This window comes from Ailuropoda melanoleuca, chromosome 10, assembly GCF_002007445.2.
Source record: "Ailuropoda melanoleuca isolate Jingjing chromosome 10, ASM200744v2, whole genome shotgun sequence".
Classification (NCBI taxonomy): domain Eukaryota; kingdom Metazoa; phylum Chordata; class Mammalia; order Carnivora; family Ursidae; genus Ailuropoda; species Ailuropoda melanoleuca.
Genome location: NC_048227.1, coordinates 65,446,423 through 65,518,511, shown reverse-complemented (window position 1 = coordinate 65,518,511; position 72,089 = coordinate 65,446,423). Strand labels below are relative to the sequence as shown.

Here is a 72,089-nt window from a genome sequence, read left to right as displayed (position 1 = left end):
AAATTTCTATGCAAGATATGTGACTATATTAGCATAAAACAAAGTAGAATTCAAGACAAGGAATATTATCAGAGCTCTAGACATTGCATATTGATAAGAAGGGCAATTCTTTAAGACCTTAATATGTATGCTTCTAATAACAAAACTTCAAAATGTGTGAAGTAAAAATTAAGAGAACTAAAGGAAGAAACAGAAAGTCCACAATTATAGAGCTTTTGGCATTCATCTCTTAATAATTAGTAGAACTAAGTAGACAAAAAGTAGTAAGGATATAGAAGATCTGAACAAAACTATCAGGCAACTTGTTCTAATAGATATTTACAAACCACTATACCCAACAATTAAATACACATTCTTTTCAAGAGTATGTGAGGCATTTACCAAATATATTAAACTATTAAGAAACAAATATCAGTGTGTTTCAAAAGGTTGAGGTCTTACAGGTCTTGTTTTGAATGGAATTAAATTAGAAATTAGCAACAGAAAGATTTCTAGAAAATCCCCATACATTTGGAAATAAAACATCCCTAGGTAACATGGGTCAAAGGGGGAAAAATCATGAGAGAAAAAAATATCTTTTAAGTAAATGATAACAAAGACATAATCTATCAAAATTTGATTTTGATCAAAAATTGGTGAGATTCAGCTATTGCAGTACTTACAGGAAAATTTATAGCTTTAAATGACTATACTAGTAAAGAAAAAAGGGTTTAAAATCAGTGATCTAAGTTTCCATCTCAAAAAGTTAGCAAAAGAGAATCAAATTAAAACCAAGTAAGTAGAAGGAAAGGCATAATAAAAATATGAGGAAAAGTCATTTCAATAAAAAACAAACAGACACTAAAGAATATTCAAAAAGTTGAATATTTGAAAAGATTTATAAAATTCTAGCAAGAATGACTTTTTAAAAGAGTGAGATAAAACACAAATGACTGCTCTCAAGTATAAAAGAGATATTACTATAGATCCTGAATTCAGCAAAAGGCAATATTTATGAACAATGTTTGACCAATAAATTTTAAAATCTAGACAAAATGGGCAATTTTTTTACAAAACACAATTCATTAACACTGATTCAACAAGCATTGGAAAAATCAGAATAACTTTATTCAACTTTTAAAAATTGAAATCGCAATCCAAACCATTTCCATAAAGAAAGCTACTGGTCTGAATGTTTCATTAGGGTTTCCTATCATTATTTAAAGAAGAAATAATGTCATTCACACAAATCTTCACAAAAATAAAGGAGAAGGGAATACTTTCCAATTCATTTTATAAGGTCAGCAAAACCCCAATACCAAAAGCTGACAAAGACATTACACAAAAATTCTCAGCAAAATTGAATCCAACAAGATATTATAAGGACAATCCATTATGACAAAGAGGTTTTATCCTGGGAATGCAAGCATACTTTGACATTCTAAAATCAATCAATATAGTTCACTACCTTAACATAATAAAGAAAAACAAACATCTCATTAAACACAAAAAAGGCATTTGACATAATTCAGCACCTGTTCAGGTAAAAGCATTCAGCAGAAAAGGAGAGATGGGATTTAATTGGGCTCACAAGGGGGAAACTATTAGAGAAAAAATAAATTAAAAAATAGTTGAGGCACTGCATTGCCTATTGTCTCACAAAAGTAATTGCATTGGTAAAATTGCTCTGCACTTTGGGTTTGCAAGCAGTCCCAAAGGTGGTAAGGATGATGATGGTGGTGATGATGTCGACAATGATGGTGATTGTTTTCTACTTGGAAAATGATTTGTTCTCAGGATTCAAAGCCTTGCCTACTGTCTTTGACTCAAAAAAATACAGTGGAGAAGATGTCTGCACATTCAGAAAATTCAGGTGGGCTAAGGTTTAACATACTTTTCTTTTTAAAACTAAATTAAACTTACTTCTGGAGGCCCCATATCTGCTCAGCAGTAGATAATGTAGCCTTATCAATTCAAGGTAAACTCATCTACTCCAATAATTAAGGAATATTTGCTGAGTACTCATATGTGCCAGGTACTTGGGATTCATCAGTGAAAAAAACAGAAAAAGATCTTGTCTTTAAGGAGTTTCTATTCCAGCTAAGAAGACAGACAATTTAATAAAATTATGAATAAACAAGTTGTGTAATAGGTTAAAAGGACATAAGAATGGGAAGAAGTCAAAATAGCACCAGATAAGTGGGATCAAGAATGCTGGGGGTGGTGGGAATGTGGGGTGGGTTGGTAAGGATAATTAATAGCATTAAATAAGGTGAGCAGAATAGGCCTCATTGAGATGGTGACATCTGAGCAAATACTTAAGGGAGGTGAGGGAGTTAGCCAAGTGGCCATTTGGAGGGACAGTATTCCGGGCAGAGGAAACCGCTAAAGACGTTAATAGGAATGTGCTGAGTTGTTTTTCAGGAGAGCAGAAGGCCAGTATGGCAGGAAATGAATGAGCAAGGGGGAGAGAAGCAGAGAGCGAAGTTAGAAAAGTAATGGGGACAGGATCATGTAATGCCTTTAAGATCACTGTAAGAACTTCGGGTTTTACCCATTGCTGAGTTTTGGATGGAGAAAGGGTATGTTCTGACTTATATTTTAGTGCTCCCTCTGGCTGCTGTGTTGAGGGTGGGCTGCAGGGAAATGTTCTGGGTATCATTGTTGGCTAACAATTTACCCCCAAAGAGTCTTATAAAACAACCACCATTTTATTATATCTCTCGATTTTATGAGTCAGAAATTCAGGCAAGTCTCCTCTGGGTAATGCTTCTGTTCCACGTGGCATCACCAGAGGTCATTTTGTGGTATTTTGCTGATGGAAGGGCTGTTCTGGAGAGTCCAAGATGGCTTCTTCACTCATGTGGCTAGTGTTTTGAACAGTTGGGCTGAGACTGTGCCTACACATAGCCTCGCCACCATGGAGAACTGGGAGTACTGGATTTTTGCATAGAGCTGCCAGGCTCCCTGACTGTTCCAAGGATCAGAAAGTGGAAGCTGCCCATTTCTTAGAGTTGGGCCTGAAAACTGGCATAACGTCACTTCTGTGATATTGTAGGGATCAAGGAAGTGACAGAACCAGCCAAAATTCAAGGAGAAGGGCCACAGAGTACATATCACATCTCTCTAAGAAAGATGTGTTAAAGAATTTGTGGCAATCTCTACAGTCTATTCCCTGACCACAAATTACTTCTATTCCTCCACTTGTAAAATACACTCCCTCCTTCCCTAAATCCTTAAATGTACGTTCTCTTACAATACCAGCTTCAGGCTTGGGTCCAGGATCTCATTGTCTAGATGACAACCTGGCCCCATCTTCTGCTCCCCCCAACCTACGAGACCTTAATCTAATCAAGGTGGGGAATCTGCTTTGATAGCATCATGTATTTTGTCAAATCCACTTGACTTCCTGCTCCATTGCCCCTGGGCTTCGTCTTTCTGTCCCTTTCTCTTACAAGCCTAGCCCCATCCACTGAAAGTCTTGGCTTGAAGACTACTGTCTCCGCTAATTTTTTTTCAATTTTTTTTTTGGAAGCTGATTAAAAAATGTAAATCCTTTGTGTTTAATCACCATGAGAAAACTAACATCACAGTGCAGAATGGACTGGTCTGAGGGAAAACCCAGGACAGAGAGATAATTTAAGAGGCCACTGCAATCCTCTGCACTTAAGACAATGTGGACCCAAGATCCTGCTTTGGAACGGGGCGATGATTAGCTCTCTTGCCCAGTGATAATGATGAAAATGATTTCTTCTTAGTTTATACTGACTCGATCCAAAGCCTATTTTATTATTCTGTGACTTACCATGTCATAAGCTCTTGAAAAGTTCTCTAACACCAAGTAAGTGCTCAGCGCACGGTAATCATTGTCAGTAGTAGTAATAATTTATTTCTTCGAAAACTAGGAATTTTCAGTTTTCAATAATTGTAATGTCATTCTATAGAGTGACCAGTAGGTGGGGATGTTGAACAATATTTTTCTAGGTTGTCACAAGACTTTTGCCTGACTTTTTTTTTAAGATTTTATTTATTTATTTATTATTTATTTATTTATTTGTCAGCGAGAGGGAGAAAGAGAGCAAGCACCAGCGGGGAGAGGGGCAGAGGAAGAAGCAGGCTCCCTGCTGAGCAAGGAGCCTGTTGTGGGACTTGATCGAAGGATGCTGGGATCATGACCTGAACTGAAGGCAGATGCTTAACTGACTGAGCCGCCAGGCATCCCTGCTCCTGGCTTTTAAAAAAAAAAAAAAAAAAAAAAAAAAAAAAAAGAGGCCTGTGAATAAACAGCTGCCCTATTATATTCTATCTATTTTTAATAAAAATTTATTTTCAAAAATTATAAATAACTTTTTAAAGGTTTCAAAATAACTCTAAAAATGATTGGATTCAGCCTGGAAGATGAACTCTGGAGCTCCTGTAGGAAGAGACAGCCTCTCAATACATCAGGTCCACATTTCAGCCTCTCGCCTCCTGACTGCTTAGTGGACTCTAAATCAATATCTCATCTCGGTTTTGGGCTCAGGGCTTCGAGAGTGGATTGCAAAATACAAATAATGAGTAAGTGCCTGTGTCTGACTCACTTACAAAAATACTAGACTAGGGCCTGACTTGACTTACTTTCCTTTTATTAATAACAGCTATTAATTAACTACTGGGGTCAGGTGCTAAATTAGGTGCTTTGCATACTTGGTAACATTGTATCTGCAGAGCAGGCCTAAGAGGCCAGGATTATTAGCTCTATTTTACAGATAAGGGACCCGAGAAATTAAGTTTTTACCTGGCTAGGCTCATTCAACTACTAGGTGGCGGAGAGAGAATTTTAACTCACCCTTGGTTGACTCATGTTTTATTTTTCGTCTGCCTAATAAGACATCGAAATTCATCTATCGATTTTTAAAAGAGAGACTAAGTTAAGCATGTGTGTTGTAGGTCATACTTCTGTTTAAATATCTAATTGATGGCCTGTCTGTTTCATCCTCGGAGTCCATTCTGACTAAAGATTTTGCGAAACTAGCAACTATGGTCTCTCCAGCCAGGAAGGTCAGCACACAACAGCAAATGTAGCTTTGGTGTCAGGGTGAGGCTTTGTTGGCATCTGTGGGAGCTCCCGGTTTAGCAACAAAAGAACGTTTTCCTGATTTACCGGGAGACTTCTTTCCTTGAACTTATCATCCTGACCTAAATGAGACACTATGTTTCTCTGAAATTTGAGAGAATAACAATAGAGAAGGATTTGAGGAGACAAGAGGCAGAATGTTAGAAAAATATTTTAAACTCATATGTTTAGAAGAATTTATAAAGAACCCCTTAAATCAAGAAGAAAAGCGACAAACCTCATTTTCAAATGGGCAAACACTTAGAGCAGGCACTTCATGGAAGATGTCTCCATGTGGCCCTGTCTCTCTAGGATGAATAAAGGCTGAGAAATGAGAACTCTGGGAGCTCGGGAGGGAAAGGAGGGGTCTGACTACTTAGCTCAACCCAGTTTATCCCATTTTATTTAGATAAAAAATCCTTTTATCAAAGGACAACTAATAACATCTTAAGGAAGTTTAGGAAACACCGATCTAGAGATTTTATTCTTTTTCTCTTTTTCTAGTAACTCATATAAAATTCTCTATCAGATTTTCCTAGCACCCATTTAGAAAGTCATCAGCACCTCTCTTTGCTAGGATTCTCTCATTCACGGAAATTCTAACTCATCAGTGTTTTGGTTTTTTTGTGTGTATGTCTTCTCAAAGATTTTTTCTGAAGCGGAGTTAAATTTTTTGTTTACTTTATAATCACAAGAAAATGCTTTCATCATTTCTTGTTTACTACAGTAAATTATAGTGGTTTAAACTAACCAAGAAAGTGAAATGTGAAAATACACTGAGTAAGAGATAGTAACAGAGTTCAAAACTTGAAAAATATCAGCTTTTATTCTTTTCCTGTTTTCCTTTTACTGTCTTTGAAGCCAAATGAGGAAACTCTTTGATCTTTTCATTTTCCAAGATGGACATAATCTGTTATTGTTAGGTAAATACAAAGACAGAACCATGAAGACCAAATTAAATGTTTCAGCCACACCTCATTAAAAATTATATTTACTATATACTTAGCAAGAGAAAAGACGGTTTGCATTTTATCTTTTATCCTATTTTATCTGAATATTCTAGGATAAATATAATAATAATACAACAACACTGAGAAATATTATATAGTTTCCTTGACCTTTTATCTACCTCAAGCTACAGTCTCTACAGCCAAGTAACATGACATTCTTTTTTTTTTTTTGAATGGGGCACTTTTTATTTATTTATTTATTTTTATTTTTTATAATAATTTTTATTATGTTATGTTATGTTAGTCACCATACAGTACATCCTGAGTTTTTGATGTAATGTTCCATGATTCATTATTTGCGTATAACACCCAGTGCACCATGCAATATGTCCCCTCCTTAATACCTATCACCTGCCTATCCCAGTCCCCCAACTCACTTCCCTCTGAAGCCCTCAGTTGATTTCTGCACAGCCAAGGAAACAGTCAAAAAAAAACTAAGAGGCAGCCCACAGAATGGGAGAAGATATTTGCAAATGACACTACAAATAAAAGACTGGTATCCAAGATTTACAAAGAACTTATCAAACTCAATACATGAGAAACAAATAATCAAATCAAAAAATTGTCAGAAAATATGAACAGACACTTTTCCAATGAAGACATACAAAGGGCTAACAGACACATGAAAAAATGTTCAAAATCATTCGCCATCAGGGAAATTCAAATCAAAACCACCTTGAGATACCACCTTACACCAGTTCGAATGGCAAAAATTGACAAGGCAAGAAACAACAAATGTTGGAGAGGATGCAGAGAAAGGAGATCCCTTTTACACTGTTGGTGGGAATGCAAGTTGGTACAGCCACTTTGGAAAACAGTGTAGAGGTCCCTTAAAAAGTTAAAAATTGAGCTACCCTATGACCCAGCCATTGCACTACTGGGTGTTTACCCCAAAGATACAGACGTAGTGAAGAGAAGGGCCATATGCACCCCAATGTTCATAGCAGCATTGTCCACAATAGCTAAATTGTGGAAGGAGCCGAGATGCCCTTCAACAGATGACTGGATTAAGAAGATGTGGTCCGTATATACAATGGACTATTACTCAGCCATCAAAAGGAACACAACATTTGCTGCAACATGGACGGGACTGGAGGAGATAATGCTAAGCGACGTAAGTCAAGCAGAGAAAGACAATTATCATATGGTTTCACTCATTTATGGAAAATGAGAAATAGCAGGAAGATCAGTAGGAGAAGGAAGGGAAGAAGAAGGGGGGGTAAACAGAAGGGGGAACGAACCATGAGAGACTATGGACTCTGGGTAACATGACATTCTGAATCAGTCTCAGCATCCTTAGTGTACCTGTGGATGGAAACCGAGAAAGGAAAAAAATATGAATTTTAGAGTTGGCAATTTTTCTAATGACGTCAGCAAATTCGGATGGCTTTACTTTTTACATATATCCAGAATTTGACTACATCTCACTTTCTCCACTATTACCAGATTCATCAGAACCAGCATCATCTTGCCTAAATTATTGCAACAGCCATTGACTCACCTCCAATCTATTCTCAACAGAGATAAATGATCCTTTAAACATGTAAATCAGAATATATCACTTTAGGGGCGCCTGGGTAGCACAGTGGTTAAGCATCTGCCTTCAGCTCAGGGCATGATCCCGGCATTCTGGGTTCAAGCCCCACATCAGGCTCCTCTGCTGGAAGCCTGCATCTTCCTCTCCCACTCCCCCTGCTTGTGTTCCCTCTCTTGCTGGCTGTCTCTATCTCTGTCAAATAAATAAATAAAATCTTTAAAAAAAAAAAAAGAATATATCACTCTACTACTCAAAATCTTCCAATAAGTTCCCATTTCAGAGTAAAAAGCAAAATCCTCACAGTGATTTGCAAGGCCTTCATGATATGGTCCCCTGTCATTTCTTTAATCCATTTCTTACTACTTTCCCCATTGTTCTCTTTTTCTCCAAATACCCTGGCCTCCTTGCTATTTTCCCTCTTCGGGTCTTTCTTCTCACCAATACCTGGATAACTCTTTCCTCCCACATCCACAGGGTTCCCTCCCTCACTTTCAAATATTTCCCCAAATGTCATCTTCTTGGCAAGGCCTTCACCAATTAGCTTGCCTGACCAAATTTCCAACCCTATTCTGGAACTTTCTATGTCCCTTCCTGCTTTACTCTTCTTCATAACTTTCTTAATACCTTTTAAAATATGATAAAACATACATTATTGTATAATTGGTTCCTCCCTTAGAATGTAAACATCATGAGGAATGTTTCCCTTTCTCCTGTTTTGTTCACTTGTGTTTTCCCAGCACCCAGCACAGTACCAGAGACATAGTAGACAGTAAGTATATATATATATGCACAGTTTAATATGCCTCTCTCCCAGGAAAGGAAAGCATTTGTAGGCAAATGAAAAGGAACTTTGATCAATTGTCAGTTAATTATCTGAGGCTAATTTAGATAAAGCATGCCTCAGAATAGAATTGCAAGTATAAATGATCCATGTTCTTTCTATACTTCCCTATGGCCCTGAATTGCTACATAATCAGTTTACCTCTAATAGTACCTCAGGAAATTTGATAATAGTCTATCAACACATGATTCAAAGGGGAACATGCACCCCAATGTTTATCGCAGCACTATCAACAATAGCCAAATTATGGAACGAGTCCACTATCCATCAACTGATGAATGGATAAAGAAGATGTGTACACACACACACCCACACACACACACACAATGGAATATTACTCAGCCATCAAAAAGAATGAAATCTTGCCATTTGCAACAACATGGATGGAACTAGAAGGTATTATGCTAAGTGAAATAAGTCAGTTAGAGATAAACAAATATCATATGATTTCACTCTTATGTGGAATTTAAGAAACAAAACCGATGAGTATAGGGGCAGGGAAGGAAAAATAAAATAAGATGAAAGCAGAGAGGGAGGCAAACCATAAAAGACTCTATAGTTAAGACAAACGGAGGGTTGCTGGAGGGGAAGTGTGTGGGAGGGATGAACTAGATGGGTGATGGGTATTAAAGAGGGCACTTGTTGGGATGAGCACTGGGTGTTATGTGTAAGTGATGAATCACTATATTCTACTCCTGAAACCAATACTACACTACATGTTAACTAACTTGAATTTAAATAAAAATTTTTTTAAAAGTCTATCACCACAAATATACATATGACTTAACCTCATTTCTTATTCCTCTCATTTTCTGCCTCACAGATTTAAGGAATTATGTACTTTTATTTCTACAGTATTTGATGACAAATTGATGGATTCAAAGATCTAAATTGAAACAACTGGTCAATTGACTCTAACCAACTAGGATTCTATAACACCGTCATTAGTAGAATTATCTTTCTAGGGGCGCCTGAGTGTCTCAGTCAATTAAGCAGCTGATTCTTGATTTCGGCTCAGGGCATGATCTCAGGATCCTGGGATCAAGCCCTGCATCGGGCTCCCCGCTCAGTGGGGAGTCCGCTCAAGGATTCTCTCTCTCTCTCTCTCTCTCCCCCTCTGCCCCTCCCTCTTCTCTCTCTCTCTCAAATAAATAAATCTTTTTAAAAAGAGAATTATCTTTCTAAACTAGTTATCTGTTACACCGTCTTTTCCAATCATAATAGGGAGCTTTCTATCTATTTGTTCCCAAGAGCTCTATTACCCCTTTGTACAAGGAACTTTGAAAAAGACTCTCAATGATTGCTTGCCAACAGCAGCAGCCAGATCTGCAATAATTCACCAACCTAGTCTAACCAAAGCTGTCTGCCTTTGTTTGAGGGATTAAAGCTGTTGATTGTCTGGAATCTAAAGGGAGAAGACCTGAGCTTGTCTCTTACACAATGTCCTATTTTCTTTTCCAAATCACCAATCTCTTATTTTTTGCTTCGATCGATGTGAAACCTATAGAGGCAAATATTTTTGTTGCTGAACAGTCTTGTAGCCTTTTCACTGGAACGTGTTCATATGCCAGTTTCTGATTTTGTTGTCTATTACCTATCATTTACTTTGGTCTGTTTCTTGCTACTGAATTGAAACTAAGAGCTGCACACAGAGCATATAAAAAGTTGTTTATCCTTAAAACACAAACATGTGACATTCACAACATGAACTGTGAACCTACTGGAGTAGGTTGAAAACAAATAACAAGTTGGTAGTCAACAGTCTGTTGGGCCCACAATCAGCCAGGTGCTTACAAGGATCGTGGAGTGGAGAGCCAAGAATGAATAAATAGGGAAGCAAGTGTCACTGATTCCCCCAAACAAGTCATCATTCTGACATTACAAACTGGAGAAAACCAATGTGAACTCAGAGTTCCTGCTTTTAGCTTGAGAATGGTCACCGATATTCAGCTTCGAGCTTCTCCGAGGGCTGCAGATTCTCAAAGCGACACCCACCCGGCTAAGCAGGGCAGTCCAAGCTGTAATCACACATTTCTAGGCTGTTCCAATGTACTCATTCATTTGTTCAACAACTAGTAAGTGAGTGTCTACCATATGGCTAGGCACTGCATAAGATACTGGGCATATCCAAGTAAAAATACGAACGTAATCTCTGTCCTTATAGAGCTTTAAAATATAATGGAAGAGATGTAAACAAATAAATAATCAACAGCAACAGATATTAATAAATGCCTGTGAAGAAAATGAATACATTCTCTAAGGGAGTGACATTTAAGCCAAAATCAAATACAAGAAGGTTGAAAATCCTCTAGTATCAACATCTGCAAGGTAAAAGAATATCTTTACGCTTTTTCAACCTTGAGCCCAACACAGCAAACTGAGTAAGAAGGAACAGGTTTCTTGCCAGTGTAAGCACCCATTGTGAGCAAAATGTTTCTTTGGGAATGTGGGGATATAGGGGCACAGTTTGTAAATTCCTGAAAAAATTTTTTATAAATTAAGTAGTACTCATTTACCGTAGAGAAAGAGAGAGCCAAGTGGTTGACTTGCACTATGTCTAAATACGTCAGAAGACTGACTGAAAATTAGGACTTTCACTCAATCAACGAATTGTTATCAACAGCACTGAGGGAGTGATATGGCAGATTTGTTTTTCCATTGAATTTATAATTTAGTTTGATATTAAAATGGCTCTCAAGCACATGCAGCTTGTTATGCAAAAGGCTAAAATCTTTTAGTTTTTTAATAACTCCACTAAAATAAAATATAGTTTGCAAAATGAGAGATTCAATTAATACATAAGAGAAGATTGAGGCAATAACTGGATACTGAAGAAGATCAGTCAGGAATTTGATTTCCTTGCCTATTTTACAACGCGTGATAAGATGGGCAAAAGAAGTACTTTTGTAAGTGGAACAGTAATAGCAGAAGGGAAAAGATAAAGAAATGCTGCATTACCATTCCGTGCGAAACTATACAACGTAGATCTAAATGGTAACCTAAAATATTCAAGTTCTTCCCTTCAGCGAGAGAGGAAAACTCACACACACACACACACACACACACACACACACACACACACAACTTCAAGTTACAACAAAACATCTTACTATCTTCTATATGATTTGTGGAAAAAATAAAATGAAAATAGTTCTGAAAAATGATCACCTGGCCTGTTCTCTGGGAACTAAGAAAACACTACACAATTCTCCTACATAGCTTCACTGGGAAAGAACTATCTTTCACTTCATTTTGTGGTGAGTAGGGAAAGTAGGGTCCGGGGTTCTCAGGGTAGTGATCTAGTTGTGCTCTCCTCTGCGATGGATGAGAAGTGACTTGTTGTAATAACTGCTCACATAATCTTTTGACTGGTGGAATTAATTGGTGACGTGTATCAAGCAAATGTTGAAGCTGTTAGTGGAAGCCTAGTGAGGATGGGTAGCAACAAAGGCAGGATCATTATCTCAGAAAACATTCCTGGGTTTCCTGGCAAGCAAGGCTTAAATCGAATAGACAGTGTTTTTAACTTTTCTGGGGGTAACAGACCCATTTGATGATCGGACAAAAGCACTGAATGCTCTCCCCAGAATAATCCACATGTGCGTGTTCACTCACAATTTTTACACAGTTTTAACGGACTCACAGACTTCCATGAACTCCATCCACAGACCCCCCAGGGGTGCCCTAAGTAGGATACTATCTCTTCTGTTGCGTATTAAAGGAAATTAATGACCTAATGTTAAAACTATATATGAAATGAAAAAAAAAATGCTAGGAGAGAAATTTTAATTACAGACAGTAATACAGCAGAGAAGATGATGAAGGATGGAACAGAAGTGTTGCAGTGATAAATGACAATTCAATTTGGAATAGCACAGTGAGGAAGTACGAGACAAGGTGGGTAAAGACAGGGAAACAGGATACCTGATAGGGGAAAGATTGCAAGAGGACCAAAATTTGACTGTTATTTTATAACCTTGCTAAGAACCATCTCTGATCTTATTGATCTATTTGAAATCCAACTAAATGAAATAAATTGCTTAGCTATGCAGCCGATGGGGTTCATTGGGGATTTAGGGCTTTGCCATGTAATTTTACCCTTTGCTGAAGTTTTACTGAACTTTGTGATTTACAGGACAATGGTATTCTTCTGGCACTCCCTGCTGCTTATGCAATATGAAATAGTATTTTGATTTTTGCAAGTGAATGATAATCATAATAGACTATAAAATGCTGATCATATCTAGTATGTACTCTAGCTCAGATTAGCTTACTGGGGCTCATTTGCTATGAGCCTATTGATGACTTGTTAAAAAGATCAAACTGAGCAATACACTTGTAATGTTGCTGAATGCATCACAAAATTGTATTTTTTCAGAAAGACAATAAATTTTGAGATGTACAAAGACCTATGGAACCCTATCTCAGCCCTACAAAAAGTGTCCATCTAGTTGAAGAGGTAATAGTTAAGACATAAAAAATGAGGAAACAGTAAGAAGAGTAAGTAAACATGGAAGACATTGCACAATAGAATCCAGCTGAAAGCGCCTAATCGTCGGATTCCTGGCTCAGCCCTGAGCGCTGTGTTCTTAAGGCTACAATCTCCTGTTACAACTACTTGATAAGGGATTCTTGTGAAAGAGAAGCACACAAGGAACATAAAAAAGCACTCAAATTTCATGTTGACCAAATAAAATGTCGTTTTGGTATCGTGCTTTGAATAGCTGCTTGTTTTAGCTAAATATATTTTTGTTTGTGCAGCCCTGAAAAAAAAAAATAAAATAGAATAACTACCGGTGATGGGTGATGCGGACTAATGGATCAGAACTAATTCTTAAACTTTGTTTGTCTTCCCCCCAGGCTGTAGAGACTGGCATCTACCTGCATGACGCTAGGGTGGGCTTCTGTCATTTCGGGGCGAGCACGCTGAGCTGTCCGGCCAGGCCAGCGCTGGGCACGGGTAGAGCAGTCACTGCCTGGCTAGTGTGCTCCAGAAGTTCCTGCCACGAGCCCCTGCCATGCTGTACCTCCCTGCGATTCCTCTCGCAGATAACTGAAATCCATTGTTTACACTGATTCCGTTAACTCTGAAGATGGTTCCACTTTAAAAACCTCACTGCAGTTGCGAATAGCACTGTAGAGTCATTACTAGTAAGAAATGTAATGAGTATGAAATGTAATGAAGCATGAAAGAGGGCTGTGGAGTCGGGGAGGTAGATGGAAAGCTATGGTAGCAGGAGAGAAAGCTAACATGCTCACAGCTGACAGGCGTCAAACTCACTGACTAGAAGTTTCTTAGAGTGCTGATGTCATACTGTGAGCCTCAGGTCCCAGAAGGCCATTTCCAGCCTGACCCAGTCTTTACGGCAGTCTTTTCGCATTGGGCTGGGGTGGGGGGTGGAGGGTCATTCTATCATCAGTGCTACAGACAAATGGTGACAGAACAGAGCAACCCTACTCACTGAGTATATGTCCAAGCAGGGCAATGGTGTCTCTATGAGAATTATGTGGGTGGTGCTATCACTTCCATACTATTCTCTTTAAATAATATTAACCAGATAGCACTTCACATCAAGATAGTTACAAAGAAATACAGAACCTTGAGTTCCAAAGGAGGAAAGAACTACTGCCATCAGTAACTCATCTCTCAAACTTTCTTCAAGAGTTTCTATCCTTCAGAAACTGTTGTTTAAAAAAGATCTTTTGGAATAGTAATAGTTATTGCTGACATGACATGTCAAACATATGCAACTGTTTTTAAATAGCAGAAAATATGGAGTGTAGATTCAAAATGATGGCTAAAATGTCCCTAGTCCAAAATTAGACCTTGAAAATGACAGAAACTACAACAGTAAAGAGAATATGTACAGTGGAATTCTGAAGTAATTAATAATAGACTCTGTATCTTCCTTCAAGCCTAACTCAATAATGATTTACCTTCTAGGGAGACAATAACCAACTAGTAGTACTATTACCAGCATCATCGTTACTACCAGGCATGTGTTTACGGCGTTTGAGAAAGAGTTCCAAGCAATGCCAACTGTAGAAAGCATCCCAAATTTAAGAATTAATAACTTTCAGTTTGGTTTTGGGAAGGGGAAGGCGGGAGCTCTATGTTCTGAATGTTTTGTGTCTTCCCAAAATTTACACAATGAAACAGAGCCCCAAAGGTTGTGGTATTGGGAGGTGGGGACTTTGGGAAGTGATTACATCATGAGAGCAGAGCCCTCCTGACTGGGATTAATGCCCTTACAAAAGCAGCCTTGAGAAAGCTCCTTGACCTCTTCTACCACAGGAGATTTATAGCAGGATCTCATCCGATATTGAACCTGCCAGTGCCATGATCTTGCACTTCCCAGCCTCAAGAACTGTGAGATAAATGTTTGTTGACTATAGGCCACCCAGTGTATGGTATTTTTGTCATACCAGCCCTAACGGACTAAGACAGGAGTTAATTATGGAATGCCTACTAGAATACAGGAGCATGAAAAATCAATTCAGTTCAAGTCTCAAATATACCTATGAGAAAGAATAGCCTACCTATTTTATAAATGAGAAAATTACTGTTCAAAAAGGTTTAGTAACTCATTCATGGTCACATGCTAAGTAGTGGGCAGAGCCAACCAGTCTGTCAGCTTCCCAAGTCTGAGCTCTTTCTGCCATGTAACACTGCATTTTATAGCACAAGGGCTTGCAAAACCCTTTTATCCTACCTTCAGAAGGCTCCTTTATAGAAATAGGTTTTCCAACTTAGATTATATTTATTAAAATAAGAAAATGTGATTTATCTTTAATTTTTGTCAGAGAACAAAGTCCCTAAATATTGTCAAAATTACAACCTAAGAGAATTCATTGGTCCATCTTAGTCACTGATTTTTCAAATAAATGTCAGGTTTGGACAATAGGGTCCCATGAGGGTCAAACCTTCAGAATCACTCTGAGTTATTTAATACCTATTATATATTTTGCTGAACAATTATCTGAACTTGTTATTTTTATTATATTTTTGCCAAAATCATGTTTGAATTTGTAACTACAGTAACTGAGCAAAAAACCTATATTGATAAAAACAAATACATCCAATTGCACACATATACACACACAAATGAATAATAACATTAAAAGGGGCAAAATGCAATTACTATACATTTGAAGAGACTTCAAACCCATGTATATTAAACTTTCTGAACAACTGAGGTTAACTGGTTTGGATCCCAAGAGGAAATCCTGCCAATGGTAAAAACATAGGACTTAAGGAATATTGGACACTGTGTGAAGAGCTCTGACCTCTCCACTCTTTGGTTGTTGTAACCACGTGTCAATGGAACTTAAGGCTAATCAGGATGATGGAATACACTGTAATAGCCATTGCACTCTTTTATCTTCTGAAATCTCTCTAAAGGTGTCTGTGACCATCAACCAACTGGCTGTATGGGGTTTGGAACTGCCTGCCCATGATATACTTCTTCTTAATCTAATGTCTAGAAAAGATTGCTTTTAAAAAGGAAAGTTAAAAATTTTTAACTTTTTCTTAATGGTTCCTAAGTCACTGAGGTTTATCTATCCTCTGTTAGATTCTAAAAGATATCCACTAAATCACATTAGTACAGATTCCTAAGCATTTAAGAACATGTAGACTAAACTTCTTCCCAAATTTATAAAAAGTAAAATCCACAAACTGTGGCAATGTCAATATCTATGACAGACCTTTCTTGTTCAAAGCCAAACGCTGTATCAGGTAAGTTTTTTGTCAAATTTTAGTTTTGCCCATTACTACCAAAACTACTTATTTCTAACACATGTAAACTGGAAGTGATAAATCCCTAAACTTAACTAAATTTCATTTTTTTAGATGGAGCTCTACTGGAAAAATAAAAGCAGAATGCTGTTTTTCTAAACAGTTTATAAACAATGCCGAAGCTCTTGGGCCTTGAATGCAAGACCTTTGGAAATGCAGAACTGTCCATTCCTGAAATGGAAAGCCTTTCCCAAACTGCTCCCTCCTGAAGATTCTATATTCTACATCAAAAGAAATGGCAACATGACCCAAAGCCCTTGGCATATGACTGAAGTAAAAGAGTACTGTCCCAGCGAGGACCTGTGTTTCTAATCCTGTGACTTTTTTCCTAGTGTGGCTGCTAGAGTAGATCTCCAACAACGGAATGTTAGAGTCTGATATGTTCTTATTGGTGAAGAACTGTTTTGACTATCATCAAGCATCTGAAAACTGAATGTTTCCGGCCTTTGACACTGCCCTATACCTTATTACATGGTGTTTACAGGTGAAATAAAGACCATGTTGCTGGCACGCTGTGAGCTGAATGATTCCTAAGAACTCACATGAACGGAGCAAATGAGAGCGAAGCATGGCATTATTGATTATACCGATGACCTGCTTTGGGAGTACTCTTGCTACTTCCCAGCCTTGCCAGACCCCTGATGACTTTGTGGCTGCCACTTCTCCAGGACATATCATGATCGGAGGTTTATTTGCCATTCATGAAAAAATGCTGTCCTCAGAAGACTATCCCAGACGACCAGAAATCCAGAAGTGTGTCGGGTGAGTAAAGTCTCAAAGAACACATTTAGTTTTCCAGATTATACTATGAGACTAAGGCATGTAAGCATTCACTTGTATTAACATCTAAATTATCTTAACAAAATTAAACTCATATATTTTTAAGTTGCATATAGTTAGTCTTGCATTCCTTCCTTAAAAGAGAAATATATCAGCACTGTATATATAATCAACTTCTAAGTGCAGAGGCAGTGAATGCTTTCCATTAGTGTATTTATTTCGATTTTGCCTAAAAACAAACAAACCCTGAAGTCACTTGAGAAAACCAATTAGAAGACGCTGTAGCCTGTCCACTACAAACATACATAGCACATATATATTTATTATATATTAATATTAAAGTATATTAATTTACATTACATTATCTATGTATACTATGTATTGTTCATGTTCATATCCCCAACAAAATGCATTTTGTTTTAAATATGAATGTATTATTTAGTGTTTTGTTTTAAATGGGCTACATTTAAAATTGCTCTCCACACTAGCATTTTTATCAATACTGCATTCATTTCATTCTTGAAATAACTGAATTCTTTCATGATAAATTAAGACCTTACTTTAGCTTAAAGTGCTCCTTCTTCTTTGATGAACACTTTCCACTAAACTTTGACTATAGAGAAGACATGGCACAGTGTACTATGGAAAAGGAAAGCTGGGCAGAGGAGGTTACAAATGGATTTTCTTTAAGGAGAGCAGGATATTTGAATTCTGAGTTCAGTTTGGGAACAAACTCATTTTGTAGACTTAGGCAAATCACTTAAACTCTTTGAGTTCCAGTTTCCAATTTTCTCTTTTGTAAAATAAGGGCCAGGATGAGGGCCAAGGACACAGGCAGCATCAGCTTCCATCGCTATGGCAACATGATCATTGTGCTTCCTTCCACTCAGAAATCCTGCTTTCTAGCTTCATATTTTTGTATGTAAATTTAACCTTCTTTTTCCCCTTCTTTTTTCTTGTTTTATTAAAAAGTATTTACCAACTCCTCTAAGAATGCTGATAAAATGTGGTTCCACATCACACTAAGATTCCTTCCTGGCATTCTCTCTAGAAGTTGGGCACTTTGAGCTACTCTCTTCTTAAATGTTGATTATCAGGAATACCGGCAAACACCTCAAGATAAATAATGATTTTCAGAGCACTAAATTCGTACCTAAAGAATGACTGCAGTTGTGAGGCCCACAATTATAGGCCAACAGTTAAGGATGGGAAATATGAGAAAATCATTGATCTAATAAGCAAATTATTCTGAAAAAAAATCACTGAATTGAACGTCCTTCCACCTTATTGACACTCCTTAAGAGAGATAGTATTCATTCAGCATCAAAATACTATTTATTAAGTGCCTACATTAACTAGGCCCTATTCTAGGCACTAAGATAGTGAAATGAATACACCAAAGAGATTTAGACTCTCATGGAGCTAACATGTGGGGATCCTGAACATTTTATACATTTGAATTGTCATACAATGCATTATTTTTGTTATGATTCATTATTTTAACTTTTCTCTCTCTGTTTCTTTCTTTAAATTAAAAACTTAATGCTGATTTGCCAAACTTCACTTTTAGATAGTCTCCAGTGACAAATAATACTACTAAAATACTTTACTTTATCATTATTCAGTGAACTAGGACACTTAAAAATATCAAAACCCTGAACAGTAATATTCTCCTCTATGAATAGGTAAAGAAGATGTGGTGTGATGGAATATTATTCAGCCATAAAAAAGAATGAAATCTTGCCATTTGCAACAACATGGATGAATCTAGGGAGTATAATGCTAAGTGAAATAACTTAATCAGAGAAAGACAAATACCATATGGTTTCACCCATTTAGGAAACAAAATGAACAAAGGAAAAATAAAGAGACAAACCAAAACATAGACTCTTCACTACAGAGAACAAACTGATGGCCAACAGAGGGAAGATGGATGGGGGGATGGGTGAAATAGGTGAAGAGGATTAAGAGTATACTTACTATGTTGAGCACTGAGTAGTATACGGAATTTTTCAACCACTATATTGTACACCAGAAACTAATACAACACTGCATGTTAACCGTACTGGAATTTGAAATAATAATGATAATGTTCTCCTTTATTCATTTAAAAAATACTTGAATTGGGACACCTGCGTGGCTCAGTCAGTTAAGCATCTGCCTTCAGCTCAGGTCATGATCCCAGGATCCTGGGATCAAGTCCCACATCAGACTCTCTGCTCAGCAGGGAGTCTGCTTCTCCCTGTTCCTCTGCCTGCCGCTCCCCTTCCTTGTGCTCTCTCTCTGTGTCAAACAAATAAATACAATCTTTTAAAAAATTAAAAATAAATAAAAAATATTTGAATTTTTATATTAGGTACTGTTTGTAACCTTTTGTATACAGTGATGGATGACATAAACTTAACAGTAAAGCAGTAATCAAGCAACTCAGTGCCCTGAAGTCAACACAAATCAAGAAGTCAACCGGGAAAACCCACTGAAAGAGGAAATAGCTATGTTTCATCACTAAAATAGTGCACTTTACCTAGGAGAACTCTACTGAGCTTACCCACAGCCTGTTTTACATGGGATTCTTAAGAGTCTTATTAATCTGGCTTCCAACCATAATAGTTTAGAATCCAAAAAATACAAAACAAAACAAAACAAAACAAACAAACCAGGCTAGTGAGTCTAAGGAGCAGATACTTGGACAGCAATAAAATGGTGACATATAACTATAGAAAGGAGCAAAAATCAGACACATCTTTATACTGCAAAACACTAAACTGGATATTTAAGTGATCCTAAAATTAATCAAGAAAAAGTTAAATAGTGTTCCTTCCACAGACTCCATTTGAGGAACTATATATCCTTTAGAAAGGTTTCCATCAAGAACTATTTTTAAGTAAATGAAGTTTAGTAAAGTTTATTCTTTAAAAGGTAAGCTTTACTGATCCAGAAATTGTCTATTGTATGGCAGAGATGTGAACAAAATGAGTTGCCATCAGGTCTATAGATGATTTTTTTTAAACCTTGTTTCCCAACAGCTTTGAAATATCAATTTTTCTTCAAACTCTTGCCATGATTCATAGCATTGAGATGATCAACAATTCACCATTATTATCTGGGGTCAAACTGGGGTACGAAATCTACGACACCTGTACCGAAGTCACAGTGGCAATGGCAGCCACTCTGAGGTTTCTATCTAAGCTCAACTGCTCCAGAGAAGTCGTGGAGTTTAAGTGTGACTACTCCAGCTACATGCCAAGAGTTAAGGCTGTTATAGGTGCTGGATACTCGGAAATAACAATGGCTGTCTCCAGGATGCTGAATTTACAGCTCATGCCACAGGTAATTGTCTTACCTTGGACATTGGGTTTGAGTATATTCTTTATTATAAGAGGATCAGGGTAACCTGGGAAACTAGTTAGGGAGCTGCTTTTATTTTAACTTTTCTTCCTCTTCAGCCAAAGAGGGCACGGTGCCCTAGCCTGGATAGTATAGTGGACAGAGCACTAAGGGAAGAAAGTCACCCCTCCATCCATCAGATCAAGTTTCTGAAGGTTCTCAGCGGGATTCAGATAAGACCGAAATCTCTGAGGGCCTCAACTGCCTTGTTTCTGTAATAACATCAGTTGGGTGCTATGAAGAAAACTGAAGAGAGACTGAGGGGTAAGGGCACATGCAGGTCAAGGAACACTTCCTGAAACTCGAATGAGAAGGGACAGCCAAGGGAAGATGGGGAGGAAAGGACAGTATCTACGCTGAGAAAATAGTTAAGTATAAAGTTGAAATGTCCGAAGAATAACAAAAGGTCAATATAGCTAGATCAGGTGTGTAGAAAGGAGTGCAGTAAGAAGTGCATTTGCAGAGATAAGCAAGGGTTGGTCATTCAGCATCTCTGAACTCCAAGAGTTCCATTCCAAAGCCTAGTGAAGTTGATTAAAAAAAAAAAAAGTTTATATCCAAAATGACAAAAGAGTTATTCCTCCAAAAAGCTCAGAGACAAGACTTTGGTTCAAATTTTCTAGACCATGTCTAACGCTAGTTAGGTGATAAGTAAGAAAAGTAGACTATTTTTAACAATGACTATGTCATGTAAAAATGTAATTTCCATGATTGGCAGCACTAGACAACACAAAAGGAAAGGGGACTCTCCTCAGAGGACACTGATTTTACTGAAGCCCAGGTGTCACTGTAGATGAGCACAGCAATGCCAGGTACAAAATGTAGTCTGCATAGCAATGTCAGGGAACTAAAGTTTAGTCAATGTCCACCCTGTGCCACAATTCATTTAAATTTTCTCCTTGAATCTTCACAAGAATCTTATCGTTTCACAGGTAAAGAAATGACTAACTTTCCCAAATTTATTGAATTCAGGATTCTGATAGTTTGTCTGACTCCAAAGCCTATTGTCTTTCCACTGTACCTGGTGGCTGCTGTAAATAGTTAAAAAAAAAAATAATAAAATTCACCAAGCAAGTGACACAGTGCAATTGCAGCTGTGGAAGGTCATAATTCCCCTTAGAATAAAATCACCAGAGCTGTAAATCAAGCAAAACTTTGCACACATTAAGTAGGTCTCCCAAAATGCTGATTTGAGTAGCTCAGGAGTCAGAAAACTATAGCATGTAGATCAAATGTGGCTCTCAAGCTCTTAAGCTGTCAAGTGAGAATGGTCTTCACATTTTTTAAAAGGTTTGTAACAAATATATATATATATATATATATATATATATATATATATATATATATATGAATGACAGAGACCATATGTGACCAACAAAGCTTAAAATATTTTATATCTGGTCCTTTGTAAAAAGTATGTTGATGAATACTAGATGATTATTTGGCTGGATGATTTATTTTACCTGGAATAAAAAAAATCACCAAAGTTGTCAATCAGACAAAATATTGAACACGTCAGGTGTCCCAAAATGCATTTTGTTTATTTGACCAGCTGCATTTTCCCTCTATTTATCTCTAAGTATTTAAATAATAGTCACTATTGGTCTTGGTCTGAGATGTAAGATAGATATAATCGGACACAGAAGTGTAGCCAGAGGGTAGGATAGAGGCTGAAACTTCAGAGAGCTTGTACTATACACAATATGAAATGATTGAAAAGCAATGACTCTAAACAGTCACCAGGTACTAAATGTCATGATTTAAGCTATTTATAAAGTTGAAGTTCATTGAAGGGAAAGAATGTAAAGGACCACAGCATTTAGGGAAAGATTACAGTAATTCACAGTTATGAGAGTATGAACAGCCACCTGGAGTTCATCAACACCATAATTAAAAGATTCTGTCAATTTCCAGGTGAGTTTTGAATCAACTGCGGAAATCCTAAGTGACAAAATTCGCTTTCCTTCATTTTTACGGACTGTGCCCAGTGACTTCTATCAAACTAAAGCAATGGCCCACCTGATTCAGAAATCTGGATGGAACTGGATTGGCATCATAGCCACAGATGATGACTATGGACGACTGGCCCTCAACACTTTTGCAGTTCAGACAGCAGCAAATAATGTGTGCATAGCTTTCAAAGAAGTTCTCCCAGCCTTCCTCTCAGATGATACCATCGAAGTCAGGATCAACGAGACACTTGAGAAAATCATAGCAGAAGCCCAGGTTAATGTCATTGTGGTATTCCTGAGGCAATTCCACGTTTTCAACCTCTTCAGTAAAGCTATAGAAAGGAACATAAATAAGATCTGGATTGCTAGTGATAATTGGTCAACGGCCACCAAGATTACCAGCATTCCCAATGTGAAAAGGATTGGCAAAGTTGTGGGGTTTACCTTTAGAAGAGGGAATATGTCTTCTTTCCATTCCTTTCTTCAAAATCTGCATCTGTTTCCCAGGGAGAATAACAAGGCCTTACATGAATATGCCATGCTCTTGTCTGCCTGTGCGTATGTCAAGGACAGTGATTTGAGTCAATGCATTTCCAACCATTCTCAGGGGGCTTTGGCCTACAAGGCTAATGAAGTTACAGAAAGGAACTTCTCCTTGAGAAATAATTTCCTGTGGGATTACACCGAGCCAGGACTTGTTCATAGTATCCAGCTTGCGGTGCTTGCCCTTGGTTATGCCATTCGGGATCTCTGCCAAGCTCGAGACTGTCAGAACCCCAACGCCTTTCAACCGTGGGAGGTACTAACTCACATATCCAAGAAAATTCCCCTACTGTCATTTCTTTCCTTGAGTTGATTTGCAAATATTTATATTAACTACTCTTAATCGTATTCCTTTTGTAAGTAGATACTTTCAGTGTTTGAATAACCTGCATTTCTATCATTAGCTTTTTGCTCTTGAGGATAATAGAGTTGTTATTTTGCCTTCACTACTACACTGACCCACTAAAGTGGTGTTCTTTTATTCTCCAAGAAGATCCAGTTGATAGATGTATTTTCCGTGAGTTTATGGATTTGTATCTCATCTTATAGTTTTTCAATGCTTCATATGAATTATCTCTTTCAGTGCTCTTGACAAACACAAGATCAGGCATGTTTAATGGTCCTTTTTATTGTTGCTAAATGTTCCCAATGAGGAAACTAAGCCTAGAAAATACTAGAAATGGACTTTAGTCTGGGCCTTCTGCCTCTATGCCCTTTGTTTTTCATGGTATCTCTGGTGTTTATAGTCTTCAAAGCCTTCAGCTACAACTCTTAGGACAGTGTCCCTAGGACTCCGGTCTTCCTCAAATGAACGTTATTAGATCAATCATAACAATTCCTATGATATCTCGGGTTGAAATGAGCCATTAATTGTGGGTAAAGGAAGTCTTTTCCTTTCTTCACTTTGATTAGCTTGTAGAAACTCAAATTCAAGCTTAATGTGACCTTTTTTAGTGAAAATTTCCCACTGTGTTTTTAAAATACAGATAAGACATTTAAAAGCAAATTGTTGCTTTATATGATAAATTTTACTCATTAAAACAGATTTCTCAATAGTGTGTACTCAAAGACAAACTTGTCTGTCTTAATGCAGAATTATGTTCCAAAAATATATTTATTATAAATATGTAAAGGAAAAAGAAGGTGAAAGGAATTAAGACTCAGTTCTTACCATATATGTGAGTATCCAGGACAGGCTATGTCTACTTTTGTCATTTTTACTTTAAACACAAACACAAGCTCCAAGGTCTGAGATCATCAACTTACATTTGGGTGGATCATGTGATGGTCATAAGGTGTTCCAAATTGCTCATTTTAAAGTTAGTTTTGATCTTGTAAATGCAAGGCAGAAAACCTAATGAAGAGGTAAGACTAGAGATTAGGGATTTTTTTTTAATTAAAACTATCTTTTAAAAATACATACACTTATGTCTAGCTATTTTAAGATGTTTGTTTGAAAGCATGCTCTTTGTAACGTAAAATTTTAATGAGGGATTGGTAAACACTATAAATTAAGTGAACCACAATAATTAAACCACTACACAAAATTTTAGGAATAAGAGGTTGAGAAGGAGTAATAGAGAGAAATTAGACAATCCTAGAGACAGATAGGACAAAGGGGAGGAGACATAGAGAGCCTCATAAGAAAGGAGAAATACAAATAGAGATATTTACCCACTAAAGATCTGGGAAAGTATTTTAAATCAGGACTAAATCTCAAACATTCTGAGGAAAAGACTTGAGAAAGTATAATCTAAGCAGAGCCTTGTAAAATGTTTTATTTAAACAGGAGGAGTCTGGGGTTGTTCTTTATTCCCCCTGGGAGCCTGGTTATCTAGAAACAAACAAGAACAGACTGGAAAGGAGGACTATGTGAGTGACTTGCTCCTTTGATCACAATGTGCATGAACCACATCTGTACGAGATTCAGTAGGACAGATAATGCAAACAATTGTCTTTTCATGAAGAAATCTCCATACACTTTAAATTTGAAAGATCAGCAACATTTAGGGTCACTAATCAAAGCTACATTCCTAAAAAGTATTTTGCCTCCTGGTAAAATGCACTGATATTTAAATATTACTTTCTAAATAATTTTACATTCAAATAACTTTAAAGATGCTTTTCCCAATATTTGGCGATAGCTCTTACTTTGGCCCCATATTTGACAATGTCTGTGAGCGGTATTCAGAAATGGCACAATCAGAATTGTTCTCCATTAAAAATCCGTTCTACGGATTTTTAATGCTACTCAGATATGCGTGAGGATACCGCCTCCTTGTTGTGACCAGTGATTTGGGGGATTTTGTTTGTTTGTTTTCCTTTACTTATGATGATGTAGAAAGTAGTAAGTGATGTATGTAGGATGACAGAATGTCTAATAGCCAAACTTCTAATTCATATATTGATTTAGCAAATATTTATTGGATGTCTCAATGTTCCAGGCATTGTGTTGAGTGTTGAAAATATTCTAGAAAACAAGACAATTCTCTTCCTAAAGTAGTCATCTGTCTACTGGTGAATACAATCAAACAATGAAGGAGCTGATTACAATGCAGAATGATGCATTACTATGTTTCATGGAGACCCAAATGGGCAGAGAAGCACATAACTGAGGCAACCAATCCAGTATTAACAATTCAGAGAACATTCTCCAAAGATCGTGACATCTCTGGAGAATATGATGGATGGGTAGGGGTTAGCTGGGACAGAAATACTCAGGGAAGGGAGAGAAAACGTGGTATCTTCAGGGATAAGAAAATAGTGCCAAAGAACAGGAGTTTTTTTTGTGGAAACTACAGGTAAATGCAAGTAGGGAGATTAGTGAAGGAGTCAACATTAGGACTCCAGAGCATCTCAGATTCTGCTGTGCAGTTGAATTGCCTAGGAATCTTATGATCGTGCATATGCTAATTCAGTCACGGGTAGGGGGATAACTGAAAGTCTGCCCTTCTACCAATTTCTCAGGTGTTGCTGATACTGCTGGTACAGAGACCTCCTTTAACAGAAAGTCTGCAAACTCTGTTTAAAGGTTTGCACATGTTAGAGCAAAGGGGAGTCAATTAAAGATATTTTTAGACAGGAAAGTGTCATGATCTGCTTTCCACTGCAGAAATAGCATTTCATTTCCACTGGGGTGTGCACTGATTAGAGGGATGCAAACCTAGAGGCAGAAGGACCAATCAGGTGAAATGGGCATGCAGTAATGATGGATAGTACTACAGGCCTCTACTGCAGGTACGAGTACTGTGTGTGACAATAAGGATGGAGACACGCATACGGGGATGTTTAAGGGGAAGGATGACGAGCATCTGGAGATAGATTGGGTGTAAAGGACGACAGACAAAGAGAAGCAAAAATGTTGCAAGTGATTCCACATTTGGACAATTGGGACCATTTGTTGAGATAGAAACAGAGAGGGGCGCCTGGGTGGCACAGCGGTTAAGCGTCTGCCTTTCTGCTCAGGGCGTGATCCCGGCATTATGGGATCGAGCCCCACATCAGGCTCCTCTGCTGTGAGCCTGCTTCTTCCTCTCCCACTCCCCCTGCTTGTGTTCCCTCTCTCGCTGGCTGTCTCTGTCTCTGTCAAATAAATAAAATCTTAAAAAAAAAAAAAAGAAAAGAAACAGAGAAAAGTAGAGGTCTGCTGGGGAGAAGTATGAAGCGTGGTGTTTTGGAGATATTGAATTCCAAAAGCTTCCAAGACATTCAAGTGTAGCAATGGCGGTCAGATACTAGTCCAGAAGTCAGAAAAGACATGTGCTAAGGAGACAGCGATTTTAAAGTGATAGGAGAATAGTAACTAATAATTTTTTTAAAGATTTTATTTATTCATTCATTTGAGAGAGAGAGAGAGAAAGAGAGAGCACGAGCAGGAGGGAGGGGCAGAGGGAGAGGGAGCAGCAAACAGGGAGCCCGATGCGGGGCTCCATCCCAAGACCCCGGAATCCTGACCCAAACCAAAGGCAGACACTTAACTGACTGAACCGCCCAGGTGCCCCAGTACCTAATAATGTTTAAAGACTACCATAGTGGTCACTGACATATATCACCTCTAATCTCTACAATATTCTGGTAAGTCCACAAGTTCATGCTCCTTACACTCCATCCTAAAGAAGTAACAAAAAAGAATGTTACTGGTGACCAAGACTTGCAGCCGTTTTAGAGATGGAGGGGACCTCGGCAATAAGGGTCTGGCCCATGGTCGCCCACACAGGTAGCAGTGAGACTGTCCCAGCCTTAACCCAGGGTGCTTTCTGCTACCACATGGAAAACCTCATGAAAGAAAAAGACATGGGTTGAGCATCAGACAGAGATGTAAGGCCGTGTCCTCTGGGCCCGAACTTGCTCACCAGCACAGCTTCCTTAGGGAGATGTCGTGGACATCCGAGCAGTCAGGGAAAAGCAAAACACGTTAACCACAACAGCTCAAGTGCTGTGGCCTCCCGGCCTTGCGTTCTCAAAAACAGGTCATCACCATACACAGGGTGAATGCTAGAATCGTGGAAACACACATCCTTTAAGATTTATGGGGTCAACTTACAGTGACTTTCAGAGTCTCCGTGAAAAAATAATAATAATAATTGACAGAAAGAGCCTTTAATAGCTTCATAACCAGAGCACCGATGTTCAAAACTGCCCTCCACCCAGAGCAAGTGTTCTGTCTCACTTACCAGGTCAGGAACACACTGTTTTGCTTGTCTCCACCGTCTCTCCTGTGAGGACAAGCACACAGTTATGCTAGCTTATGTACATCAGCCAGTGTTAGCACGATTTCCAGAACAAGGGTGTGGCAGAACTTTACCCTGAAAAACCTCATTAAGTGCAGGAAAAAACAGGTGGAAATTATAGTTCAAACTCGAGAGTGGAAGAGGATATGCTCCCCAAAGAATTGAGTTTTCTGGGGCTCGTGTGTGTGAATTGCTGAAGGAAGGAAGAGAAGAAAAATCAATACACAGGTAGAGGTGGAAACACTGACGACAGGTCATTTCCTTTTTAAAATTTTTGTTCCCTTCACATTTTTTCTTCCAGGCAATTGCTGGAAAAAGCTTTTGTGGGTTAATGCCACCCTGTGAGATCTGCTATACTGCTTCTTTAAAGTAATACTAATCAATTTACATTCATTAAAAAAACTAAGAAATCTGTGGGGACATATAAAATCAATATACGTTGCTTAGAGATTTTACCAAAGTGACATTTGGTCACTGACCTGACTATTGTAACTAATATATTTACCTTAAAATATTACTTTATTTTCTTATGTTCTAATGACAAAACTGAAGGAAAGAAACATTCATAAAAGATCAACTGAGAAGGAATAGAATAATTCTCTTCAAATAGAATAATGTCGGCCTCATTCCACAGCTGTTGCACACAGCAAAGCCTCAAACCTCACAGACTTGGAGGAGTAGGCCCCGTGTGTTCAGAGAGGGTATTTACTTAGCTGTGATTATATGGTGATTATGTGAGTTAATGGTGGAGCAGGGTTCCTCCCGCCCAGTCCAGTGTCCTTCCACTGCAGCACAAACTCAATACAGCTGCCCTGTTTGTCAGTAAAACACTTCCTGGCCAAGCTGCATTGCATACAAGTTCTTACTGTACAGATTGGGTAACAAGTAATTTTTCACTGCATTTCTTGCCTCTCAAGCTAAAAAAAATCATTTTATGAATTACATTGGAAATAGAATTTAGAGGTCACTTTACTAGACACTCAATCAGTGAAACAGATTTGAAAACCATTGGCGATAATAAGACCTATAACTCCCACCCAATGAGTAACAAAGTATGCATTTAGAGGGCAGGCACCTGCAACACCTCCCACCCACCAGCTCAACTTCTCTGGTGGGGAGACACCCCGAGAACAGGGTGCTGTTGTCACTGGACTGTCTCCAGCATTTGTACCTCTGTCTCCTTCTCCCTCATTTTGGGGATGGTGAGCATAATGACCACTGGGTCGGATGACCCACTCGGGCTTGGCCAAGGATCCAATTGTGACTAGAAGGAAAGAATGACTTGTGCTGCCTTCTATAGGTCCTGAAGACACACTGAGGACGGCTTTTGAGTCAGAAGGAAAAAATAAGAAGATATTGAATAAACGTACTGTTAGATGTAATGGAAAGACGTGAACGTCAAAATGTGTGTTCCCGGATAAGGCCCTTTGCGCCTTGGCTGGTGGTGCACATCTAAGGAAAGAGGAAGATGATCCCTGCTCAGCATGTTTCACTGAGTAGTTATGGGGTAGAAGGAGATCACGTTTCTGAGTATTAGCAAGTAATATATGAATGTCAGGTGGCATCGTTAATTGATAGACAAAGTATCCTTATTTATTTGCACAATATCCCTATTAGCTAATCAACAGTGTTAACAGGTATTAATCGAACCTTTACTAATCTTAATCTGTGCCCGATACTGGGCTGAACTCTCTGTATGTTTAATTACATCTGATCCTTACAATAACCCTATAAGGTGGGCTTCATTTACTTCATTTTACAGATGGGGAAGCCGAGGCCTCAAAAGAAACTGCAAGTGTAGGGGCGCCTGGGTGGCACAGCGGTTAGGCGTCTGCCTTCGGCTCAGGCCATGATCCCGGCGTTATGGGGTCGAACCCCACATCAGGCTCCTCCGCTATGAGCCTGCCTCTTCTTCTCCCACTGCCCCTGCTTGTGTTCGCTCTCTCGCTGGCCGTCTCTATCTCTGTCGAATAAGTAAATAAAATCTTTAAAAAAAAAAAAAGAAAGAAAGAAACTGCAAGTGTCAAGACCTCACCACTAATGAGATAGAGAGCTAGGATGAGAGCCCAGGCAACCACCCCAGACGGCCCACCCTGAAATTCTATAACGTGGAAAAGAAGACGCTCAGATCCCGATTTGATAAGCTAGAGAAGCTGCCCTCTGTGAACATTAACTTGACTCCTCAAACTGACAGAGCAAGACTCTGGCAGAAATAAGGCTAGAATTCTCAAATTATTGCCAGATAGTTAAGAACCTTCTCAACGAGTTACCACACTCATTGATCCAGCATGTCCTTTTTCTACCTTCTAAGTGATATTCCTTATAAAGCAGTGTTATAACTGGGATAACGAATACATATTTCTCTAAGTGTTTGTTTCTATTTTTATATTTTATAGTTACTTGATGTACTAAAAAATGTGACATTCACTGATGAAGGGAATTCATTTCATTTTGATGCCCATGGGGATATGAATACTGGCTATGATGTTGTGCTCTGGAAGGAGATCGACGGCCACATGACCATCACCAAGATGGCACAATACGATCTGAGGAACAATGTCTTCATCATCACGGATCAAGAAACAAAAAACGAGTTCAGAAATCTTAAGGTAATTTTGTGGTAGCCTCCTTTATAACATTCAAATCAAATGAATACCTCAGTTGCAAAAGTCCATGATCCCACCAGAACCTCCAGTGACCCTATGGCCTGTTTACTGTCCCCAACTTCCCCCCTCAAATTCTCTGGTCAACTTGTATACCACTCCCTTGTACATGCTCTCTTCATCATCCTTATTTGACCACAGCTTAATCCTCGTTAAATTCAACTCTCTGCCTAATCAATATGGCCCCCATGTAGCCGAACTTGGCAAAACAAAAACAAAAACACCTTGTTGACTGTTTTCACTTTAAATTCATGATCCTTAATCTCCAGTGGGCCCTTAATGCTACTGGACAATCGGAATATTACCCTAGTCCATTAACTCACCCACCTTCCTAGATAGCTATTCCATAATTTTTCTTCTCTCCCCCAACTCCAACACATCTTCCCTGTCTTCACTTTCAGTTGACCTTGCTTCCTATGTCACTAACAAAACTGAAAAAATCAGAAGAGAACTGCAGGGCCCCCCTGCCGCCATATCCATCTTCCTTCTGGCACTGTGGGTGGACTGGGTTCCTGGCCAAGGTCAGCTCGTCCCTTGACTTCTGGATCCAAACCCCCTTCCACCTACTCGATGATACTGCTCTTGTAATGCTCTGGCCTCTCCTACATCCTCAAGTATTTTCTTTTCTCCATTAGCTACATGATGATATAAATATGCTATTATTCCTTTCATTCATCTTCAAAAAAAAAGAAACTCCATTGATTCCCCCAGTTCTCCTTCTATATACTGTCCATTCCTCTATTTCTCTTTACAGTAAAAGTCCTTGAAAAATTTAAATACATTCCTGGCCCCAATTTCTCTCCTCCCATAATTCTCTTGAATTCTTTCCAGTCCATCAAAATTCTTTCCATCTAGTTCACCACTGTTAATAAATCCAAACGTCATCTTACTTCACTTACTGGCTAATTGTTCTCCTCTCTGTAAGATGCTTTCTTTCTTTGTTTCCACAACACCACGCACCATTACTTTTTTTCCTGTCTCTGGCCACTTCTTCTTAGTCTCTTTTGCTGCTTCCTCATCATTCCAGCTGCCTATAAATATTGGCATACCCAGAGCTCAGAACTGCTCGTGGATTTAAATAATGTCATTCAGTATATAGAAGGCAGATGACTCCCAGCTTTTTATCTTCTAAATTTCAACCCAAATAAATATATGACTGTGTAATTGACATCTCCACCTGGGTGTCTAATAGTTCTCTTGACTGACTACCTCCAAAACTGAGCTCCCAAACCTACCCTCATCTCAATAAATGGAAATTTCCTTTTAGTTGCTCATGGAAAAACCTGGTGGAATCCTTGTCACACTTTCTACCCAATCTAAGTTTCACTTTCAAACCCATAGTCCAAAACATGAGATAATCCTAAATACTTTGATATCCCAAAGTTATTAATATCAGACTTTAGAATGTCTTTGCTGTCTCTTATGTGGGGGAGGGGGGAGAGAAGGTCTCCCTTTTATCCCCTAATGACATCCTACCTGCTGAAAACCCAGATCAAGAATAACTGTGTTGAGAAGAAGAAAGCCACTGTTTGTGGATACAGGGCTACCAAATCTTGGCTACTTTTCTCTCTCAGCCAGATAATTTTCATCTCCCAGAGAAAAGACAAATTAACTAGTCCTTGGATTGTGTTCCTGGCTCAGGAATAGCTATTAAGAGAATCTAGACAAACTCGCGTTTACCCATTTTGCTTTGGTTTCCCAAAGGTAAGAGCGAGACAATAACAGATTTATTTCACAAGCTATGCCACGAGAAAGAGACTGTGAATGGAAAAAAAGCACAGCTGAAGTGCAAAGACTTATTAGTTAAATTGGAAAGGGCTTCGTGAAAATAGGATGCTACATATGTTTCACATTGTGACATGCACAATTATAACCTAAATTCTCAGGATTATGAAAATATTATTTATATATCTCAGGTTGTCTTTTTCACTAATACATTAGTGGTTTCAAATTAAAAACTTCTACTTTTTTTTAAGATTTTATTTATTTATTTATTTAAAGAGAGAGAGTGTGTGTTTATGTGTGTGCGTGCATGTTTTAGAGAGAGTCGGGGGAGGGGCAGAGGGAGATGAAAGAAAGAATCTCAAGCAGACTCCCTGCTGAGCCAGAAGCCCAACGTGGTGGGGGGCGGGGTTTGATCTCTTGACCTTGAGACCATGCCCTGAGTGGAAATCAAAAGTCAGATGTTCATCCGACTGAGCCACCCAGGTGTCCCTCCACTGTTTTGTTTTTGAAGGTTAGACTGGACAGAGTCCTTGGACAGCGTGATTAATAACCTTCTAAAGAATATAAAAGCCCAATAAGTTACTATTTTCTATTATATAGTTGAACTTTTTAATACAACACAAGATTGGAAACTTCCAAGCTGTTGTCTTCTTTAGTTCCATCACTACACATCTGTCCCTCTGCTATGGACTTTCTGAAAGAGCTAATTTCCCTTATTTGCTTACAAAAGTTATTAATGCGACAAAACTACTTCCTCCCAAGGCAGTTTCACTATCTGAAAGTTTCTGTTTTTCAAACTTGTTCACATCCCTCCAGATGACAAAATAATTCTATTTGCTATTTTTTTAAAGAGACCAAAATACTATTTAATAAATGTCTCTTTAAATTAGTCAAGGTTGGGGCACCTGCGTGGCTCAGCAAGTTAAGCGGCTGCCTTCGACTCAGGTCATGATCCCAGGATCCTGGGATCCAGTTCCATTTCAGGCTCCCTGCTCAGCGGGGAGTCTGCTTCTCCCTCTCTCTACCCCTCCCCCCTGCTCGTGCACTCTCTCTCTCGCTAATAAATAAAAAAGATCTTTTAGGAATTAATTAATTAAGTCAGGGTTACTTAGGATAAATCTTTTAAAAATCTATTTGAGATTTCTTTCACTTTGCAGCAAATTCAATCTAAATGCTCTACGGAATGCAGTCCTGGGCAAATGAAGAAAACTACAAGAAGCCAACATATCTGCTGCTATGAATGTGTGAACTGTCCTGAAAACCACTACAGTAACCAGACAGGTAATTATAGTCACTGCAGCATTTATAGTGACACACCTGAACCATTTCTCTTAGGATGATTTTTGTTTACATGAATCCTATTTTGTTTTATTTTTTTCATTTAAAAAATGGCATTTCATGCTCCTGCTAGATTAAATTCCAGTGAAATTTCATTTGACCTTGGAATTTGCTCTATTATATCAGCAGATGCATAACCAGTACATAACAGAAATTAAGTAGCTTCCCTTCCAAGGGAAGTTGTCGCCCCCTCAACTGGACTTCCCTCTCTTGCATCTCTCAAAGCAATGTGAATTCTGTCCATTTTTGTCCATATATCCCCCACACAGACATGCCTGCCTTGTAACTGGGGCACAGTAACTATAAATAAATAAATGCTGAATTAGCTAAACAGAGCATTATAGAAACCCCGAGGTGTGCATACCCTGGAGATCTCATTATTCCTACCAAGAGGCAGTGGTAAAGCCTAAAAAGAACCTTCTGTGAGAGGATGGGATGAACTGTTGACATAGATGAGATGCTACTAACTAATTGTTTGACAAACCTGTCTTTAACAATTTCACAAGATCAGAGCAAAATACACAAATTAAAGAACATGAATAAGGTCAGCAGCCTTCAGGGTCTTAAAAGGAGATATCGGCACTTTCCCTGGAGTTAAGCCTGCTTTAAAAGCATCACGTTCCCTTGTTTACTGTTGCATCCCTATTCATCTATACCAGTTGAGAGTTGGAACCCGAGACTTGGAACAGTTCTCAATGCCTTACTCTTTTTTCTCATTGCTCCAAGGGAAATGTATCACAATGTTAACATTCCAATAGTCATGTTCTCTCACTCTCTCACAAAAATGCTACTTGTTGCAACCTGAGATGGGCTCTGCTGTGTAAATAATTAGGTACTGGGGGGGGGGGGGTTGGATTTTCCAGGGGGTGTTGGATTTTCCAGGTGATACGGTGACTAGCAACTGTCTGCCAAGTGGGATAAATAAAAATACCAAGAGATTAAGTAGTGTTTATTTCCCATAAAGATGTACATAAGTTTTCAAAATATAATTTGGGTTGTCTTTGGGTAATCAGGGAGAGAACAAGTGTAGAAGAGTGCCTTTACTTTGGAGGAAAAGCAAGGGTTTAGGGTGCTCTAAAAGGACATTCTCTCCTGTTCTCTACGTCTCCAGCACACAGCTCTTGTGCATAGACAAGGCCAATAAATGTTCGCCAAACAGGTGAAGAAGATGGTGCAACGCTAGCAGTGGCAGGTAGGGGACGACAGAGAAGGGTGGGTATTTGTAGGGAAACAGGGCTTGGAAAGAGGAAGAGGCTGGAGAGGTAATGAAGTGTAGCCACAGACACACAGCCTGACTCTGAGGTTAATGGAGAAGACAACGCAGGTCTGGCCCCATATACAGTTGCATGGGCGCTGTGGAGCGTTCGCAGATGGATGCTGACAGAGGGGCTTCTTTAGGGGGCGAGACTGGAGAGCAGATGCAATCACACCCCCCAGAGACTCTGCTCTGATATCACCTCTTTATTCCACCCCGCCATCAGAATCAGCAGAAATCACTTCTAAACTCATCACTGCCTGTGTGAGAGGCTCAATTTTACTGACCTCCAGACAAAAAAATTAACTTTAATTCTTCATTCACCGTCACTGGTTACAATCTTGTGTTATCTCACTTTTAGAGAGCATTTAGGGTGACTCAGTTTTATTTTCTCTGCTTTTAAAAGAACTGCAGCCTCTTTTATAATAGCAGTTCTCGCTACGCTGAGTGTCTACCATGTGTAATGCTCCACACAAAGCATTTTATATTTATTCTGTCACTGAATGCAGCACCCCAGTGAGGCAGAGCATTTTTAAAATTTTTTTAAAGATTTAGAAATAGACTCAGAAAATTCAATTTACTTATTCAAGATTATAGTTATCATAAGTGATAGAGAAAGGGACTTGAGATGCATCTGATTGCAAAGCCCTTCTTCTCAATGGAGTCCCTGAACAGCCACTTACATGACAGCAAATTCCTAAGAGGTTAGCATCTATTCTGAGTATACGGATTTCCTAAAGACTCATAGCCCAGCTGTTTTTTTTCTTTCTATTCCCCTCTTTTCCTTCCCTTGCCCTCACATTTTCTCTCTTGCCTTCTTTCGGGTTCTGTGCACGCTTTACGTCAATAAGTGACCAACATGACAATGATCTCTATCCCTTTGCTTCTCTTGGACTATAACCAAGGAGTCTCATTTGTAGCATCATTGTGGACAATCACCTGGTTTTAATGTTTGCAATGTAACTGAATGTCCTCTGTCTTTTAGATATGGATCACTGCCTTTTATGCAACAACGAAACTCACTGGGCCCCTGTAAGGAGCACGAGGTGCTTTGAAAAGGAAGTGGAGTATCTCAACTGGAATGACTCCTTGGCTATACTGCTCCTGGCCCTCTCCCTACTAGGAATCATGTTTGTTCTGGCCATTGGCATAATATTTACAAGAAACCTGGACACACCCATTGTGAAGTCATCCGGGGGATTGCTGGTCTGCTATGTGATCCTTCTCTGTCATTTCCTCAACTTTGCCAGCACCGGCTTCTTCATTGGAGAACCGCAAGACTTCACATGTAAAACCAGGCAGACGCTATTTGGTGTGAGTTTCACTCTCTGTATCTCCTGCATCTTGATGAAGTCCCTGAAAATTCTGCTAGCCTTCAGCTTCGATCCCAAGTTGCAGAACTTCCTGAAGGGCCTCTATAAACCGATCCCCATCATCTTCACCTGCACGGGTATCCAGGTTGTCATTTGCACAATCTGGCTGATCTTTGCCGCACCTGCTGTGGAAGAGAATGTCTCCTTGCCCAGAGTCATCATCCTGGAATGCGAGGAGGGATCTGTCCTTGCATTTGGCACCATGCTGGGCTATATCGCCATCCTGGCCTTCATTTGCTTCATATTTGCCTTCAAAGGCAGGAAATTACCTGAGCATTACAATGAAGCCAAATTCACAACATTTGGCATGCTCATTTATTTCATAGCTTGGGTCATATTCATCCCCGTCTATGCTACCACATTTGGTAAATATTTGCCAGCTGTGGAGATTATTGTTATTTTAATATCTAACTATGGGATCCTGTGCTGCACATTCTTCCCCAAATGCTATGTTATTCTTTGTAAGCAAGAGACTAACACAAAATCTGCCTTTCTCAAGATGATTTACAGTTACTCTTCTCACGCTGCGAGCAGCCTTGCCATAAGTCATGTTTCACTGGACTCCACCAACAGCAATATCACCACGACCGATCCCAGCTCAAGTGGCAGGTCTGCAGCCTGGCAGGAAAGCAAGGATCTTCAGGCACGAGCATTTGCACACATATGCAGAGAAAATGCTACACGTGTATCTAAAATTTTGCCTCGAAAAAGAATTTCAAGTATATGAAAGTGTCCTTGAGAGATGGCATATTTTAGAATAAAGTGTGTCTAGGATCTTTGTATTTAAAATGTGCATTTAGTTTCCAACAAATATATTCTATGTGTTTCTTCACTGCCACCATGTTCACCAGTGCTCCCTCTGTCCAACCACCTGTTTAACAAAGAAAATGGAGCCCTCGCCCAGAAACTGCCTTCATTCTTCCATCTGCCTCCATCTTTACCCCCTTCCTCTTAGGCACATTTCTATTCCAAAGTATCCCAGAATACATCATCCTTATTATGTCCTCTGTCTCTTCTCAAACCTCTTCGTATGGGTTCTCCTTCTCTCCTAAAGCATCTTTGTCTTCCCACCTCCACGGCTCCGTTCAGTTGAACAAGCATTTGAACAGTTACCATCCACTGGGTGATATGCTAAATACAAAGGTACAAGAAGGACCAAGGCATCATTTCTGATCTCAAGGAGTTCAAAATGCAGCGGAGACAGTCACATGTCAACATCTTCCTTTCAATGCCATGGGCATGGGGCACTGTAACAGTATAGTGACTTGGCACTTAGGCACCCTGGGAGATGATGAGAGAGCTTTGAAGAAGGCTAAATAAATGATATGACGTTTAGGTGAAGACTCAAAAGATGAGTAAGAGTTAGCTAACCAAAGAAAGTACAGAAAGCTGGTCCAGATAAAGGCAGAAAGCCAGGAGCAGCAGCAGAAAGTGTCAAGAAGGTGTGCTCAGGGGAGTAGAGTCATTTGGTATTACTAGACAGGAGTCCTGCTTTGTATGGAGAGGTTAGGCCATGAAGGAATACCACAGACTGCAGTTCTTTCATAGAAAGCTTAGGTCTTTATCTTGTGGGCAGAAGGTCATCAAGATGACAGGTTCAAAGTTCCATTTTAGGAAGATCACTCTCAGACAGGGTAGACAATGGAGTCTAGCTGGGAGAGGATTAGGATCCACACTAGGGAATAGAGAAAAGAATATGAATATGTATTTAAGCCATGCAGGAAGTGGTAACTTACCTGAAATAGTTGTGGTATAAGCTTCCAGTTTAGTTTATTGAAGGAAATGTGCAATGTGGGAAGAAGACTGGTTTAGAATAGAAGACGGAATATTGAATTTGAAATGCCCAGAGTAATCAAGATGTATCAAGTGTTCTCATGGATATAAGACTCTGAGCTCAGGGGACAGCGCAGGGCTGCTGATAAGGATTTGAATGCCATGTTCACGTTGTCACCCATCCTCATAAAATGGATAAGCATACAAATTTACATTGTCTCCAATCTTGACATCCTCTTTAACTACAACTCTCTCTCTCTCTCCCCCTCCTCTTCACAACTGAATGTTTGAAGGAATAATGTCATTATTGACTCGGGACCCACTGAGCCCACTGGAATCTGGCTTCTAGTTGCGCCACTCTGCCAAAGTAGTTCAGAGAACAGTTACCTGTGACTTTTTATCTGTCAGTGTCAATGGTCATTCTTAAGGCTCCGTCTTCCCTGAATCTGGTAGGCATTTGTGGTATAATTCCTCTTCCTTGAAATTCTCCTTCTTCATCCCCTACATGATTTTCTAAAGCTTTCAATTATTCAAAACTCTTCCTTCTGATGCAAAGGCTCTTTTTGTTCTATTCTGGCATCTTGACCATATATCTTCCTCCACTTAACTCTTAAATGCCGGTAATCCCCAGAGTTCTACCTTCAATCTAAATCTCTTTTCTTTCCACATACTCTATCGCTACAACATCATCCATTTTCATACCTTAACTTGGACCCAGATAACTCCCCAAATCATATTTCTGGTCCAGGTCACTCTAACCAACCCATCTACTTGTCCCTTGTACTTTGACTTGTCAAAGTCAACATGCCTAACATTTAATCCATTAGTTCCTTCTCCTGGCTCCTCTTCCTATTTTCTACTTCTCAGCACGTTGCACCACCTTTGGACTCATCAGAACCCTGCGGTTCATCTTATTCATCTCTCTCTTTTTTTTTTTTTTAAGATTTTATTTATTTATTTGACAGAGAGAGCGCGCGAGAGAAGGAACACAAGCTGGGGGAATGGGAGAGGAAGAAGCAGGCTCCCAGCGGAGAAGCCTGATGTGGCACTGGATCCCAGAATGCCAGGGTCACACCCTGAGCTGAAGGTAGACGCTTAACGACTGTGCTACCCAGGCGCCCCTCATCTTATTCATCTCTGACCCCACCATCTGTTGCACCCTTCTATATATTTAATTCATCACCTGTCTTTTGTTTTCTAACTCCTGAATTTTCTCAAAACCTTGCCAAGATCTCTATTCATTACTCTGTCATTACCTCCTTAATCTAGGCCTTCCTCTTCTCTTTTATAGATGTTTACAATAGCTTCCCAATTTGACTCTGATCTTTCATTTTATTTCAAACACAGAGAAGGTCTCACTAAGCCTTCCACTCATTTCCACTTGATGTATTTCTAGAGTAAAATCTCTTTATGTTACTCAGTTGTCTTAAAACTGGCAGTAAGTCAAAACTCCTTATCTTGATGCCCAGGCTTTCCACTTCTGGTACCAATGGCTGCTGCCCCTTTCTAGCTGGTAGAAAGCCATTTCTTGGGAAATGGCCACCTGGTGGTGATTGTCTGTACCCACAGCATGCTGCTCCATGCCTCGGAGTCTGCCTCTCCTCTTGGCCTATGATGTTCTTTCCATCCCTGTGCTCCTGGAACACTCCAGCTAACACACCAGACACAATGAAGTGTCTCCTCTTCTACCAGGCCATCCTTTCTGCCGCTGTCATGGCACCTGTTAAACTTCATCACATCCACTTGTTTTTTTTTTTAATTGATTCAACTAACATTTATCAAGTGCCTACTATGTACCAGGCATAATTTTATACACAGGGAATATACAATGATAAAAAAACAGACAATTCTTTCATCTCAAGGAGTTTATAATTTGATGTTTTCACCATTTTGCAGTGAGCAGTTAGTCCTCCTTTGGGAGCTATGCTCTTGGCTGCCCTTTCCTCTCTACTACCACTGCTATCATCACCCCCAGTTTAGGCTCTCGTGATTCCACACCTCTGTGGTTGAAACTCTCCAAACTAGTTACTACCCCAGGACTCCCCTTCTATTATACACAGGACCTCACCACAGATCAATCTTACTCAAGTTAGTTCCAATACTATCATTCTCTTATTCAGAAAAATTTAATAACCTCCTATCACTTTCAGGAGTTCCCCTACCTTGCTAAGCAAGATCTTCCACAGTCTTACTCCGACATAGATTGAATGTTAAAACAAAACAAAACAAAACCAAGGGATTAATCCTAGTTTACTGCTTAATCCAAATGTATTCACATATAATATAGTGATAACATCTCATAAAATTATTAAGGGCAAAATATCCTGATGTACATGAAAGTGTTAAGAAATGAGTATTCTGTTTGTTATTTCACTGACTCACTGTTCTGTTGATATGAAAACTGTTTCTCCTATTGACATGAGAGCAAAGCTGTAGGAAAACTTCCAGATTCTTGAGTGTGATCACACAAAACAGAAATCCCAGCACTGTTGTGCCAATAGAACAATGAAAGGAATATTGTTTCATAAGAGTTGTGACTTTTACTACAGTTACATAGCTTTCAACAATTACTCCAGAATAAAAAAAAAATGCTATTTAACATAAGAAATTAAGTTCTGAATTCCTTGATGCCAAAACTATATCTTTGCCATCATATAAAACAAACAACAAGAGAATGACTATGGTACTTCTCATTTTTCTGTCAACTATTGAGGCTTTTAAATTCAATTGGGTGTAAGTTAAATAATTTGCTTACTCCTTTTGGAATTAGATAGTTTTTTTCTGTATAAATCTAATATCTAAACATTATTTAAAAAGAAGTAAATAAAAATAAGCAAAACTAACACACTAAAAAAGAACCTATAACTCTATGACAACCAACAGTCCACCATTATATAAGTAGTCAACTTTTTACAGGTCGTTTTACTCCAGTCCAAATCATTATTCAGACAGAAACATTCCCATTGGTCAAGACAAAGTGATCTGGGGTCCGGGAGCATTTAAAGTTCACTGATGGACTGGTTCATATAGTTATCCTCTTATCCTGAACACAGAGATACACTTACTAAAATATTTTATTGCTAAAATGCAAGGATAATGGTACAATACACATTACACCACAGCCCTTATTGGCAGGATGAAATCAGAAGTTGGTCAGCCCAGGCTGTGAGGATCTCAAGAGCAAGATCCAAGTATAATTGTTATCTGTATATTCATACAAGGTGATCCCCAAAATAAGTATTCAATAAGGTTGAATGAGTAACTTCAATGTTCTCACAAATATTCTTAATGCCTTGATCAGTACAGTAACTCAATAAATTTTTTTTCCAACCTTCACCTCTCATCTTAGAATTGCCACAGCTCTTGAGCTGTCTGTAAGCCAAACCTTCCAACAGGCCCTTACTGCCATTATCAGCAACATTAGACCTACAGAAAGTTAAAGTAGAAAGCAGTTAATTCCAGAATCCTTAAAATTTGGGTTAGAAGGTGAAGAATAAACATATGAACAATTACACGTAGAAGTTGTAAGTGGAACTTCCACTGTGACATTAAAAAGAAAGGCATGTGCCCTCCCTCTACTTCCATCCCCCTTCTTGCTGGCTCTTTTGCAGAAGTGGAGCAGCCATCTTGGACCCTGAGATGTGATCTGCCAGCTGAAGAGGGCAGAGCCACAAGACTGAAGAAGTCTTGGTCGCCAACACTCTGATGGTGCTTTTCAGCCCTGGAATTCTTATGCTTAGAAAATATGTAAGGAAAGCAAATAGCCTGATAAATTCATGTGTGGGCTGCCTGTCTGCTCTAGTGAATAGCCAAGTCACAAAAGCAATGTGAAGAGTTGGAAGACTGAACACAGGACGAAGATGAATTCCCATCCAAGATCCCCTTGTAGGAAAATCTCAGGTGATTAAAGTTTCCTACATTTTACAACTTCTGCTCTTACATAATTTTTCTGATACCTGGCATTACATTTCCAGCCAAAATCATTTATTATGATTTTTAAAATTTGAGATTATGAGAAAAATGAAATTTTGAAAATTCCAGACCTACCTGAAAACAAATTAATCAAATATTTTCTCATTTTTACAGATAGCCATCCTTTCACATCCATAAATATGTGAACTTTATCTGTTTCTTGCTTGTTAGACATCAAAGGCATGACTAAAAATGTACAAGCTGAAAGTGTAAAATCTAGTTTGCAATTAACCAGTGGGTCTGTGTCGAGAGAGTTCCTCATCTAAAGAGCTATCCATTGTGGATAATAAGATAAAATAGAAAACCTAGAGCCAAGTTCTGGGAGTTAGCAGTGTAAAACTAATGGAATCTGGCATATTAGAAAAATTGCTATGACCTCATATGAGACTGAATAGAAGCAAGAATATCTAGTGAGAGACCGCTATGTCAGTAAAAAGCACAGGAAAAGTATTGGTGGGTACAATTTATTTATTACATTTGCAACCACCTATTTCCAAGATCTAAAGTGAATTTTATAAAAACAAAATGCATTTAATGAAATTCTTAAAATAAGTATTTCAAAAATCAAATACGGAGTGGGACAAGGCACATAACTGAAATCAAGGTGAGGAATAGCGGTTGCTCCTCTACTATTCACTCTGGACATCATGGCAGACAAGAGCAGTGGACGCCATAGGCCTCCACAGGCATAACCTGCAGTAATGTTGGGAAGTTCGTAGCCTACGAGGTTTGTTTTCTGGTTTCAGCTCCTTCCGTATTTGCTACGTAACCTTACAAGGCCTCATTTCTCTTCAGAATTCTTTGAGGAATTGTCCACTCTACATGCCCCTGGAAAGAATATCAATCTCTCAAAAATTACACATTAGTACACCACAGTGGTGGAAGGGTGGCTCACACTGAACCATGAGTCCTTCTGGGTCCTTTCTGCCCTTGGAGTGACACAGAAAGAGTCTCCCTGATTTCAGTTTGTGAATGATAAGGCTTCCAACCATCATCATTCCTGTCACATGAAGAAAACCAGTTTGACACAGGAGATAATGAGGTCAAAATGAAAACTGAAGCAGAGCCTAGTGACAGAGAGGAGGAAGGAGGGGCGCCTGGGTGGCGCAGTCGGCTTAGGGCGTGATCCCAGCGTTATGGGATCGAGCCCCATATCAGGCTCCTCTGCTGGGAGCCTGCTTCTTCCTCTCCCACTCCCCCTGCTTGTGTTCCCTCTCTCGCTGGCTGTCTCTCTCTGTCAAATAAATAAATAAAATCTTTAAAAAAAAAAAAGAGAGAGAGAGAGAGGAGGAAGGAAGGGCCAGAGGAAGGAGGGGGGAGGCCAATGGGAGGGGGAGGGGAGAACTTGAGGAGGGGGTGAGAAGATTTGAGTACCTTGATCTAGCTGTGCCTAAAGTTGACCTTAGGCTTAGACTTCAGCTGTGCTGAACTATACTAAACTATTGGCTACAAAGGTAATAAATTTTCCTTTTTTTCTTCAGCTTATTTTTCTTGGATTTCTATCATTGAAACTAAAGAAGCATGGCTAAAACCCTTATGCTTCACATCATTGGTTACATTTTCCCATCTGTAAAATGAAAGGTATGGAATAAATTTATTTCAAACCTCCCTTTTGAGCCTAAAATTCCATATTTCTAACTAGATTAATATGTGAACTCCTTCAGGACAGAGATATTATCTCACCTATTTGGGTATCCAGAATTTCCAGTACTTTGCAGGCTCTCAATAAGTATTTCTTGTAATAATTAAAAAGAACAGGCTGGCCACTCTCTAAGCCTATCCTTTTCTGAAAAATTTTTGCTTACTTATTTCCCATCTGTATCCCCAAATAAAGCAGTGTCGGATACATGTTCCCAGGTCTCCCTTTCCTGGGAAGGGAGCTAAATAATGTAGTTAAATTACTGAATGTGTTTAATCCCCAAGTGAGAAATACACATGGTACTGCAAATCTGATTCCATGGGAAACAGAATACTCCAAAAGAGTTATTTATTATTTATTATTTATTATTGACATAGGCCAAGCTAGAGAGAAAAATGATTACTCATTCCATTCATAATGAACTTGACGATTTGATATTTCTTGATATCTGTTGGTGGAAAACAGGGAATATTTTAAAGGACTTATTGGATCAGTAGATTAAAAAAGTGTAATACAGGGGCGCCTGGGTGGCGCAGTGGTTAAGCGTCTGCCTTCAGCTCAGGGCGTGATCCCGGCGTTATGGGATCGAGCCCCACATCAGGCTCCTCCGCTATGAGCCTGCTTCTTCCTCTCCCACTCCCCCTGCTTGTGTTCCCTCTCTTGCTGGCTGTCTCTATCTCTGTCAAATAAATAAATAAAATATTTTAAAAAAAAGTATAATACAAGATTTGGAACTTGAGCTCATGCTTCTGTTAATGTCAGGATTTTATTTTCTTTCTAGTGTACCCCCTTCCCCTCAAAAAAAATATATATATATATGTACACATCAGTGCTTGTAATGAAGTTCTAGGGGAAGCTCACAAAACAGAAGCTACAAGTCAGATGCACAGCCAAGGCTTCAAGTGGTGATCAAAGGAGGAAAACTTGACTGTCCTATCTTCATTGGGCCTGGATGAGATGATATGCTATTATGAAGGCAATGCCTGTCTGATGATTCTCGGTTTCTATACAATGTAAGTGTTTATAAATCACACACAGATTTCTATTTCCTAGTACTTAAGCTTTCTCTATAACCATATATAAGGAGTTTGGGGAAAATGAAGGGGGAAAGACTGGTCTTTCCTTGCAGCAAACACCCTCTGGAACACTGGGAAAAGGCATGCCAGCCACATACTGTCCTCTCCAAAGCTCCTTGCCAGCAACACTTATGTGTTTCCTTGTCCTTGGTATTACCTTTGCGAAATAACTTTAACTTCTCAAAGGAACATTTGTTGATATTTTTACCAAATCTTAACTGTACCTTAGTTCTCTTATGTGAAAAACCAATAACAAAAATGCTTGTCCTGTCTGCCATATAAGGTTATTATGAAGATCAAAAGAGATAATGGGCATCAAAATGCTTTGGAAGCTATATATCACTACTCAAAATATTATTACTACCCTCATCACTGTCATTACTTGTTTTCACAACAAGCTTGTGAGGTTGGTAACTATTACCAAGGAGGAAATTAGGGAACAGTAAGATTAAGTGTCTTGCCTGAAGTCCCACGCCTATCTGGTGGCCAAGGTGATATGAATTCACACTCCCTAAGTTGCGACTAGACCATAAAAATTCATGTACACTGAACATCAGAAAGAGAAAAGATTTCCAAGGTTGTATATGAACACTTTTTTTTATACCTTTGACTTAATGTGCTTATAGTAAACAATTTTACAGGCATCCAAGTCAAAATGCCAGGGTAGAATCATAAAACTGATTCTCCAGTGAATCAGCCCAAACCAGATATGGAACAAGAGGAAAGGATGTGTCTGATCCACAGAACGTTTACCCAGACCTAAGAAGACAGATATTCTCAGACCTTCAAAATGTGTTAAATTGACTAGTTTGGAAATCAGAATTATTATATGCTGTAGAGGCAAGGACAATTCAGAGCAACTTTTCAGAGGCCATTTTGCCAATATCTATCACAATTAAAGGAACAGTTTCTGACTTAGCAATTCGTCTGCTACAATTTAGACCTCAGATATAAATTCTCAACTACACAGGGATATATTTATTTAAGGATGTTCTTTGAAACAATCCTTGTAATAATGAAAAATTTTAGAGACTTGAAAAAATTAAAGGTCCAAAAAGAATTTGCTAAATAAACAATAACACATTTATTCAATAAAAGACTGTTCAGCCATTTGAAATAGTGAGGTAAGTTTATATGAACAGATATTAAAAGACCCTGCCATCCACTGTGAGTAATGGAGCCAGTTTCAAAATAGTATAATTTTTGCATAGATAATATATACAAAGATTGGAAAAACAAGCATCTAACTGTTAATACAAGTTTTCCCTAAAAATTGTGTGACTGAGGGACACCCAGGTGGTATCTGCCTTCGGCTCAGATCATGATCCCACGGTCCTGGGATCGAACACCACGTTCTCCCTGCTCAGGGGGGAGCCTGCTTCTCCCCCTCCTTCTGCCTGCTGCTCCCCCTACTTGTGCTCTCTCTCTCTGTCAAACAAATAAATAAAATCTTTTTTTAGAAAATGTGTATAATTGAGAAGACTTTCACTTTCTATGTTTTATTGTCTGAATGTTCTCCAAAATGAGCATGTTTTATTTCAAAATAAAAATTTAAATAAAAATAATTTCTTAACCAGTCCATTTGGTGTTATTCCAATGAAAATCATAAAAATGTTTTATTTAATAAAAATAGAAAAAAGAGGAGTAAAGAATATTCTAAAAAAGAATAATAATAAAGGTGGAAGAGATGCCAAGCATCACTAGTTCTCCCAGATAAAGTAACAATAATTAAATGATGCAATACTGACACAAAAACAAACATAAATAAATTAGAATTTTAAAACCCAGATATATCAATTTATATATTATGTTTAAGTGTTCAGTGAAGTAAAAATCACATAATTCTGGGGTGCCTGTGTGGCTGAGTCGGTTAAGTGTCCGACTCTTGATTTCGGCTTACGTCATGATCTCAGGATTGTGAGATCAAGCTTCACACCAGGCTCCCTGCTGGACATGGAGTCTGCTTAAGATTCTCTCTCTCCATCTCTCTCTGTCCCTCCCCCACTTCTCTCTCTCCCTCTCTAAAAAAAAATAATAATAATAATTCAGGCAAGTGAACATTATTTAATAAATAGAGAGGGATAATTATAGTGCAATATAGAGAAAATCGATTTAGATCTAAAACTTATAGCCCAAGTGAACTGCCTATCATTTGGTTATAGAAATGTAGAAAGAAGAAAAAGGAAAGAAAAATATTTCTTACAAAAAATAAAGTTATGCTAACATTTCCAGAATTTCAATAAAGTATGAAGAAACATCCTAACATTTTATTATTCAGACTCTTTGTTTGTTTGAACTATTTCCTTAAGTCAATTTCCCAGAATAAAACTCTTGGCAAACACACACACACACACACATTTACATGGTTCTTGACAGGTGTTGGGAATCAAATTCAGAACATGTTTTGACAAAGATGAGAGTATTTACAGACAGAATTAAACAAGATATCTGACCTCAACCCCATCCAGAACATCATACATTCTATTAACTACAAAATTTAAAACCAAATACAACCTGTATCCACCACAAAAATAAAATAAATGACAACATGTCTTTGTAACTAAATATTAAGATGCCATATAAAAAAGATAGATATAAAGATGAGGCTAAAGATAAAAAATGGTTTACGAACTAAGTGAAAACTTTTCAATGTTATGGGTACTCTAATTAGAACTCTGCATAAATGTAGATAAAGATTCTTAGGAAGCATAGAGAGAGAGAAAATATTTGTATTGAGAATGTGAGAATATGGGATAATTTCGTGTTACCTTTAATTTTATTATAATAATATATAATATATTTAAATAACCTAATGGAGTGTATTGAAATGTACAGATGATAAGAGGAAGACTGTTCTCACCAACGTGCAACTCCATTGCCACTAGTTAGGATGTGACTGGATACCTTGAAAGTGCAACTGCTTTCTCATCAATAAATACCTGTTTCAATTGTCTAGAAGCAAAGGTATAACATGAAAAAAACCCAATGTCTAAAACCACATATATTTTTAGTGGAAATACTATCACAGATGTCTATTAAATTAATTTTGGGGCAGAAGACGAGTGACACTATGCTCATAATATGATTCCAGGAACCTCACAAAACCACTTGGTAGCTCAGGCTATGGTAGCTATGGTCGCCTCATTTTTTCTTCGAACACCTGACAGTAGTCTGTACTTAGAATTTTTATCACCAAAAGAAAAATAAAAGAGACGCAAAGTACATATATTTGAGCTGCAGAACAGACTGTGAGTTAGCTGAAGGCAGGGACAGAACTCAATTTCTTCATATCCCTAGAATTTAGTAAAGTTCCCCTACTTTGCAGCTGTGTGTTTGTAGAACAATTTGACATACTACTGCCACCTGGTGGACAGTTATGTTTTTATTTTTTATTTATAGACCATAGAATAACTGGAACTGAGACCCTCAAGAACACTTTTAGATAACCACTAGTAATGATGCTTCCACTTCCACCAATCCTGACAAATACAGGCATTAAACTATATATTGTATTAGTTTACTGAACATAAGAATTAGGAAATGATAACGCAAAGATACATTCTTAGAAGCAAAGATCTTTGAATTGATTCTTTGAAAAAAATACAATTTTTAATATTGGCGAGGCAGTAATTTCTCATTTTCAACTTTCGCATATTTTTCTTCCTTGGGGAGAAGTGGTTATCGAAATTGTCATGTCTTCCCAAATATTCTAATTATAACGCATACGACCAAAATCTTCACCGAAACATTTTAAACAATTCCACCATTTATTCATCCAACATTTCCCAATGCTTACAATATGCATCCTTGACACAAGTAACAAGAAAATTATTTTGAAATATTTCAGATTTGTTCTGTAATTCATGCCCTGGCTCACTGATTATTATAATAAGCATTGAATACCATCAGGTATTCCTAACTTAACTCTGTGCTAACTCAGTACTAAATTCAAGTATTTCTCTGACGCTAACGGAGTACTTGTGTTGTCAACATATAAATGAGAGAAAATGTAAAACTGCACAATTTTTAACAATTTTTATTAGAATTTTTTTTTTTTGCATCATCTAAGTTTGATTTTCTGGGGCAAAGCCTCAGTTGCTCAGTCCTGACCATAGCTAAAGTTTACTTCTAAGAATTATGGGAGGAGCTGGAGCATCAGAAACAAGTAAGACCCGGTGAGAAGCACAAGCTTCTTCTTTTCTTCTTAAAGATTTTATTTACTTATTTGAGAGAGAGAAAGCACACAAGCAGGGGGAGCAGCAGGCAAAGGGAGAGGGAGAAGCAGGCTCCTTGCTGAGCAAGAAGCCCCACACGGGAATCATGACCCGAGCGGAAAGCAGACACTTAACTGACTGAGCCACCCAGGTGCCCCAGGCAGAAGCTGCTTTAACATCAGGCCAAAAACATGCTGCAGGTGCTAAAGGCATTGGTTACTGGGCATGGATCGACTCTTAGCCATCGCCAGCTGAACTGGTGAGGCTGACGCCACAGAATTTGCACTTGCCCAGATGCAAACTCTGCTCTTCCTGGAGTACTGGAAGAAGAGGTGGACAGGAGCATAAGGAATAACCGATGAGAAGACATTAATGTGTCTGAAGTATATATTCTCAAGCGATTTGCCGCTGGATTCTCGATGAGCTACTAAATACGCCTTAGCGTTTGCCTCAGACTAGAGGAGAAAACTCCTAAGTTGGGCATCCATTAATCATGATGTACTACTAAAATTTAAGATTAAAAACAAAGTAACAGTTGCTTCTTTAATGTCTGAGTTTTCTGCTCTATCACCTCTGTTTCAAATTTCCTTTTAAGAGTTATTTATATTCCCTGTCTCCAATTTCTCTCCTCTGGGGAAATATATTTTATCATCCAAACAGGAACATTTTGGGAATGAAAGGAAGCACTAAGAGTAGGTATGCCAGGACAACAGGCATCCCCACCCCTTCAGGGATTCCCATTCTCTCCTAAACCCACTGCAGTCAGGTTCCCCCACCACTACACCGAAAGTGCCCTTGGTAAGCTGCCATGTTGCTAACTACTAAATCACCAATTCTTTGTCACAAGCTTCCTGACCCTCAGTAGTACCGATCACGCTCCCTCCTTATTACTCTCTTTACTTGGGTTCAGAAACATTGCACTCCTTTTTCCTTCTTCTTCCAATCAGAGTAGCCACTTGTTTCACTCTCCCTTGCTGGTTCCTCCTCTAATCCTTGATCTCTTCAAGTCGTAATGGTCCAGGACACAGTCCTCAGTCCTTTTTGCTATCTACACTCACTCTCTTGGTGATCTCAACCAACCCCTAAGTTTTAATACCATTCATATACTGAAAGATGTCTCATTCATGTCCTAAACTCTAGACTTGTATATTCATATGCCTACTTCACATCTCCACTTGGAGGTCTAATAGACATCTGGGATGGTTAATTTTATGTGTCAATTTGGCTAAGCCATGATACCCACCCAGATAGTTGGTCAAACAACAGTCTAGATTTTGCCGTAAAGGCATTTTTTTTAGATGCCATTAACATTTAAATCAACAGACTTTGAGTAAAGCAGATTACTATCTATAATGTGGATGGACCTCACCCAATCAGCTGATGGCCTGAAGAGACAAAGACTGAGGTCCCCCAAAGAAGAGGGAATTCTGCCCCCAGACTGTCTTTGTACTCAAGCTGCAACACCAACTCTTCCCTGGGTCTCCAGTCCGCTGAACTTCCCTGCCAATTTTGGACTTGTCAGTTCCCATAATCCTATAAACCACAAGCAATTTCCTTAAAATCTGGCAATCTTTCATCCTTTCTTTGTCTCTCTGACAGCAAGTATGTGTGTGTGTGTATATACATACATACGTACATACATACATACATATGTATTCTATTTCTTTGAAGAACTCTAATACTAATCTTAAGCTCAAAATATCCAAAACTGAACTACATGTCTTACACACCCAAGACCCTTTCAACCTACAGTCCTATATTCTTCTTTATCTAATGACGACATCTTTCAAGTTTCTTGAATTGAGTCTGCTCTTTTATCTTATACTCCACCCTCATTCCCTGCAGAAATTCTGTTGACTGAACATTCAAAATATATCTACCCTATATAAAACTGCAATATGTCTTCTATCCTGGCATTCTGAATCTTCCTTAATGTTATATTTTTTAAAATTTTTCATACAACTTTTAACATACTAATTTTCCTATTTACAATGTTTAGTTTTTACTCTGTCTCCTCCACACAGAATTAGAATCTCAAAAGAGCAGAGATCTTCATTTTAGTCACCGACATTATCACAGTACTTAGTACTGTTTTGTCACACAGTAGGCCATCGACAAATATTTTTAAATAAACAGTAGAGGTGAAAAGTAAACCTGGGGAAAATCTCCAAAAAGTAAGTTAAAAGACAAAGAGATGGAAAACAATAGGAAAAAATTAGAAGACCTCTTTAAGAGACTCACATCTAAAGAGAGTTTCCAGAAATAAAGAGAAAATGATGGATGGAATTTATCAGAGAAATATTTCAAGAAATTGCCCATTACTCTCCTTAGTAAGTAACGTGAGATTTTAAAAACAGAATCCAAAAAATGCCAAGTGCTTTGGATGAGAGAGATCCATGCCAAAGCACCGCAGTTTGAAATTTCAAATTACTGGAGCCAGAGAGAAGATTCCACAAGTTTTTTTAAGGGGGAAAAAGAAAGGGTTTACTTCTAGAGATTAAGAATCTGAATACCATCACACTTCTCAACAGCAATACTGGTGCTAGAGCTCCATGGAACAATCTTTAGAATTGTAATTTCTTTTGCCTTAGAATTTTATGCTCAGCCACACTTTTAATTAAGGATGAGGGTCCTTTTAAGAAATTTACTGGTTAAATGAAATTCATCAGTATGAAAAATAATATAACATAACAAACAGCTTTTAATACAAGCACCCAAAGTCTTATGATGGTGTACTTAACAGAAGAGGGAAATTTGGACACAGGGGCAAACACACAGGGGAGAAGGCCATGTAAAGACAGAGACAGAGATTGTGAAGATATATCTATAAGGCGAGGAACACCAAGCACTGATGGCATCCAACAGAAGCTAGGAGAGGCAAGGAAGGATTCTTTCCTAGAGCCTTGAGAGGAGCTTGAACCTGCCCACCCTGATTTTGAACTTCTAGCCTCCAGAACTCAAAAAGGACAAACTTCTGTTGTTTTAAGGCACTCAGTTTGTGGTAATTTGTTATGGTAGCCCTCGGAAACTAATACACAACCCAAATTTCAAAGACAATTGTCTTGGTCCATTCAGGCCGCTACAACAAAAATACCATAAACGCGGTGGATTACAAACAGCAAACATTTATTTATCGTGATTCTGGATGCTTGGAAGTTCAAGATCAAGTTGGGGCAGAGTCCCTGTCTGGGAAGGGCCCGCTTCCTAGAAGACCATTTTTTCCCTGTAGCCCCACGCGGCAGGAAAAACAAGGGTGCTTTGTTGGACCTTTTTTTACAAAAGTACCAATTCTATTCATGAGGGCTTCACCCTAATGACCTAATGACCTAATGACCTTCCAAAGGCCCCACCTCATAATAATGCCACCATGCAGTTAGGATTTCAAGAAATGAATCTTGGGGGACACAAACATTCAGACCATAGCACCAATATTAGATTTCATGGTGAAACTTTAAAAGTATTCCCATCAAATTCAGGGACAAAATCCACTATTATGCTTTCTTATAAACATTGTTTTGGAGTTCATAGCCAATGATTATAAGGAGGTATAGAAGTGGGAAAGAAACAAACTGAAATGCCTTATTTTGTTGATAATATAATTATATAAATAGAAAATTCAAGAATATGTACAAACCAACTAACAGAGCTCCAAGAATGTTCATCAAGATCAATGGATAAAAGATCAGCATAGAAAATTCAATAGTATTTCCATATACTGGCAATAAACCCATCAGAAATTATTACTGATAAAATTTTCATTTCCCAAAGCAACAAAAACTATAAGGTACCTAGGAATGAATCAACAGAAATACCATATCACCTTTATGGAGAACTAACTATGTTTATGAAGGATATAAAAGAAAACCCGAATAAATGGAGATTTCTAATCATGAATTAGAAGACTGGCTATCATAGAGCTGTCAATTCTCCACAGGTTAATTTCAACATATTTCCAATAAAAATCTCAACAGGACTGACAAACAGATTTTAAGTGTATGTGGAAGAACAAAGAGTTAAGATACTCTTGAAAAGCAAGGGAAGGGGACCCAAAGTTGCACGGCAGTGAAGGGACAAGCAATCCAACCAATAAAACACAGAAAGGAAAACCAGATCTATGTTTTGACCACATAAAAATCAACGCAGAAATATGGGTGGCTTATTAAATAATGGCAGGAAAAACGGCTCTTCTCACTGGAAAAAAGAAATTAGATCCCTAACTCCCAGCATAGACAACACATTAGCTGCTAACTATCCCCACATCTCAAAGCAAGGTCCTGGGTCATCCGTGAAGACATGAGAAAGAAATCACCCAGAAGAAGTCTGTGGTTTATAGTGGACATGCGGACACACTCACGGACGCCCAGCATGAGTGCTGCTTTTCTAAGATGAAATAGAAAATAACAACAAATCTATTTCCCATTCTCCCTTGCTGTTGCTAGGCCTCCATATGAAATTTTGGCTTAGTAGTGACAGATGCAGGGAAATAGGCAGAAGCTACATGTTCTGGGGTCACCCGTGGCAACAACAGTTGCCCAACGGGGACAGACGCAGGGTGGCTCTGGGTCGGAGAAGGCAGAGTTGGTACCAGGCCAATTCGGTGTGTGCTTCTGAAAACAGTTGCTGGAAGCTAAGCTGCACTCCCCCAGCATTCCCACAATGCCAGGAGCTTTACACTATCCATAATAATCCTCCAGTTTAGACGAATTTGTCACATGCAAAAGCCGCAGAATCCTTACCACCTGCCTTACGAATATTTAAGATGTTGGACAAGCCAGGAGAGATGGATGTGTTTAAGAGAGAAATTTTTGGAGAAAACTGTCGAAGTGCTTTTGAATCTCCCTCATGCCCAAACGGGATTGGCAGGAGGAGGGTGGAGGAGAAATTCTTTTCTCTTACTTCAATCCCAGGGAGAGAAGTTCTGGAATAAGGTCTTGGAGAACTAGACACACGTACCCCAGAGTTTGACCCATGACTAACACATTTAAAGGCAACAGGTTGTGTTGAAGCCGTCTGTCCAGCAGCACAGGACAGAGATGGCTCTATCAGGAGCCCGCCCTAACCCCACTGATATGCTGGTGGGCTGTGCACAGTGTCTGTCAGGAACCTACAAAAAGCCTCCTGCCCCACTGAGAAAAAAGGGTCATTTCTGACAGCCATCAAAGACAGAAAGTGCCTACATCAGATCACACACACAAAAATCTTGTCAAGTAAGACCTTTCTTGTCCCTTGCCTCTCCTCCTGCCCCTTTCTCCTTTCCAGATTTGCGGGAGCCCTGGGGACCTGGTGCAGGGGATGGAAGGTGGGACCAAGCAGAGGTGAAAGAGAAGCAGAAAGCAGGGAGGTGATAGATAAGAAACTGACCGCACACCCCCATCGCCGTGGCAGTCTTCCAGCTTGAAACAGGCCTGAGCTCAGAGAGGGAGGCCAGCTTCATTTTTTTTTTTTAAAGATTTTTTATTTATTTATTTGACAGAGAGAGAGACAGCCAGCGAGAGAGGGAACACCGGTAGGGGGAGCGGGAGAGGAAGAAGCAGGCTCCCAATGAGGACCCTGATGCGGGGCTGGATCCCAGAATGCCGGGAGCACGCCCTGAGCTGAAGGAAGACACCAATGACTGAGCCACCCAGGCGCCCCATGGCCAGCTTCATTTAAAATAAAGCCCAGAAGATTTATCATTAAACTAAATTCAACATTTAATTTCTAAAATGAAACCATTCCTAGATTCAGAAATTTCATTTCTGGTAAATACCCCAAGACAAAATACTACACATGCCTCCAAGGAGCTATGTCAAGAATACTCATTGCAGCATAGTTTGTAATAATAAAAATTCAAAAAACAGAAGACTACATGAAGAAATGAAGAAATCAATGAACAAAAAAAAATAGCTGATCTTTAACCTCTATAATATTCTTGTAGGTTATTCAGTTTCAACCTTAAAAAATTTCCCTAGATTTTGGTTCTTTAACCCAAGCCTGACCTCTTGTTGGTGAGCTCCAGTAATTAAAATGATTTGTGCTAATCATTTGTACCAAATTCTGTTGTATATCTTTATTATCATGATCATAAATAATAATCGTCTCCATTTGTAGATGGTGGTATCATGAGAAGTATGAAAAACAAAAAAAACTTAGTCTCTGCCCTTTTAATTAGCTCTGCCTAGATATTACTATACTTCCCCCTGGAAATTAGTACTTCACACTGGAAATCAGAAATCAGTATGAGTAGCCCCAAGTAAAAAAGACTAGAAAGAGAGAAAAAAGAAAATTCTTTGATAAGTTGGGTGGTTTTGTTTTGTTTTGTTTTTGTTTTTTTGGTTTGTTTGTTTGTCTTTTTATCCCTGAATAGGCAAAGCACTCAAACAGGTCGGTTCCCAATTTCTGAGAAAACATGACCGGGTAAGTCAAGAGAGAGACAAACAGCTGAGAGACGCTAAGATTTGTACAAAAGCAGGTGGGACAAAGTAATTATCTTACAGGAATTTGGGGTGGCATCATCACATTATAATTATGAACAGCCTTCTTTAATTGTAACTAGATAAGAAAGGTATTATATTGCACATTATAATGGGTCTGACTCATTTTGCAAGACCACTTCCTTATATGTGTCTGAGGAGGGTGGTGTGGGACGGGGAGCTGGAAAAGCGCTCTTAAGTCATCCTATAATTCTGTCAATGCATGCAGATTTGAATTACATAAAGTCATTATTGCACCTCAAGGGTGAAAAGTCTGTAACAGATTTAGACTTTGGGACTGTAAAATGCTAATTTTGTCACAAGAGATTGTTACAGGAATTTTGGAGTTTGAAATTGACCACTGGGGGAGGACCAGAGGCTGCTCCATTTTAAAGTGATTAGGCAATTGCATACAATCTGACACATGCCAGAGTCTTGCTAGATATTGAAATAGATGACAAAAATAACCTTTCAGCCAAAGAACGAGAGACACGGCCATTGCAGATGTCCCTTCACGGTCCTGGGCCAGTCTGCATAAACAGTACTTAATAAATATATATGTGTTTCAGATTTGCTATTTCCAGAACAAATAAAAACCATGTATTATTGAATAGTGCAGGAGCAGTTAATCCAACCTGCTTTCTTTTGAATGTATTTCACAGACTACCGTTTAGAACAATGGGACAACAAACAACCCATCCAGTCAGAGCTCAGCCACATCCTGAGGCGCACTGGTTACACACAGTGCCTAACCTGCCATCCAAGCCGGAACTAACCTGTGATGTTCGTTGATAGCCACTGCACATCAGTAATGGCGCACGATACTTCTATGGGACCCATCTAGCTGGGCTTAGTGACATCTTAAATGTCTAGGGATACGACAAAGGCAGAGAACTTGAACCCGACTTTGTAAAGTATCAAAGCAGGAGACTTTGAAAAAGCCCTCCCTGCCTCATTATGATTTTTTTTTTTCAGGGTCATCTTTGCATTCTGTGGATAGGGATGTGGAGTGCAGGATTAGAGAGGGAATAAGGAAGAGACTGGTCCCATGAAAGTTTTACTTGATTGCATCCATGCTTCAGAAAACTACCTCTGGAGGCTAGGCAGAGATAGGATGAGAGAATGAATTGAATGGAGATGGGGGAAAGGCTTTGGGGGTCATTACAATGACATAGTTGAGAGAGAATGAAAGGTTGAACTACAGCAATGAAAATGGGAATTAAGAGGAATAACAAGAAGATCTGCACGTGGGAGCTCATTCATGGTTTTTCAGATCCCTTTTTGAGCTGCTTGTGCTGTAATGCTGTGCTTGACACCTGTTAGGTAACTGGGCTGCCACGTGGACCGCTACTTAAATAAGGTTGCCCAAAGCATTGGAGACTCCAGGGAGTTGGGTCTGCAGGTAAACCGTCACGTTAGAACTTTCCCTACAGACAGACTAGCAGGGGATTGGAAAACATATTAGTCAAGGTCCCTCCCAACGCCTCTTTTGGAAGCAAGGCATTGCCTGATGAGGGAATATCATCACAGCCAGAGTGGGAGCTTCTCAGGGACAGCTCTGTAGCAGTCTTGGCATCTCCTGCCTTAGCCCAGTGGAGAGCACACAGCAGGTCTCGGTAAGAAATAATAATAATAAAATAATGTAAAATTTACCCGTACTTTCCACTCAGTCTACGTAATAGCTTTATTTAAAGTGTATTCCTAGTTTTGACAGTGTATCTTAAGAAGTAACTAAATTAACCCTAAGAAATGGAAACATAAACCAGACTAGAAACGGAAACGTAAACCATACTACTCAAAAACAAGCCCTGAAGAACAAAACTGAAAATAGTATACACAAAGCAGATGAACCACGGGATTGAAAAGTAATATATTAAAGTACACAATGGGTAAACTAAAACCACCACGGACTGGTAATAAGCTCTGAAAGTGGCAAAGAGTTTCATTTGCTTACCTGCTGCAACCTCAGATCCTAGAGCAGTGCCCAGCACATGGGAGGCACTCAGTAAATATTTGTTGAATGAATAAATAAACTGTCCTGGTTTAAAAAAAGAAGAAGAAGAAAAGGAATACAATTAGCTACAATTAGCTTTTTCTTCTATTAAAAGTTGATTTGAGTTTTTTTTTAATTGGGTCCAATTCTAGAACTAAAGAAAACATCTCTCATGCAGCTGTATTTTTTTATGTAGACTACTGCCAAAGACTGATATTTAAATCCCATAAGGAATAGAGAATAGAATGCAAATTGTTCTTTTTCTCATGCTAAAAGCTCTTATTCTCCTGCTCTGTCATTCTGCAATTCTAGAGAAGCTTGAGATAGAAAATCATGTGTAGATATTTGACATTTAGTTCTTTCCAGGGAAATAAACTTACTTGGCTCGTTTAATACTCCTTGGTGAGCTATTAATGATGGGCTGTTTCCCAGAGATGTTTTTCTTAGAAACATGAAGAAAAATAAAATCTTAAAAGGAAAAGGAACATGTCTCAATAATGGGAGAATTTTCAAGTAGCATATTCCTGAAACAATCAAATATTATCTACAGCAACATTCTTTGTCAAGCAGGAATGCATTCAGTTCATCAAGTATCACATCCTCAAATACTTCAGTCTTTTCTTACTCTAGCCCAGACAGAGTTTTCAGCTACATCCTAAGGATATAGTGTTAAATAAAACATAACCCTTACCATCTGGGAGGTCACAGCCTCCTACAATTCGCTCCATGAGATTTCACAAGTTAAAATGCCCTTGTGTTTTGGGACTAGCAAAACAAAAGATGTGAAGGGAAGAAACAAAAGATGTGAAGGGAAGAAACAAAAGATGTGAAGGGAAGAAACATCTTTTGAAATTTTTTTGTTTTTTTTTTTAAAGATTTTATTTATTTATTCGACAGAGAGACAGCCAGCGAGAGAGGGAAAACAAGCAGGGGGAGTGGGAGAGGAAGAAGCAGGCTCACAGCAGAGGAGCCTGATGTGGGGCTCGATCCCAGAACGCCGGGATCACGCCCTGAGCTGAAGGCAGATGCCTAACCGCTGTGCCACCCAGGCACCCCAACATCTTTTGTAATGTTACTAGGCACAGTTAGAGGGGTAACCCTAGCTATGCTTTCTAAATAGCTTCCACTCCACCCCTGCTTATTTTTTTTTCATCCTGCTTTTTGTTTCTTCATCTACTAATATGCACTTGACATTGTTCAGGGCTCTACCCCCAGCTCTGAGAAGTAGCAGGCAGATAGCACGGTTTTTGTAGTCATTGCATGAATGAACTTGAGAGGTAGGAATTCTTTGACAAATGAGACCAAGACTGAAAACATAAATGATTTGTTCATGACTGTGAGCCTCTTAAGTCATAAATCAGGGGTTTCAACCTTTATATGAGGGCAAGGCCCGTGTTCTTTCTACAACCACTCCTTTAAATGGGTATTTCTGTACGGAGGCATGAATCTCTTCATTTGTTAAGCATTGTTATGTGAAAGGCACTTGGAGATACAGGGATCTTGCTTTCATGAGCCTGTCAGTCTGGTTAGGAAGAAAAGAAATATCTGGAGATCCAACTACAAGTGTAAGGCAGTGTCTGGCTCTGGAAGGAACCTCAGAGACAGTAACAGGAGGAGGGTGAGCTGGTCCTGGTGCTGGATCCTGAAGAGCACGCTTCCCTGGCTGGGGACTGTTGCCCCTGGAATACGAGCAAGCAGAGCAAGTCAAGTCTTTCAGAGTAGACAGCTTTCCTACAAGCCCTTTCCCTGAGTTTCCATTTAGATGCCAGAGAGTAGCACGTTCCCCCCACCCCTTTCTTGCAGAGGGAAAATGGTGGAAGGTAGAAGAAAGGCTCGTTCTGAAGAACGTTTGGAGAGTTTGTGGTCTTAGGAAGAAATGAAGAGATGGAGAAAAACAAATGGCAGCCACTGAGTTGTTTCACCTAGGAAAGAGAGAAAGTAGGGGAGTGGAGGGGGGATGAGGAGCCAACTACAAAATCTCTCTTCATGGGGAATTCAGAAGTTTGTTGCATGTCCTCACACTTACTTGGAAAACATCTGGCGTGTCCCGCCCTTGAAGGACTGTGGGTTCTTTCTGCAGGAGAGGGTTTAGATTTATTCTCTGGACACCAAACAGTGGGACCAAAGGGTGAAAGCCTGACGGAAAAGCGTTTCTTCTGGACACAAGGAAATGCCTTTTTAAAAGCAGCTGCAGGGAGCGGTCTCAGGAGGGGGGGGGGGGGANGCCGGAGGCGGGGCCGGGAGCGAGTGTGCACGTGTCCGAGGCTCCAGCTGCGCGTCCGGGCTCCGCGGGGAGCGGCGCGGGGCGGGGCGGACGGGCGAGCCCGAGCAGCGCTCCGCCGGCGGCTGGGAGCGCGGGAACGGCACGCAGCATGCTCGCGGCTGTCGGGGGCCTCCTGCGCCTCCGCCTAGGGCGCAGCTTCCGCTGGGCCCCGGGAGCGCGCGGAGAAGCGGCGCCACGGCGCATCGCGCCTCTGCGGCCTCGGGGTCTGCCCCGCTACTGCAGCGGCCGGGCCCCCAGCGGCTCTGAGCCCCAGGGTCCAGGTGAGCCAGGGCTGGGAACGACCTGGGAGGGAGGGGGCGCGGACCGGCGATTGAGGACCCGGGGCTGGGGTGAGGAAGGGAGCTGGAGGCGTGAGTGCGCTCTGAGCCACTGGGTCGACGGTCAGTCGGTTCCTCCGTCGACCCCTGTCGCTTTTGCAGCAGGAAAGGTCCACCGGGTCCCCGCCGAGCACAAGCCTTCGCAATTCGATAAGAAAATCCTGCTGTGGACCGGGCGTTTCAAAGCGATGGAGGACATCCCGCCTCGGATCCCGTAAGTGTGGCCTGCGCGGCGGCCGGGTTTCGTGCGCGTGGAGGGGTGCCGGGTCCATGCACCTCCCGACCTCGGCGCGCCCTGGAAAGAAGGCGGCATGGGGCTTCACAAAACCTACCACCTTAAGGAGTGTGCTTCCCCAGCAGCCCCCTAGTGCGGTTAAATGTATGTCAGACGCCTTGGCTGGACAGGGGGCACCTAAGCTTACAAGGAGATTGTTGTAGTTGGGTGAAAAGCCAGAAGTTCAGTGGGCACTTCCACCCTCGCCCAGATACCCGCCCCAGGGAGCTCGGAGCCGCAAGGCAGCGGGGCGCTTAGGCCACATAGAAAGCACGGTCCGTGCGTGCACCCCGGGTGCCTGCGGGGTCCCCAGGGAGGGAAAGGGGCTCTGCGAGGGGAGCAGCTCCCTGCTGCACCCAGCGAAGGCCTGGGGCTCCTGGGAGGACTAAAGAGCCTCTGGGAGGAAGCCGCATCCGTGAGACCTCCTATTCTGGGGCAGGAGAAGCCTGGTGTCCCTGGTCCTGCACACCGCCGAGCGCTGGGTTTACTCGGGCTAGGACCTTCTTCGGAGCGTCAGCATCGCTGGCCTCTTCACCAACCCAAAACCAAGAGAGAGGGTCTCTTAAATGATAAAACTCAAGCTGACAACTTCACCCCAAGGGTAAATTTAACCTGTAAAAACCATCTTTCTACGGTTTCAGTTTATGCAAGCCCAAAATACTTCCCAGCAGTTTTTACAAGGGAGTGGATTTAAAAAGGGGAATGAAGGAAACTAAGAATAAAACCAATCTACTATTTTTTTAAGCTGATCTTTAAAACAAAGAATAAGGAGACTAGAACCTTAATATCAAGGATTTCAGATGTCCTGTAAATAATTTTTATACAATGTAATCAGTGCCTAGCAGAATGAATAATGGAAACTAGGCCTACATCTTGTTCTGCACACATTACCTACACTTTTTAAAATTAAAATTTAGGGGCGCCTGGGTGACACAGCGGTTAAGCGTCTGCCTTCGGCTCAGGGCGTGATCCCCGCATTATGGGATCGAACCCCACATCAGGCTCTTCTGCTATGAGCCTGCTTCTCCCTCTCCCACGCCCCCTGCTTGTGTTCCCTCTCTCTCTGTCTGTGTCTATCTCTGTCAAATAAATAAATAAAATCTTTAAAAAAAAATTAAAATTTAAATTCACATTTGTTAATTGAAGTATAGTTGATATACAATGTTACATTAGTTTCAGGTGTAGTTGTCTACACTTTTATTACTTTGTAATTTACTGGTTACCAAAACCATATCCAATAAATGAAAAAAATGTGATGGGAAATGTTCACTCAATAATGAATTCTCAAACATTTTTGTCCCTTTCTTGGATCAAATTATTTAATGAGGAATGGACACGGAATTTGAAATAACACAGAATTTGAAATCTGTATTCAGCATTTATTCAACCACAGAGATATTTTTTACTGTTACAAAACAAATATTGTTTTCCTTGAGATCTGTAGAGTCTGAACTACAGACTTAGCCCAAAGTAGAAATTATCCTCAGAAAAGCTAAAACACCATCCTTAATTTTTTGGAATTTTGAGTTCTAGTGCTCCAACAGAGTAATCAATATTTCAATAATAAATAAAAGTAAATAAACTGATCACTTAAAAAAAAGAATGTGAAGAACCTGCAGTATTGTAGATTAATGCTTGTCAAGTGGTAGTAGACCCAGTATTGCATTAATATAGCTCTATGTGCGAGCAGACCCATTTTATAGAAAGAATTTAATTTCCTCAGGATCACAGTCAAAGAGGTGTTATAAACAGGAGAATTTAATTTCCAATAAGATGTCTAAGAAAGGAATTGTAGTTTGGCATTGGAAACATTAAATATTTGAATATTTTTCATTTTGCTGTTTTCTATAATTTTTTAAAGCATTGCTGTTGAAGAGGGATATACCTCCCAAACTAAGTGTTAGACTTACAACGTGAAAAGCTTTCAGTTTGAATGCTCTTAATGGACATGTAATTAACAAGTGACCTATAATTTTTGTATCATACACTAATGATATTTAATAAGAACTGTACTTTTTCTTGTTTTTTCAGTGCAAACCTAATTTGATATAGCAGATCAAAGCCAGATGGATGGGTAAAAACAGATCATATCTTCTAGGCTCCATCTGGAACAAAATTCAGCAACAAATATAATCTAATAATGTCTTCATGTTCACCTGTTTGCAACCAACATCTTAAAACTACATTAACCTGTCTCAAATCTAAGGAAAACAGGCTAGATATTGGTTTGCTGTGCTCTTTAAACTGGTGGAAAAGTTAAAGAAAAAGTTTCTCATTTTTAAGAGAAATTGCAACTTGTCTTTCTAAAAATTTTTTTCAATGTAATTACATTCTATTTAAACTTGACATTAGATAACAAAGAATACTGCTGCATACATTCCCAAGAATCATTCCTTAATCATGTGTATCTATAAACTGCCACTTCATATTATTGCAAATTATTAAAGTTTATTTCAGTATAAAAAGCCCACAGACACAATTAGGTTTGTAACCCTGCTTTGTTAAGTCGCATTGCTAAAATCTTAAATAACTTGCCTGTAACTTTATATTAATAAATAAGTCTCCCCAGTATTCTAGCAAGTACATAAAATTTCTAGAATAATAAGAAAATGAAGGTGACTTTGTCTTTTTCTTCCACAAATCATCGTAATTTTGATCACTTCTTTTGAAAACTTCATGCAAAAACCACAGGACACACCTTTTCTCTAACAGTGGTCCTCGCAGAATGTGTAATGGTCTCTCTAATTAAGATAGGATGGGAGGAAGCAAGAAGGGATTGGGAGCCCAGTGAGAAAACAAAATGAGGAAAACAAACTTTAAAAAACAATCTATTTAAAACTAAAAAGGAGGGGTGCCTGGGTGGCTCAGTGGGTTAAGGGCCCAGCTCTTGGTTTTGGCTCACGTTATGATCTCAGGGTCATGAGATCAAGCCCTGCCTCGGGCTCTAGGCTCAGCACGGAATCCACTTGAGATTCTCTCTCACTCTCCTTCTGCCCCTCCCACCTGCCCCCATGCTCTCTCACTCTGTCTTTCTCTAAATAAATAAATAAATAAATAAATAAATAAAACCTTAAAAAGAAACCTAAACTGAAAATGAAGCTCACTTATAACAGAGGGGCCAAATGAACACAAGTCATAGACGTACATAGACTTACATGCTTACATTTACCCTGATCTGTGACAAAAAATGACGGAGAGTCAGGCCATAATTTCTAGTAGTTATATTTTGAGCAATTAGAAACTATACTACACTGTGGTTTCGTGGTGACTAACATTAATTAAGACCTAAATATACCTGTTAATTTGAAATTGGGAACATAATGGGCTAGCCTTTGGATGTCTTCCACAGTTGACATTCAGGGAAATTTGGGGAATATTTACATAACAAATGATTGTCCATCATACCAATGAGAAAAAAACAGATTGTTTCAATATAATTAACAGAATACACATCTTGGTTTAGGCCAGAAATGATAGATGCTGCAAGAAACAAGGCTCGAGTGAAAGCTTGTTACATAATGATTGGACTCACCATTATCGCCTGTTTTGCAGTGATAGCATCAGCCAAAAGGGTGAGTATCTCTTTAAAATAAAGCCAGACTGGTGAATTTTAAGAAATATCACGAGTTTTGTTCTCAATCTGGGGATTATCACTGTGTTTTCAGTGTAAGCACAATTTCATCTTAGACTACCTTGAGCCACACATAAATATCTATCCTCCTGGAAACAATTTCTTTCATGAAAATTTGAGTCCACAAATGCAAACTACATGGGCAGATAGGAGGAAAAAAAGTTTGTTTCCATTTATAAGATAAAAACAAAAACAGGACAGTTCATAGCCTAGTTAAAATCTGTGCAAGTTTGCTGTGTGAAAATTACCCAGACTAGATCATTCCTTAGGTCATGAATTCAGTCACAGCTATAGCACAGAATCACGACATCCTCAGAAATGACAAACGTTGGAAGTGCTCAAGGACAACTTGTTTGTCCATATCCCATATGTAAGCCCTTTCCTTGTCATCCCCAGTATTCTAGAGAGAAATTGAGAGCTGATTACTCTAATTGTGTTTCTTCTTCCCCAAATCCTGTCACCTGCTGATCACATTTTACCATGAGAAGCAACCCCACAAATATTGGGAGACATCAACGATGTACATCCCCACGAGTCTTCTCTTCTCCAGTCTTAATTTCCTATCCCTTACAGCTTCCCTCTATTCTGAGTTCTCCCCTGAACACACTACGGTTTAGCCGTGTCCCTCTTCACAGTGGCATTCGCGGCCGAAGCCATTAGAGCCTGATGGTAACTTCCTTGTTCGTGAACTGCATTCTAGTAGCACAGCCAGAGCTGGAACTAAGTGTTGGCCGCCGCATCACACAGAAGAGTTTGCGTGGATCCATACATCTTCACTCTCTGGGCGTGTGTAGCCAATTACCATTCTCCCTCGTCCTATGATTCTGCCCTGGGTTACTGTTCAGATTTTTGAGAGTATTTGAGCCAAGTAATTCACATAGGGACTGAGGCTGTAAGCTTACTGATGTCATGTACATATCCATTCATTTCTATTAGCGTGGCAGACAACGTGTGCTTTGATATAATTCTCATCAAAGGGGAAATTTCCTAAATCTTTCTTACATACTCGAACATAGAAATAAAGAAATTTGGTCATCTCTTGTCTATAACCCACTGTAGATAAAATGACTGTCCACCAAGGTGATGATTCTCTGGCTCCTAAATGACAGACTGGAGCCTGATACTGTCTGGACCCTCCTTGTTTTATAACATCTACTCTTCGTTCATTATGCTCCATCTACACTAGTTCTTTTCTATTTTTAGTACACTAAACCCTTTCTCCTCACTAGGCTTTCCTTCCCTCCCCAGGCCTGGTTTATTCTCATTCCCGTCAGAGACCTTCCCTGACCACCCCCTTAAAATGGCCTTGTCCAGGTGCTCACTATTTTATCATCTTCCCAGTTGCTCATGAGTAAGCCATTATACATCAGCAATCCTGTTGACTCCACTTTAAAATATACCTACCATTGGACCACTCCTCACCATCTCTCCTGTTATCACCCTGGTCTGAGATAACCAACATCTGTTGCCTAATTGATTGCAGTATCTTCTAAAGGGGCTCACGGCTGTCCCTCTTGCCTGTCTCCAATTCTTTTTTTTTTTTTAAATAATTAACGCATATACTTTGAGATTGTGATAGATGGAGGTGGAGAAAAGGGTAGCCAATTTGAGATCTTTTGGGGGAGGTAGAAAGGATAGAACTTTGTGGTAAATTTGGTGTGGGAAGAGGAAAGAAAATGGAACCAAAAAGCCTGGGTTTTTTACTTCAGCAACTAGGTGGATGGTGCCACCATTTGTGGAGATGTGTAAAAGTGGGGAGAGAACTGGTAGGCACGACAGGCAAAGAGCACTATGCCCTGTACCATGGATATATTAAATGTGATGGGTGGATTAGGCATGCGTCAATATCTATTACATTTTTTTATTCTCCTATGAACTTTGTACACTCTTCAGTCTGAAGACCTATATATACATTTCTTCACTTCTGAAAAAGTCTAAGCTGTCATAACTTCAAATATGGCCACTTCACCCATTCTCTCTATTCTTTCCACCTATTATACACGTATGTTGGAACTTCTAGTTCTATTCTCCATGTCTCTTAACTTTTTTTTTTCTATTTTTTGTATCTGTTTCTCTTTACTGCACTTAGATTACTCCCCCGATCTATACTCTAGCTGGAGTGTTTACATCCTCATTACGATGCTGATGATCTCTTCTTTTCAGGGGTGATTCTCCCCACCCCACCTCCAGATAAATGCCTAGTTTCCTTGCCAGTTCCTTGGGCTAGTAAGAGGAATTTTAGTCATTTCAGTGGAGTACGTGATACTTCCAATTCAAGATCCAAACTCTGGACTCACTTTTTGGTGTAGAGATGAAACTCCCAGCTCACAGCTGTTAAAACCAATATTTTTCCCTAACGCCCCCTGCCTGAAACCATTCCTTCCCATCCTGGCTTCAATCCTTATTCCCCACCAGTTCATGCCTTTTGAGTTCTTTCCATTTCTGATACCTGAGGATTTCCCTTTCTTGATTTTGAGCATAACTATTGCAAATATTTTTATCATGTTTTATCCAAAAAATATGTCTTTGTGTGCCAAGAGAGCCAGGGCAGATTTCTGATGTCAGTTGTCCTATTGACTAGAAGTCTCACAGCTTAAATAATTTCTTTTCTATACCAAAGGATCATTTTTCTTGGGTACTGCTTGTGACAGATGTTTTAAGTGACTTTTCTCCTTTTCACAGAGTATCTCCTATGTATGTCTATCTGAAACACAAATCCTTTCCAGAGAGTCACAATGCTTTGCTTTGTTTTTTGTTCTGTTTTGGTTTTCTATTTTTTTATTTTTCAGGCTGCAGAACGACATGAATCCTTAACAAGTTGGAACCTGGCAAAGAAAGCTAAGTGGCGTGAAGAAGCTGCATTGGCTGCACAGGCTAAGGCTAAATGAAATTCTGAGTGACACGGTGTTAATCAGAGGATCATTACTATTATCAAAAACAATAAAAGATAGGTAAAATAGAATATTTAACAAAATAATTGCCATGGTTTTATTTGGTAAAGAGAAGCACAAAGTCTTTTTATTTTTACTTTTTAGTAAAATTTTACCAAAGCTTGATAAATATTTACAGTGAACCCATGGGCACAACCACCTCCCAGGTCAAGATGCAGAACACCAGTAACACCTCAGAAACCTCCTTTCTGCCTTCTGTCATTCATTACCCTCCAAACGTAATCATTGCTGTGAGTTTTATCACCAGAGGTTAGTTTTGCTTGTTTTTGAACTTCATGTACCTAGAATGACACAATACGCACTTGTGAGGGTGGATTCTTATGCTCCACATTATGTTGTGAGATCCACCCACAAATTTTGTGTAGCATGAGTTTATTCATTTTTATTTTGTTATAGCATCCCATTGTATGAATATGAGGCAGTTTATCTGGATATTTGGTCCAGTTTTTGGCCAAGACAGATAATGCTAAAATGAGCACTCTGTGTATATCATTCAGTAAGCATTCTTTAAAATCTAAACTAATTTTCAACCAAACTACCACTGTATTTGGGTAGGACTTTCACTGATTGAGAGGAATGTAAAACTATCAGCTTTAGATTTTGTTAAGTTAAATATATATGTTAAGGTTCCTAGGGTAACAGGAAAATATGAACTCTCAAACAAGTAGAGATTTTTAAGAAAAATAGATGACTGACTTTAGTCCAAAGGCAAAAAAGGGGGAAGAGAAAGAAAAAGAGAATAGAAAAAAGAGAAACAGGACAAAATAACATGGTCAAAATGAATCCAGATATATTGATAGTCAGAATAAATGAAACAAACTCTGGTAAATGAAGACAAAGATACTCAGAATGTATTAAAAACAGTAATATGCTATATACAAAGGACACTACTGAAACAACAGAATGCTGTATAGACGGTTACAAGAGTTAAGATATAGAATATAAAAATGGGAATTTTGTCAATAGAGAAATGAAACTGAGCTTCAATACATTAACTTTGCTAAAGCTGGTTGATTCTTCAGTGGAGAATGAAGCCAAACATCAACCAGTTATTTTATCTTTTAAGGCAGAATTGTCATATGGCCAATTAGTCAGGCTGTAAAAAGGTTTGAAGGGAAAATGCTTATGGCAAAGATGTTTACAGAAAAATTACCTAGAACAGAGATTGGGAGCAGGACTTCTGTTGTGAGTTCTCTTTTGTTTTAGTTACATCATTTTATTAACCAATCTGTTCCCTGTCACCTATTTTAACATTAGTAATCCTAGACCAAAGGTTTTGTACTCTTTCATTCTATCTACTGACTGCTTCTTTGGATGATGGCCATTCGCTAGTGCGCTGCTACAGAAGATCTCACCATGAAAACCTATGACTGAACCTTCAATCTGATCACATTTTCAACTTGGCATAATAAGGCTGCTGTGTCTTCAGCTTTCAGCAGGAAAATCCATTGTTCCCACCATAATTGAAAAGAAAACATTTTCAGTTAGGTTTCAACTAGTTTGTTTTATTCAAATTCAGTCATCACATAAACTGAAAATAAAATAACTATTGTCCTGTTTCCTTAACACATAAATATACAAATTCTCATTTGAACTTGAAAAGTATTATACTAATCCTAAATGTGTACGCACAAAGTAATGTAGCATCTAAATATATAAAAACTGGTCAGAATTAGAAGGAAAAAATGGACAGGCCCATCATTATCTTGGGAAATGAACACATCTCCCTTAGAAACTGACTAGTAAATACGTAAAAGATGTGAATCAATTAATAATACACACTCCTTTTAGCATACATGGAATGTTCACTAAAACAGCACATCCTAAACCATAAAGCACGTTTCATCAACTTTCAAACTACATGCAATCATATCACAACTTAGAAATTAATGACATAATGTTTTTATTCACTAATTTATTGTCATAAGGTTTTTAAAGTTTGAAGATTTAAAAACATCTCTAAATGACTGATAGGTCAAAGAATGAATCATAATAGAAATTTAAAAATGCTTAGAACTGAATATTAAGAAAAAGCTATATATCAAACTTGTGGAATGCAGCTAAAGTGGTAATTCAAAGTAAATTGTTAGCCTAAATATGCTTCTCTTAGAAAAGAAAGGTTTATAACAAATATATTAAATATCCCTAAGAAATGAGAAAAAGAAATATAGAATAAATCCAAAGGGAATAAAACGTTGGAAATTATAAAATTAAGAGCAGAAACTAATGAAGTAAATAAAAACATAGAATATAGAGAGTTGATATAACTTAATTTGGCAGAGTCTTTAAGATAAAAGATAAAAGTATAAACAACAGCTTAGAAATGATAAAAGGGATGAAAGCCAAAGTACAACAGAGATTTTAAAAACAACATTATGAATTGGTATGCTATCTTCTGCTCTGGCCAAAAGTAATAGGGATAAGATATACTCTCTTCCCTGAAACAACTAAAAACTTGGACAAAAACGTGAAACAACAATTTCCAGACATTGGGCATCTGACAATGAAGGGCAGTGATCTGTGAAATAGAGAAAATAAGTTAGTTGGGCCCAGTAATTGCTCCACTTTACTGCCTAAAGAGTTTCAAGACTACATGGCATAGACAAAAAACCTGGGTGGAACTTAAAAGTATCTCAGAGTTGAGGAGAAGAGTCAGGAGGCTAGGGAAGGTAAGACAATTAGATTTCACAGGCTAGGGAACTAAAGTGCGAGAGCTGTGCAGAGAGCTCTAGAGATCTGCCGCTGAGTGTTGATGACCACAAGTGACCACTACCCATGGTCATGTAAAGAATCATCTGAAAGAACAAGGAGAAACAAATTTTGGAGCTCACACATGGTCAACAATAGTTTGAGTTGAACCAGCCAAATTAGTAACTCTCATATTTGACAGAGAAGCTGAGTACTTAGAATGGTATAGCCTCAGTAGTAAGGTTGCCTTACAAAGTTTAAAAGAAAAAAAAAAGTTTAAAGGCATGACTGTAAAGGATCAAATCATTTTCAAGTAACTTCATTGTGTCCCATAACAAAGCTTAAGAATAGATGTAGGAAACCCAATATCTAATAGCCAACAAAGTCACATTCACAATGCCTGGTATCCAATCAAAAATTACCAAACATGAAAAGAATACATGCAAAATGGAAAATACAAACCATAATGAAGAAAAAGGATAAAAAGAAACAGAACAGATGATAGAATTAGCTGATAAGGACAACATAACCGCTATAGTCATACTTACTGAAGAATACAGAAAAACTTGAGTATAAGAAGAAACATGGGAGATATTAAACAGACCCAAGTAGAACTTGCTAAAGATAAAATATACAAAGTCTGACATGAAAAATACACTAATGGAGTTAAGAGCAAATTAGACACAACAGAAGACAAAATTAGTGAATTTAAAGACCCAATTATCCCATCTTTCCACCCGGTTCTCCTCCAACAACCCTCTGTTTCTTTTAGTTAAGAGTCTCTTATGGTTTGCCTCCCTGTCTGTTTTTTATCGTATTTTTCCTTCCCTTCCTCTATGCTTATGTTTTGTTTCTTAAATTACACATGAGTGAAATCGTATGGTATTTGTCTTTCTCTGACTTATTTTGCGTAGCATAATACCCTCTAGCTCTATCCATGTCATTGCAAATGGCAAGATTTCATACTTTGTAATGGCTGAGTAATATTCCATTGTGTGTGTGTGTGTGTGTGTGTGTGTATTATATATATACCACATCTTCTTTATCCATATATCAGTCAGTAGACATTTGTGCTCTTTCCATAGTTTGGCTATTGTTGATAATGCTGCTATAAAAATTGGGGTGCATGTACCCCTTTGAATCAGTATTTTTGTATCCTTTTGGTAAATACCTAGTAGTGCAATTGCTAGATTGTAGGGTAGCTCTATTTTTAACTTTTTCTTTTTTTAAAGATTTTATTTATTTATTCGACAGAGATAGAGATAGCCAGTGAGAGAGGGAACACAAGCAGGGGGAGTGGGAGAGGAAGAAGCAGGCTTATAGAGGAGAAGCCTGACGTGGGGCTCAATCCTACAACGCCGGGATCACGCTCTGAGCCAAAGGCAGACGCTTAACCGCTGTGCCACCCAGGCGCCCCTCTATTTTTAACTTTTGAGGAAGCTTCATACTGTGTTCCAGAGTGGCTGCATCAGTTTGCCTTCCCACCAACAGTGTAAGAGGGTTTCTCTTTCTCTGCATCCTCGCCAACATCTGTCATTTCCTGAATTGTTAATTTTAGCCACTCAGGAGGGCACTTGATGTAATCAGCACTGGGTGTTAAATGCAACTAATGAATCACTAAATTCTACCCCTGAAACAATACACTGTATGTTAACTAAATTGAATTTAAATTAAAAAAATAAAGACAAAACAATGAAAACTATCCAAACACATGGAGAAAAAGAAATGGACAAAGCATCGGTAAGCTGTATGACTATTTTGAGCAGCCTAGTATAAGTGAAATTGGAATTGAAAAAATATTTGAAGACATAATGGTTAAAATGTTTCCAAAATTGATGAAAACTATAAACTCACAGACCCAAGAACCTCAGCTACCTGCAAGAACAAGAAACATGAAAAAAGGTATGGGGCGCCTGGGTGGCACAGTGGTTAGGCGTCTGCCTTCGGCTCAGGGCGTGATCCCGGCGTTATGGGATCGAGCCCCACATCAGGCTCCTCCACTGTGAGCCTGCTTCTTCCTCTCCCACTCCCCCTGTTTGTGTTCCCTCTCTTGCTGGCTGTCTCTATCTCTGTCAAATAAATAAATAAAATCTTTAAAAAAAAAAACATGAAAAAGGGTAAACCAGGACACATCATAACCAAATTGCTTAACATCAGTGATGAAGAAAAAAATTTAAAAGCAGCCAAAGAAAAAGTTAACATTATTTACAAAGGAACAGAGATAAGAATGATAGAATTGTTGTCAGAAAAAGGCGAGTCAGAAGACAGTGGAGCAACATCTTAAAGGAACAAAATACATCTAGAATTCTACACCCAATAAAAACATCTTTCAAGGGGTACCTGGGTGATTCCATTGGTTACGCACATCCAACTCCTGATTTCAGCTCAGGTCATGGGCTGTGGAACCTGCTTGAGATTTTCTCTCTCCCTCTCCCTCTGTTCTCTCCCTCTCTAAAAAAAAGAAAAAAAAATCTTTCAAAAATGAAGGTGAAGTAAAGACTTATTCAGGCATACAAAAGTTGATGGAATTCTCCACCAGCAAACCTACAATACAAAAATATTAATGTCCTTCATGTAGAAGGAAAATGATACCAAATGGAAATCTACATCAACACAAAGAATTGAAGAGCACTAGAAATTGTAACTATGAGGCCAAATATAAAAAACTTCATAATTTTTAAATCTCTTTTAAAATAATAAACTAAAGCAAAAATTTATGACCAAACCATGAATGTGTTATGGGGTTTATAACATACAGAGAAGTAAATGTATGAAAACAATAGGACAGAGGCNNGAGGCCAAATATAAAAAACTTCATA

The 72,089-nt window shown here is 39.0% G+C and overlaps 2 protein-coding genes across 5 annotated transcripts; both read left to right on the top strand.

The window, feature by feature from the left end:
- The first annotated feature begins 16,828 nt into the window (after nt 1-16,828).
- Nucleotides 16,829-36,733, top strand: GPRC6A (G protein-coupled receptor class C group 6 member A). 3 transcript variants are annotated; one of them, XM_011230894.2, is made up of 6 exons: nt 16,829-17,022; nt 20,067-20,370; nt 22,342-22,653; nt 30,049-30,261; nt 33,198-33,321; nt 35,619-36,733. In XM_011230894.2, the coding sequence occupies exons 1-6, from the start codon at nt 16,829-16,831 to the stop codon at nt 36,731-36,733; spliced, it is 2,262 nt and encodes a 753-aa protein (XP_011229196.1). The 3 variants fall into 3 exon arrangements, with proteins under 3 accessions (XP_011229196.1, XP_002924144.1, XP_011229195.1); XM_002924098.2 differs by having other exon boundaries at nt 22,342-23,178; XM_011230893.2 differs by lacking the exon at nt 30,049-30,261 and having other exon boundaries at nt 22,342-23,178.
- A 22,679-nt stretch (nt 36,734-59,412) lies between these two features.
- Nucleotides 59,413-66,600, top strand: FAM162B (family with sequence similarity 162 member B). Of its 2 annotated transcripts, none has more exons than XM_034669032.1 (4): nt 59,413-59,669; nt 59,832-59,940; nt 63,464-63,572; nt 66,421-66,600. In XM_034669032.1, the coding sequence occupies exons 1-4, from the start codon at nt 59,498-59,500 to the stop codon at nt 66,517-66,519; spliced, it is 489 nt and encodes a 162-aa protein (XP_034524923.1). In that variant the 5' UTR covers nt 59,413-59,497; the 3' UTR covers nt 66,520-66,600. The 2 variants fall into 2 exon arrangements, with proteins under 2 accessions (XP_034524923.1, XP_011229202.2); XM_011230900.3 differs by having other exon boundaries at nt 59,415-59,669; nt 59,829-59,940.
- The last annotated feature ends 5,489 nt before the right edge of the window (nt 66,601-72,089 follow it).

Excerpts from the sequence above, each read along its gene's own strand:
- GPRC6A (XM_002924098.2), top strand. The coding sequence starts at position 16,829 with ATGGCATTATTGATTATACCGATGACCTGCTTTGGGAGTACTCTTGCT. Across the intron at positions 20,371-22,341 it reads ATTTACAGCTCATGCCACAG|GTGAGTTTTGAATCAACTGC; the intron begins GTAATTGTCTTA and ends GTCAATTTCCAG. Across the intron at positions 33,322-35,618 it reads CCACTACAGTAACCAGACAG|ATATGGATCACTGCCTTTTA; the intron begins GTAATTATAGTC and ends TCTGTCTTTTAG.
- FAM162B (XM_011230900.3), top strand. The coding sequence starts at position 59,498 with ATGCTCGCGGCTGTCGGGGGCCTCCTGCGCCTCCGCCTAGGGCGCAGC. Across the intron at positions 59,670-59,828 it reads CTCTGAGCCCCAGGGTCCAG|CAGGAAAGGTCCACCGGGTC; the intron begins GTGAGCCAGGGC and ends TCGCTTTTGCAG. Across the intron at positions 59,941-63,463 it reads GACATCCCGCCTCGGATCCC|GCCAGAAATGATAGATGCTG; the intron begins GTAAGTGTGGCC and ends ATCTTGGTTTAG.